General features: G+C 45.5%; 1 protein-coding gene, 1 long non-coding RNA gene, 1 other non-coding gene and 1 pseudogene across 4 annotated transcripts; 3 read left to right on the top strand and 1 right to left on the bottom strand.

Annotated features, from left to right (window-relative positions):
• The first annotated feature begins 22,565 nt into the window (after nucleotides 1-22,565).
• LOC136519504 (uncharacterized) lies at nucleotides 22,566-23,974 on the top strand. Its single transcript, XR_010774941.1, has 3 exons — nucleotides 22,566-22,663; nucleotides 22,747-23,160; nucleotides 23,231-23,974. It is a non-coding gene; the product is annotated as an uncharacterized lncRNA (long non-coding RNA).
• Nucleotides 23,975-25,897: 1,923 nt separating this feature from the next.
• Nucleotides 25,898-30,718, top strand: LOC136521733 (F-box protein At5g07610-like; annotated as a pseudogene).
• A 2,076-nt stretch (nucleotides 30,719-32,794) lies between these two features.
• LOC136524996 (small nucleolar RNA R160) lies at nucleotides 32,795-32,872 on the bottom strand. Its single transcript, XR_010776333.1, has one exon. It is a non-coding gene; the product is annotated as a small nucleolar RNA R160 (small nucleolar RNA).
• Nucleotides 32,873-34,355: 1,483 nt separating this feature from the next.
• LOC136521302 (large ribosomal subunit protein uL23-like) lies at nucleotides 34,356-36,369 on the top strand. Of its 2 annotated transcripts, none has more exons than XM_066515014.1 (4): nucleotides 34,356-34,458; nucleotides 35,004-35,038; nucleotides 35,492-35,852; nucleotides 35,946-36,369. In XM_066515014.1, the coding sequence occupies exons 2-4, from the start codon at nucleotides 35,026-35,028 to the stop codon at nucleotides 36,028-36,030; spliced, it is 459 nt and encodes a 152-aa protein (XP_066371111.1). In that variant the 5' UTR covers nucleotides 34,356-34,458; nucleotides 35,004-35,025; the 3' UTR covers nucleotides 36,031-36,369. The 2 variants fall into 2 exon arrangements, with proteins under 2 accessions (XP_066371111.1, XP_066371112.1); XM_066515015.1 differs by having other exon boundaries at nucleotides 34,432-34,453.
• The last annotated feature ends 24,579 nt before the right edge of the window (nucleotides 36,370-60,948 follow it).

Consider the following 60,948-nt stretch of genomic DNA (forward strand, 5'->3'; position numbering starts at 1 on the left):
TAACTTTACCAACCCACTTTTCTTTTCCAGTGCATGATCATTCATTCATCCATTCTCATGCACGCATTCATACATTTAGTCATACATTCATCCATACATTCATCCCATACATCCAAGCATTGCATATGCAAATTGTTGCATCACAACGCTTCGAGTCACATCACGAAGCGGTAGTCGTCTCATTCGATATGAGCGGCGACTGACCGAGGTTCAAAGGTCAGCCCATGAAGGGCTCAAGGCTACCTCGCGTCAACCAGAGCCAAGGAGAAAAACTTAGATGAGCCCAGTGGCCTTGCCCGACCCCGCTCAGAAGCGGGTAGGGACATCTAGACCTTTCTTGTTCGATCCTAACCTCGAGTCAAGCCCACAAAATCTCCATCGAGGAGAGGCCAGCGGGCCACCTAAGTTGCTCTTTGGAGTGACATGGGCATCTACCGAGAGGCGGGTTAAGGAGCAATGGAATGCCCCATGCAGGTTATGCCAGCCCCGTCAGCGAATGACGGACCCGAATTCCCCTCAAACATGCCCATTAGCGAGCTCGTCGAGCGCGACACTTGAGCCATCGAGGCAAGTGTCATTAGCTCAACCCCTCTGATTGCGGAAACCATGGATGGGGTGACGCATGAAATTTGGTCGACCCCTACCAAGCCCAATGAGGCTCGGGGGCTCGAGTCACCCGACCCTAGCTCAGGAATCCAATCGACTGGGGTTCGAAGGCCGGCCAACGAAGGGCTCGAGGCCGCCTCGCATCAAATAGAGCCAGCGGAGAAAATGGAAATGAGCCCCAGCGGCCTTCACCCGACCCGCTTAGAAGCAGACAAGGTCATCTCAACCTTCTCGTTCGATTCTAATCTCAAGCCGAGCCCATAGGATCTCCATCAAGGAGAGGCCAGCGGGCCACATGAGTCGCTCTCTGAAGCGACATGGGCTCTATCGAGAGGCGGGTTAAGGAGCAGTGGAATGCTACATGAGGGCTATGCCAACCCTATCATGAACAATAGACCTAGATTCCACTCAAACATGCCTAATAGCGAGCTCACCGAGCGCGTCGCTTGAAGCCATCGAGGCAAGCGACGTTAGCTCAGCCCTCCAATTGTGGAAACCGTGGACGGGGTAATGATAAAAAAGATGAGCCAACCCTCGACTAGACCCCCCTACGCACGGGGCTCAAGGAGAATTTGACTTGCAAGGAGACCGAACACACAGTCGTAGAACACTGGCTTAGATCCTAGGGACAGGGTACGTGCGAAAACTAAGACTACTGTCTCTATCCTCTCCTCGATCTTGAGTGACACCCAACCCCAGCAACGGTAAGGGGCCAGGTCTCACTCGGGGGCTGATAAGGGTATATATACACCCTTTCTGATAAGGGTATATATACACCCTTTCTGAAACAGTCGCCATGCCCGATCCCTTCTTTACGTTAAAAACCTAGTGGCAAGGTTCGCGGAAATGAACGACTGAGTAAGGCTGGTTGGAATGCAAGAAATCTACGCCTCAGCGGCTATGGCACTCTTGCTTACCAGTGTGATCAGAGTTTATCTCCTACACCTCAAACTCTACGGTCTTAACAAACGGAAGGGTCGGAACACATCAACCCCTTTTTCACAAATAAAAAGGGAGGAAAAACAAATTTGCTCACACCGAAACAAAAGAATAGTTTTGATCAAACGAAATAAAATGACAAGTTTGTTCAAACAATACAGAAGGGTTAGAACTTGTTCGCTTATTACAAGAATGACCGCCCGACCTATTGAACTAACTAACCCCTCTGAGGGAGAACTATGCCTTCGATCCTGTCCGCCAGGTCCTACGAAAGGGGAGCCACTACCGCTTCCATCTCCTCTAGCTCATGGACTTCATAGCCAAGCGTGAAGTCATGGCTTATCGTCTCTAGATTGATGTTGTCCCCATAATGAGAATGAGGAATCACGAAGGATTGATTAACACCAGCATGAAGGGCGTTCCTCTCGAGCTGGCGCACCCGAGCCACGATCTCGACGACACGGGCCATGAGCAAGCTGGTCCCCTCTGGCCATACTACCTATAGGTCATCGTAGACCACTCCGAGGGCAATGCTTAGGATACCGAGCTATTGCTCTTCGCTTGGAGATTCCTCCTCGCCTTAGCGAGGTCCACCGCCAGCCCAATAGAAATGCCCTTAGCCTCTAGCTTCTAGGTCATCATGTTTTCGAGCTTGGCCTAGAGGGAGCCGACCTTCTGCTGCGCATCATCATGGTCTTAGCAGGCCTGGTCACGCTCTTGGAAGGCTTGGTCACGCTCCTCACGAGCCACACCATGTTTCGAGTGAAGCCTCTCTACGGTTTGGAGCAGCTCATCACGCTCCTTGCGCAGCGGAGCGAACACCGTGGCATCTAGGCTCGCCCTCTTCTCCAGGGCCATGAGCTTCTCCTTGGCCCCTAGCTTTAGGTCCCTTTCCTTCTCAACCTTGCTCAGAAGGTCAAGGACCCGCTAGCGGGTCTCGATGTCCTTTTGGAGCAGCTCATCTCGCCTCCTCGTCGTCCTTTCATGACTTTGATGATAGGGCAGCAAATGCCTTTTCGGCCTCATCAGCATCTAGGCAGGCCTCGGCTGCTCACGACCGAAGATTGTTCGCATCTTCGATGAGGGGAGTCAGCTCGGCCACCCTTTGTTGGGCGGCAACAAGCTGAGTTGTTACCGAGACTTGCCCTAGCTATGAGCTATGAGGGACTACTAGGAGACAATGATCAGAATACAAAAAGTATATAGAGAAAGAAAAGGGCGAGAAGCAGGATCAAGCAAATACCCAGCTAGAGGGAATGACGATGTCGCGTAAGGCACCCCTAGCGTGGTCCAAGGCTTCAAGCATGGATGTGATCCCTACGTCGAGGCTCTCTCGCTCCATGCTTTCAGCGATGGCATCGAGGGTGAAGAGAGCCGACACTGGATCCCACTGGAGCAGGGCTCGCCCCACGCGGGCGAGCCGCTGCCCACCGATGTTAGGGCTAGGAACAACTCTTCGCTGGCTCTAAGTGCCGCCGGCCCCTCTTGCCATGATGTCCCCACCAAGACACCCCTTCCAGCGATGGAAGGGGTCAGCGGTATGGATGCCGACCTCTTGCCTAGCGCCACGACACCCGGGGACCCCTTGGCCATGTCCCCCTCCGTTCGGCCCACGCCAGGCACCATTACTGGGGCCGCCGATGGCATGGGTCACGCTAGTGCCTCAGGCACCGCAGCGGTTGCGTCCGACCGTGAGCCGCCTGTCATGGCCGCCGCCACCTCCACCTGCATTGGTGGGGTCACGATCGGCTACATCACGCCCGCCATGGTCACCGCCATGAGCGCGGTCGGTAGCTCCGTCAGCCCTGTCGTCATCAGCGGTAACCGCCATGAGCGGGGTCACAATTGGCTGGCTGCTCGGTGACCTCCGAAGGTGCCCCTTGAGCATCCAGGCCTGCTCGTCCCACCGAGGGCATGGGTGCCATCATGGGCGGTGCCTAACAGGCCGGCGATGCGGTCACACTGGTGCCTCTCCCGCTCAAAACAGGCACAACACCAGCCGATGGCTGTCGTCTCAATTGGAGGGCGACACTCTTCTTTGGCGCCAGCGCTAAAGGATTTCGCTGCCTATCGATGCTGCAAGGGACGAAAAGCATAAGTCACGATGAAATCCAACCAAAGCAAAAAAAATAGTGGAACTGATAACTCACCTTAGTGTCGTTGGACGATAGATGATTTGGGGGACTCACCCCCAACCTTTGCTCTACCTCATCGGAGTGAGGTCGTTTCAAGCCTGCCCCCTGCTCCTAGGCAGAGGGGCTCGCTCCCCTTGGCTCTTGGGGTGCAACAGCGGAGCCGCCCACCTTCGCTGGCACCTTAGGCGTGACAACAGAGCCACTTGCCTCTGCTGGCTCCTAGGACAGGCTAATGGTACAGTTTGCCTCTGTTGGCTCCCTAGACGTACCCTCCCCTCCATGGAATGGGAAGGGTCCCGGCGCCTACAAGGACAAACCAATACATGTGAGCGCATCCTCACTCTCTAGGTCATCCCACTTGATATCATTGACTACCTCATCATCATCTCCGTCGTCATCGCTATTAGTGTCCTCCCCTCATTCCTACGCCTATAGCTTCCACTGCTTATTCTCCCTCTTGTCCTCCTTCGCCTTCCTCAGCCGCCCACCCTCAGCGCGGTTCAACGCCCTCATGGCCAAATCCCTCGACAACGACATCGGGTGATCTGTGAGGATGAGATCCCTTGGCTGGTCCTGCCCCTCTCAAAGTTAGTATCAAGGGGTCAGGAAATCAATTGAAGGGAAGGCAAGAGAAAGGGAAACTTATGAAGATGATGTGGCCTGGCTCCAACTGCATCAAAGGATGCCCTGGCACTGGGTAAACAAAGTTGAGGGGGGCACCCGTGTTGTCCCGCGAAGGCTCCATTGCCTTCTTGATGCGCTGCGTGATCTTAGAGTTGGGGAGCGCCCCTCGGTGAGCGTCGTTCTATTGAACGATGCCTTGGGCACCATCGCATATAGCAGGAGTGCACATGTCATCAACGATGCCACCCTCCTTGCGTGGAAGGCCCCGATGACGTCCGACCCCTTTAGGCCATTCTCCTTGAGGATGTGGATGGCGGTGATGTGGTCTCGGATCTTCTTTTTGTCCTACTCTGGGACACCCCACTTCCTCCATGACTCTAGGGCCTCTTCAATCAAGCGCCCGGTGAACTCCGATAGAGGGGCAGCGGCGTCGTTCTTGAGGTAGAATCACTACGAGTGCTACCCCTTGTTGGACGTTGACAACCACATCAATGGGTACTCACCGATCCGATTGTTCTAGAGTTGGATGTCGTCGCACCCCATCAGCATATGTAGCTCTAGCCTGCTGCTTCTCTCCCTCTTCTTCTAGAGGGTGATGGCGAAGAAGTACCTCCACAGATCGAAGTGGGGGCTAATCCCCAGGAACCCCTCGCACAGGGTGAGGAACGCTGCCATGTGCTGGATCCCATTGGGATTGAGATGCTATAGCTCAATCTTGTAGTAGTGCAGTAGCCCGCAAAGAAATATGTGGGTGGGGGTCATGAACCCAAGCTCGTGGAAGTGGGTGAATGACACCACATAGCTGTTGGACGGTGACGACAAATCCTCCTCGCCGGGCAGTAGCCACTCCTCAGCCGAGGTCCGCGCGTAGAGAAGACCGCGATGGACGAGGCCCTCCATACGCTAGAATGTGATGCTGGAATGGCACCATAGATCCATTGGAAATGGGGGGGGGGATGGATGTGGGCGCAACGGTGGCGGAGATGCGGAGGCAAGAAACCTAAGCGATTAGCGGCGGAGATGCGGAGGCAAGGATGCAAGGTATGAAACCCGAGGGGCAAACCCTTTGGTTTTATAGGGGCGATGGGTGCAAGGAAACCAACCATCCCCCTAGATCTCCGTGCCCACCATGATCTGCCACAACGTCTCACCACGGGATGTGCGCACACAATCTCTCTCCGTTCCTCTCAGAAAACTTGCCAGGCTTTTTGCCTTCCTGAACAGACTATGACTCATCACAGGTAAAAGGGATATGGATCCAAAAATGCCTCTATGGCCCATCTAGGCCTAGGAGTTTGAAGGTTGGCCCATTAACAGGTTCGACAACCGCTCCGGGCACCTTTAGAATGAGAGGTGGAAAGGGATGGGCCCGCTAGCGGCCAGTACCCAGGCGCACAATTGCCGCAGACATCCCAACCCACATTCGAGTGTCGACTGGTTATGATCCATGGTTTTTTCTCAAAGAAAGGCACATAGCCCTCGGGACCGGTCGAACAGATCCGAGAACTATATGGATTGACCGCTGAGAATCTGGGATCGGTCACCAATCCGACCCAAGCCGGATCCCCACGAACATGATGCCAGGGGCCCCACTCAGACTAGCCCACTAACGACTCACTAGGTGCCATGATTTGTCCTTAGAGGAAAATCATGGCATGACTCGGCCCCTCCATTTTCATCAGAGAAAACACTTGAGGGAAGATAATCGCAAAGATGAATCGATCCTCGATTAGGCCCTTGCTATGGGAGAGGGCTCGAGGAAGGAGAACCACCATTCCTAGCTCATGCTGTGGGCGACAAAAGAAGACCAAGGCCTTTAGAGTCCTCCTATTTGGGAAAGCCTTCGAAGGAGTATTCTACTCCTCCACAGGCTCGGGGGCTACTATCAGGCACCAATACTTGGGTACTCGAAGAGGAGGAGCTAACAACCATTAACATTGATTCATTCGAGTAGTCAAGAGCATGACTACAACTCTAATCAACCCCTAGATGCATAGGCTCTGCCTCACCCAACCTCTGAGGGTGGGCTCCACCTCGCTTGACACCAAGGCCGTAGGCTCTGCCTCGCCCGACCCTTGGGGTCGTGCTATGCCTTGCTCGACCCCAAGGCCATAGACTCTGCCTCACCTGACCCTAAGGGAGGGCTCCACCTCGCCTGACCCTTGGGTTCATGCTCTGCTTTGCCCAACCCTTGGATTTACGCTCCGACTCACCTAACCCTTGGGTTCACGCTCTGCCTTGCCCGACCCTAAGGCCACAGACTCTGCCTCGCCTTACCCTAAGGGAGGGCTCCGCCTCGCCCAACCCTTGGGTTCGCGCTCTGCCTCACCCGACCCCAAGGCCATAGGCTCCGCCTCGCTCGACCGTTGGGTTCATGCTCTGCCTCACCCGACTCCAAGGCTGTGGGCTCTACCTCACCCAATGGAGACCTATACCGCCGCCAACCACTCTAGGTCCAAGCATATAGGTCTGGGTCAAAGCTCTGATACCAGGGAAGTGACCGACACGCCACGATATAACTCATGACTGTGACAGGTCATACTTGTGGACTCACATTAGGAACAGTGTTAGGTGTACCTGTACTGTTCTACCTAACCCTCGTATGAACACTAACATACCCATCAGTTCACCATGACGTCCACCAGGACGGAGTGGAGCGCCATGATCGGGAGACGACGCCTGCGCATGGCGCTAGTGACGGACAGGTCTATGATGTGGATCTATCCCTGTTGACATCTACAGGGTTGGCGGGACCCGTATGAAGGAAAAGAAGGACCCGACGATCCTGGAGGACTTCTTCTTCTTCTTCTTCTCATTCTCCTCTTTTCCCTCCGCTATAACTCATTCTTTCCCTTGGTCTATAAAAGGGAGAGCAGGGCATCACGCCCCGTGTCCCATCCCACATCGCACCATGCCCACGGCCCCACGCCCCATGTCCTATCCCACTCCATCGCCGACTAACTCCGTGTCCTGGTTGAGTTTGAACTGCCGTGACGAGATGGAAGGAAGGGAAGGGAGGGGAGGGAGAGGCACGCCGCGCAATGTTGGACCCAAAGTCTTGTGACAAGCCACTATCCACTGACCACTGGTGCCATTGCAACATGTGCAACATCCGATCTACTTTTAAAACATCCAGATGAAATATTTGCAATATGCGTCTAAAGATAAATGATACACTTGAAACATGCATCTGAAATACTTGCAAAAACACTTGAAAACACGTGAATAGCCATTGCAAAACATAAGCAACATTCGGATAAAACACTTGCAACATATGTGTGAAACATATGCAACATCCAAATAAACACACTTACAACACACGTCTGGAAAAAAAACAGATGAAACATTTTGAATAGACGCTTGCAACATACGTGTATAGCCATTGCAACATATGCAACATCTGATCTACTTTTGCAACATCTATATGAAACACTTGTAACGTACCTCAGAAACATCTGAAACACTTGAAACATATGCGTGCAACATACATTTTCACCCTTTTTTGTGACGACATAGAGCAGAGTGGGGGAACAGTTGGTTTCGACCAGCCGGTGGCCAAGGATGGTGGCATAGCCTAGCAGCAGCTAGCTGCTCCTATGTCTGGACTAGGCCCAGCTAGCGATGGCCCCCTCTCTTGTCCGTCTAGCCACATGAGGCACCCGACGCCTATGCGGCTGCTATGGGGTTGGCTTGGCTAGCCAGCGACATCGGCGAGTGGCCAAAACCCGATGGCGGTGAGGAGGCGTAGCGAGGTGTGAGGAGCATAGTGGCGTGGCAACTCGTAGCTCTACTCTCCCCAACCATGGCGGACGCAAGGCAGAGAAACAAAGAACAAGAGAGAGACCGTTCGAGGGTGTGCACTAGGGGGAGGGGTGCGTCCTGAGCGAGGAGTGAGAGGCAGCGGTGGGGCACGATGAGTGAGGGTGAGGAGCAAGTGGTGTGGGATGGGGCGCGTAGCAGGGGAAGCGCGATAGCACCGAGGCGGAGTGGGTGTGCAGTGTTCGGACGGATGGACGCCCGTGTCCTATCATTTATTGTATGTTTTTCTCTCCTAACTATGGCAACAATGCTTTTAGGAGTGATTCGCAAAATGTTTTGGATAACCTAATTCTCGTTGTACTCCTTTGCCAACCATTTTGCGAGTGTTTTTATTTATCAAGGGAGGTACCAACGTCCAATGGTATGATGATAAAGTCTCATTTTTTTTAAAAAAAATAGGAATTCTGGGATGGTGTCAACTTAGCAATTTAGCAATCACTCTAATATATTCCAAAAAAAACAACCACTTTAATATAAGTGTCGTGGGTTGGGTTGTTACGTACTTACAGGCATCCACACCACTTAGCTGAGCCCATTGTTTGTTGAAAAAATAACGGACCTCAACGCCCATTCGCTCAGGCTCCAGGTCTAGACCAAAAACTCATTTTACATGAAGCCCAAACTCCTCCAGTAACATCACACATGACATTGTCCGCACTCCATCGAGAGCTCATTCGCTAGTATCACTCTGGGCGCATGTGGCCTCTCGGCTCCACGGCCACCGAGCTGATGAGCTCAAGTGCCGGCGGCTCTAGGGTTTTGAAACGAGCCTTTTCCCTATATGCCGTTATACTGACACATAGGCCACTAAAAATTTAAACACATCTAGATGTGTTTACAACAGAATTTGGAAAAAAGAGTTATAGGGGTTCGGAAGCTCCTGAAAATCATGTCATCATCAAGGAATCAGCTATGTGGAGATCGGAACTAGTTGATTCAGATGCACTAGAGTCGGCTTTCTTCAGATAGCGCCAGCAGATGATGATAGAGGCTACGATTGGCGCTGGGACGAGACATACTGGACTCTACAAAAAGGGAAAGATTAGAGTCCAAGTTATCTTAAATTAGGAATATTTTCATCATACCAAAGATTGTATTGAGTCGTACTCGAGTAAGGTTCATGTTTACACTCTGGGTATAAATACCAAACCCCGGCTATTGTAAAAACAATAATCAATCAAATACAAGTCAATTACTTTTTTCGGCTCTGACCACCCCTTAGGAGTAGGAGTAGAGTAGATCTCGGCGAGTTCTTCAGCGAGTACGACTGTATCGATCTAGTCGACCTCCACTGCTTGTCTGTAAGTACCGTCATGGTTTGTACCTCTATTCGTATGGCTGCATCGATCCGGTCGACCCCCACTATGACTCTAGTATAGGCTAGTTATCGACTCTTGTCTAATTCATGTATGGCCTATATGATTCTGCCTCACACCCCACTGCTTGAATTAGATTAAGGTCAAGTTATTGGCTCTACCTTAGTATGGCAACCTTTGGTAGATTCATTAAGTTACCGATATTGCTTATTGCTTTTATCATTTATCTAATTACAGCAATATCACTCTGCCCGATTGAGATTGATCTAGATCGGCCTTATATCTTATTTAACCCATCGTTTGCTAATCTAAAGTTGATCTAATTTACACCTTAAACAATGAGTTATGTTTTATTGGCTGTTTTACATCGATCTTAATCGTGCATAGCGTGCAGTTAAGGCATGTTCGATCTTGAGTAGATCTATTGGTTAGTGAGAACCGTTTCATGGCCCATTATCATGGCTCGTGGGATTCTACCTCTCACCCCACTGTTAGCACCGTGGAGTGGGGATCGTTAGTTGGTAGATCTGTTCCTGAGAAGGCATGACCTTAATTGTGCGCTATGCCTGAATCGGCTATTTAGTCGATATCGAGCGCTTTCACGAACAGCTCACATTATGAGATCATTGAAGTAGAGATAAGTTGAAAGATATGTTAGCCCCATGATCTTATTATTGTATTACAGCCTGCATAATTCTACCTCATGCCCCACTGATATTAGTAATGAGTTAGGGTCATCAAGTCTATTGTTGTTTCTATGGCCTGCATGATTCTGCCTCATGCCCCACTGGTCATGGCGATGGATGAGATCTAACATGTTCACTAGATTTATCTTTATTAAATGGTTAAGCGGTGTTGAATTATCTCTTTATACAAAAAGGAGTTCGGTTACTTGTAATCATTGGCTCAGCATAAACCGATCATCATTGATATCTTATTACTATTGATTAATATTTGCTTAAATAATATTTATCCTGAATGATAACCGATTCTTCTTATATGACTCCATGAGCTTTAATCGATTTATTCTTATGAATACGCTGAAATCGACTATTTAGTCGATCTCCTCTCATATCGGCTCTCAGAGCCACACATTTGGGACTATCTGGCAATACCGGCACGTTCCGCCCTTAATTACTAATGAGCTTTCTCTCCTTGTCAATTGCAGGATCAAATTGACTGGCACATCTCGGGAGGATTACGTAGGATCGATCACCCTTGCGCTGAAGCCAGGTGGATCTGCTCCATCGAGCGGACCCTTTTGGCTTGCTGTGTGTGTCCTCAGCACAGAGGCAAAAACTCTATGTCGACAAGATGCCACTATACAAATTTTTTATTTTATTTTTCACGTCATTCTGTCTAATTTATACTGTTTACCAGCCTGGGCCTGGCAAATGAAGATGTCCAAAATACCCCTATCTCCCCATCCCTCTGCACGTCCTCGCCGTAGCTCTGCACCACAGGCCGCTTCTTCTCGTCCGCCCTGCATCCACGCTCGTCGCGTCGCTGCCCTCCCTCATGCTGAGCTCGCACGCGCCTACCACGGTGGCCTAGTCCCTTCGCATCCGCTTCCTCCCAGTAACTTCACGGTCAACCTCCCTACTCCCACGGCCACCACCACATTTCCCACGATAGTGGCAGCGGGAGGGAGGACTAGTGGCCGTGGCGACCTGGTTGTGGTGCACCGACAGGAGGTGGGTTTCGGTGGCTTCGACTTCGACCTCAGCGAAGGGCTAGATGAAGAGCACGCTCAAGAGGATACGTGGCAGTGACGCGCCATGCGTGCTGGACATGGATGACACGACCGCCGTCTTGGGCGACGTCGAGGAGACCTACGGCAAGGACCGTGCCACCGAGGAGCAGCTCATCATGCCCTAGACGCGCTTGTCACCACCTCTGTGCAGGATCAACCACCCTTGCGCTGAAGCTAGGCAGATCTGCTCCATCGAGCGGACCCTTCTGGCTTGCTGCGTGTGTCCTCGGCATGGAGGCGAAAATTCTGTGTCGACACACGTTTCTGGCACGCCCAGTGGGACACCACAATCATCATGGCGGCTCACAACAACGACAACATCCTTATGGTACACTATGAAGACCTACCTGATGAGGATAAGGATACCATTAGCAAGGCTACAGAAGAATTTCAGAAGAAGTGTTTGTTGTCCTACACCAAAACACGTGACAGCACAATTATTTAGAAATTTCCACTACCAAGAGTTCTACTACATGGGCAGACAGATACAGTTGAAGCTGAAGACAGGCGTTTCTTTATAGAAGCCATAGACAAATCTGTTCATGATGCCATATCAAGCCACAATGAAGCTTTCGTTGACGCATTTCACAACGCCATGAAAGAGGCGATTCATGGGATTCCAGTTGGTCAGGTTGGATCGACTTGTTACAATATTCCAGATCCGTTGACTCAAGGGACTAATCAAGTCGGTACCAGCCATCAAGAAGCAGTACTAGCTGGTAATGGTGATGTCCAGACACTTCAAGGTTCATCTGAACAAACTGCAGGCACTGCTACAAATCAAGTATAGTACAATCCTGGATCATCAATACAGCATGTACAACAGCCGATGGGGCAAAGTCAGAACTAGATGATCAATTTTGGTACATCAGGCCACATACCGTCGCCGGCTCAAAAAATAGCACCATCAATTCAGAAGATCCATAGAGATATAGATCCTTATGTCTATAATCAGAGACTTCAAGCAGCAAGCCAGCAAAGGACCCAACAGATTGAGATTCCACAAGGCTATCACTATGGCACGGATTATAACACCCTCCACATGATGCCAAATCTAGGATATCAAGACACTTGAGATTTCAATCCACATATGGGTCAGCAAGTACCGAGAAATCTAAATCCGCAAGCTGATGAGTTGCTGCTGAAGACGATCGAGATGATGAAGAATCAGTTCGGTTTGAAGCCGAAGAGGCTGACCTTTTCATACAAACGTCCATATCTAGAATGATATGATTTGGTCACTCTTCCTATAAATTATAGGCTCCTAGAGTTCGCCAAGTTCACCGGTCAAGACAGTACAAGCACAATAGAATATGTTAGTCGGTATCTTACACAATTGGGTGAAGCATCAGTTGATGATGCCCATCGGGTTTGTTTTTTTCTCCTTATCCCTGTCGGGGCCTACCTTTACTTGGTTCTCATCACTACCAGTCAACTCCATTGCCAATTGGGCTGGCCTAGAGAAGAAGTTTCATACATATTTTTACACTGGGACTGGAGAAAAGAAGATCACCGATCTGACAACCATGAGACAGAGGACTAATGAATCGGGCACTGAGTTTCTTCAGAGATTCCGAGAGACTAGGAATTTGTGCTTCTCATTGAGTTTGGCTGATGATCAGCTAGCTGCTTTAGCTGTCCAAGGAATGCTGCCAATATGGAAGAAAAATCTGCTAGGATAAGAATTTAACAACTTAGGTCAATTGGCTCAATGAGTAGTAGTGCTCAACAACCAATTCCAGAGTATGCGTAGAGACACCCGATTCCAAAAGAGTACCACCGTAGCCGAAGCTTATGATCCATACTCAGCAGATGATGGCTATGAAGATGAAGAAGAGGAGGTTGCTGCAGCTAATTGGAATTGGGGCTAGAAGACAGTAATGATGCCAAATCATTGGGGAAGAAGAGTCGAGGAGAGCTATGACTTTGATGTCATGAAATCGGACAAGCTCTTTGACTTTTTACTTGAGAAGGGCCAGATCAAATTGCTGGATAATCATGTTATGTTGCCCCCCTAAATAGTTGAAGAATAAGAAGTTCTGTAAGTTCCATAATGCTACTTCTCATTCCACTAATGAGTACAGAATTTTTTGGTAGCATATACAGAGGGCTATTCAGCAAGGGAGGCTCAAGTTCGATATGCCTCGGAAGATGAAAGTTGATGATAATCCTTTTCTAGGAGATCAAAATATGGTTGATGTTGGGATATTCAAAGGAAAAACTAAGGTCCTAACATCGGCCAAATCAAGAAAAGATAAAAACAGTTGATCCCAAGATGCAGATATTGGCTGATGAATACAGAGAGGTTAAAAAATGTCGTGATCAGTAGAAGAGCTGATACAAGCAGGGGGAAACATCAAAGGATGGAGCGATGAGACCACGGGTCACATCTTAGATCCTGTTGAATAAGTGGCGGCAATAGAAGGAAAAAGATTATCAGCAATGGTTAGAGGATCAAGAATACCGGCATCAACTGGAAGAAGAGAGGTATGAAAGGAAGCAAGCCGAATCGCACTGGAATTGTCCTTTCTTCAGACACTGCTAGAATGAAGGTTTAAAATTGCCTACCAGACATGACTGTCTAGAATGCAGTAATCAATATTGGGAGTTTAGGCAATCTCAAATCAACCGCCGGTCTATCCATGCCCAGAATGCATATCATCATAATAACATGGATCGACGCTTAAAAAATAAAGGTACTCATGATCGGCTAGGAAAGAGAGTTGTTGACCAAGACTGGGTTGATCATGAAGAAGGAAACAATTAGAGGGAACATGTTTGGCAGGAAGGCCAATGGTGCCCTGGAGGTTTAACAATGAGCCAGAAGAGAAGAATGCAACGCCTAAGGAGTAAGGAGTTGGAACAGACTCAGGCATCCAGTAAAACTCAAGTATGGCATGCCAAGAAAATAGCCAATAGAAAGCAACCATCGGCTAATATTCGAATGGTTTTTCTATTGTCGTCAGAGTTTAGAGTCAATGGTGAAAGCCCACAGCCAATCCAAGCAGTCAGCTTTGAAAGTTTGTTTTAATGGATAATCCAATAGATGGTACAGATGGTAAACTAGGACACGGCTTCACGTCGGCTGATGAATTGGAAGAAGTGGATATTGGCTCTGGAGACAGACCTAGGCTGACATATATAAGTGCTAAATTAGATCCATAGTATAAGCAGGAATTAATTAATTTATTGAAAGAGTTTAAAGAATGCTTTGCTTGGGAATACTATGAAATGCCTGGTTTAGACTGGTCAATTGTTGAGCATCGGTTGCCAATCAAACCTAGATATCGGCCATTCAAGCAAGCTCCAAGGAGATTCAATCTGAACGTGGTTAATGATATTAAAAAAGAGATTGAAAGGCTACTGGAGGCGAAGTTCATCCGACCATGCCGATATGCAGAGTGGACATCGAATGTTGTCCCTGTATATAAGAAGAATGGAAAATTAAGAGTTTGCATTGATTTTAAGGATCTGAACAAAGCCACACCCATGGATGGTTATCCAATGCCGATAGCCGATATGTTAGTAGATGCAGCAGCCGGGCACAAGGTTATTAGCTTCATGGACGGCAATGCAGGGTACAACCAAATTTTTTTGGCTGAAGAGGACATAGCGAAGACGGCTTTTAGGTGCCCCGACACAATCAGCTTGTTCGAATGGGTTGTGATGACCTTCGGTCTGAAGAATGCTGGTGCCACTTATCAAAGGGCAATGAATTATATTTTTCATAAGTTGATCAATAGGATTGTTGAAATCTACATTGATGATGTGATGATAAAATCAAAAGGATACAAAGAGCATCTAGCTGATTTGCAGGAAACTCTAGAATGCACGAGAACACATGGTCTGAAGATGAATCCTAATGAGTGTGCCTTTGGGGTATCAGCTGGGCAATTCTTGGGTTTTATGGTCCATGAGAGAGGGATTGAGGTCGGTCAAAAGAGCATGAAGGCAATTGACGATGCGGTGCCCCCAACTACTAAGACAGAGTTGCAATCTTTGCTTGGCAAGATTAATTTCATCAAAAGGTTTATTTCAAATTTATCGGAAAGGGTTCTTCCGTTTTCTCCCTTATTGAAATTAAAGAACGATCAAGAATTCAGATGGGGTGACATACAATAGAAGGCGTTTGAAGAGATAAAAGAGTATATGAAGCATCCACCCATGCTAGTTCCTCCATAGCAGGGTAAGCCTTATAAGTTGTACATATCGGCCAATGACAAAACAATTGGATCGGCCCTGATGCAAGAGTTTGAAGGAAAGGAGCGAGTGGTTTTCTATCTAAGCAGGAAACTTCTAGACCCAGAAACAAGATATTCTCTCACCGAAAAGTTATGCTTGTGCTTATATTTCTCTTGCACCAAGTTGAGGCATTACTTATTGTCGGCTGAATGTACGGTTGTTTCCAAGGCTGACGTAATTAAGCACATGTTATCACTGCCAATACTAAATGGGAGAGTGGGAAAATGGATTCTCGCATTATCAGAGTTTGACTTGAGGTATGAATCGGCTAAAGTAGTCAAAGGGCAGGTAATAGCCAATTTTGTCACCCAACATCGTAAACCAAGCATGAATTATGTAGAGCCGGTACCTTGGACGTTATTCTTCGATGGATCATCTTGCAAGCAAGGTGGTGGCATTGGTATTGTTATTATTTTGCCTTGGGGGGCAAACTTTGAGTTTGCCTTTCCAACCGAGCCAATGGTTACCAACAATCAGGCAGAATATGAGGCTATTCTAAGAGGGATTCAACTTCTTCATGAGGTAAAGGCCGAAGCAATAGAAATATTTGGAGACTCACTATTAATTATTAATTAGTTGATCGGCCTATACGAGTGCAAGGAAGACACTTTGAGGAGATATTATGATAAGTGTCAGAGTTGCTCAAAGAGTTTCCTCATGTCTCATTTCAGCACATTCTAAGGGCACAAAATCAAGAAGCTAACCGTTTGGCTCAAAGTGCATTAGGTTATCGAGTAATTCAAGAAATCTTGAGCAATGAAACCTTGGATAATGACTGGAGAGTTGAGATAGTAGACTACCTTAGAGATCCGTCATGAAAAGTTACCAGAAAGCTAAGGTATAAATCGACTAAATATGTTTTGCTGGATGATCAGCTGTATTACAAAATGATCGACGTAGCCTTACTCAAATGCCTGAATCAAGAAGAGGCTAAGGTGTTGATGGGTGAAGTGCATGAAAGGACAGGTGGAGCTCATCAATCGACTTATAAGATGAAATGGATTATCCGCAAAACTAGATATTTCTGGCCAACAATATTAGAATATTGTTTTGAATATTACAAGGGATGCCAAGACTGTCAACGTTTTGGTAATATCCAGAAGTCGCCTGCATCGGCCATGAACCCAATAATCAAGCCATGGCCGTTTCGGGGCTGGAGAATTGATTTAATTAGCCAGATCTTTCCACCCTCGAGCAAGGGACATAAGTTCATATTAGTAGCAACAGATTACTTCACCAAGTGGGTTGAAGCAGTCCCCTTGAAAGCAGTAACTTCAAAAAAGATGGTTGATTTTGTCAAGGAGCATATTATGTATCGTTTTAGGATTCCTCAAACCATCACTACCGATCAAGGGACCATGTTCACATCAAAAGAATTCGGAGATTTTGCTGCTAGTATGGGGATCAAGCTGCTAAATTTGTCTCCTTACTATGCTCAGGCTAATGGTCAGGCAGAGGCGTCCAATCAGATTATGATTAAGCTGATCAAGAAGAAAATTGAGGAACAGCCTAGGAAGTGGCATTCAACGCTTAATGAGGCACTATGGGCATACAAGATGGCCTGTCATGGATCAATTAAAACATCACCTTATGAGCTTGTGTATGGCCATAACACAGTCCTTCCTTGGGAAATGCAGACCGGATCGAGGCGTGTTATGTTACAAAATGATTTGACAGCCAAAGTCTACAAAGATCTTATGATGGACAACTTAGAAGACTTAAGTTGCCTTCGGCTGCACGCTCTTGACAATATTGAAGCCAATAAATTGAGGGTCGCAAAATATTACAATAAAAGGGTCAAGAATAAGCAATTTTTGAAGGAGATTTGGTGTGGAAAGTGAAATTGCCGATCGGGTCAAAGGACAATAAGTTCGACAAATGGTCACCCAATTGGGAAGGGCCTTATCGGATCAAACGTTGTGTGCCCGGTAATGCTTATATTTTGGAGACACTAGGAGAAGAAGAAGTGTTCGGCCGAGCAATCAATAGGAAATATCTAAAGAAATATTATCCCAGCGTTTGGATTAACACTTAAGTAGCTGAGTTGTTCGGTCAACAACTCTAATAGCCGATATCAGAAATGTATCGCCTCTAGTACAAAAAATGAACCCAAAGGAAAAGAAGCCGGTACAATGCGTATCACCTATAGGGGGAAAGCAAACATGGATGAAGTGATACGTATAATATGAAATAAGAGATGAATGAATTGTTTGCTAAAAATCACCTATTACAAGCTACGGGCCGAAAAACAATTTGCTCACTACATCATCGGCCAAAGTATTGAAAGCTACAGAGTTGGCGGCACTAAAGAATTCCTCAATCAAACACTCATGATCCTCGAGAGGCACTGCATCTAGAAAACCATGAGGAAGGAGCCAAAGATTGTGACCTCAGCGGGCTTGTGCAGTAGCCAACGCTGTGGCAGCACCATGACGAACGCCATGGAGAGCAACCTCCCTGACGTGGTTTGGAATGTCATGCAAGCGGATTACCAGAATGGCGCCCCTGGCATTGACAAATCTCGCCATGTGGTCTGCGGCTGATCGAAGGCTTTCCAACTGGGCAGTTAGATCTGAAAAATTCAAAGGAAGGATTGATTAGAAGGTCTTGGAAGCAAAGTTAAGGAAAAATGAAAGAAATTGCGGTAACCATCTTACCTATGATTCTGACTTCAGCCCTGGCCAACCATTCCCTCAGATCGGCCTCGGAGGATGATCGGATTTGAATCATGGACAGAGCCGACTCCACGAGGGAAAGATAGTTGGTTAAACTTTGATCAGTCCGATCAATGGAAGCGATTATATCATCATTATCGATCTGCCTCCTCGGACAACTAGGAAGCTGGCGACGAGTCAGTGTTGAAGATGATATTGAAGGTTGAACCAAGTTGACCCTATGCTCCAGGGCGATGGAGACATCCCGAGTAGCGCCTTCTCGGCGATGAAGACGCTGGCGCGATGATGCGGCCCCGTTAAGAACTTCCTCAGCAAGCCTCTTGCTATTCTCCATGATCTCAAACCTATAGAAAAGCAGGGACTATGCTAAAGATGTAGGAGGTTTGAGATGAGACGGGTAATTTTCTGAGCCCCAGCCGTGGCCCGCATATATAGCCCGAGAAGGCGAGGAGGTAGATTTCGCCAAGGATATGAAAACTAAAAATAGATACGGAAACGGATTGGCACTCCGGAAGACTTATTGCTTCCCCAGATTACAAAACATCATGGGATGGATGTGAAGAATTTACATTTAATCAGAAATCAACCCACCTAGACTTCTTTGGATTGAAGGGAGTCCGGGCCCCCACAAGGTCGAAGGTCATCATGAACCAGGTTACATCGGTCGGATAATGGAATTCTACCAGGAGAAGGGGAAAGGTCGCCCGCTTGGCAAATAAAAAACTGCGGGAAAGAAGCCTGTGGCTCTCCCAGCGGGTGTTTGATGAAGCAAACAAGGGAAAAGTGTCCACACATTTTAGCCCTTGCAAACACTAGAACAGCTTTGCGAGCATGGAGAGAAGACTCAGGTGGTATCACAAGACTTCTTCTAGCCACAATAGCTGATCCTCTTGCTCGACAAGGCGCTAGAATGAGCGACACAATCGCCCTATACACAAGAATTCTTCTAGCCACTCAAAACCTTCATAGCAAAAGATGGACCATGGAGGGTCTGGCAAAGTCAGAGCTCGAGAGGGCAGGTAGAAGAGAAGCATAGCTGAATCGCCAAGCTGCTCTCACCGAGGGTGGATAGGTATTTTATAGCTGGCCTGGGAGGATGAATCCAAGTGCCCGTGAAGCGATGATGCTCTCGTAAAAGTTGTGAAGCATGGGCTCATGAGCTGACATAAGCAGCGACAAACAGTATACCCCAGATCAAGATTCTCTACCCATGACTGCAGACCCATCGAAGATGAAGACGTGATAATTTTGGAATAAAATTACTTTTATTCCAAAATTAGGGGGCATGTGTTTACACCAGAATTTGGAAGAAGAGTTACAGGGGTTCAGAAGCTCCCGAAAATCATGTCATCATCAAGGAATCAGCTGCGTGGAGATCAAAACTAGTTGATTCAGATGCACTAGAGTCGGCTTTCTTCAGATAGCGCCAGCAGATGATGACAGAGGCTACGATCGGCGCTAGGACGAGACATACAGGACTCTACAAAAAGGGAAAGATTAGAGTCCAAGTTATCTTAAATTAGGAATATTTTCATTATACCAAAGATTATATTGAGTCGTACTCGAGTAAGGTTCATGTTTAGACTCTAGGTATAAATACTAAACCCCGGCTATTGTAAAAACAACAATCAATCAAATACAAGTCAATTACTTTTTTTGGCTTTAGCCACCCCTTAGGAGTAGGAGTAGAGTAGATCTCGGCGAGTTCTTCAGTGAGTATGGCTGCATCGATCTGGTCGACCTCCACTGCTTGTCTGTAAGTACCGTCTTGGTTTGTATCTCTGTTTGTATGGCTGCATCGATTCGGTCGACCCCCACTACGACTCTGGTATAGGCTAGTTATCGACTCTTGTCTAATTCAAGTATGGCATGTGTGATTCTGCCTCACACTCCACTGCTTGAATTAGATCAAGGTCAAGTTATCGGCTCTACCTTAGTATGGCAGCCTTTGGTAGATTTATTAAGTTATCGATATTGCTTATTGCTTTCATCGTTTATCTAATTACAGCAATATCACTCTGCCTGATTGAGATTGATCTAGATCGACCTTATATCTTATTTAACCCATCGTTTGCTAATCTAAAGTTGATCTAATCTACACCTTAAATGATGAGTTATGTTTTATCGGCTGTTTTACATCGATCTTAATCGTGCATAGCGTGCAGTTAAGGCATGTTCGATCTTGAGTAGATCTATTGGTTAGCGAGAACCGTTTCATAGCCTATTATCACGGCCTGTGGGATTCTACCTCTCACCCCACTGTTAGCACCGTGGAGTGGGGATCGTTAGTTGGTAGATCTGTTCCTGAGAAGGCATGACCTTAACTGTGCGTTATGCCTGAATTGGCTATTTAGCCGATATCGAGCGCTTTCACGAACAGCTCACATTACGAGATCATTGAAGTAGAGATAAGTTGAAAGATATGTTAGCCCCATGATCTTATTATTGTATTACGGCCTACATGATTCTGCCTCATGCCCCACTGATATTAGTAATGAGTTAGGGTCGTCGAGTCTATTGTTGTTTCTACGGCCTGCATGATTCTGCCTCATGCCCCACTGGTCATGGCAATGGATGAGATCTAACATGTTTACTAGATTTATCTTTATTAAATGCTTAAGCGGTGTTGAATTGTCTCTTTATACAAAAAGGAGTTCGGTTACTTGTAATCATTGGCTCAACATAAACCAATCATCATTGATATCTTATTGCCATTGATTAATATTTGCTTAAATAATATTTATCCTGAATGATAACCGATTCTTCTTATACGACCCCGTGAGCTTTAATCGATTTATTCTTATGAATACGCTAGAATCGACTATTTAGTCAATCTCCTCTCATATCGGCTCTTAGAGCCGCATATTCGGGACTGCCTGGCAACACCGGCACGTTCCACCCTTAATTACTGATGAGCTTTCTCTCCTTGTCAATTACAGCTCATCACGCCCTAGACGCGCTCACTGTCGCCTCTGCGCAGGCCCTCGTGCTGCGGACATGCCCCGATGTTGACCCGCTCCTGCTCCCTACTCTCTCTGACGGCGCCGTATCCTCTGACGGCGCCCGCACCCACGCCCGTGCTGCTTGTGGGCGCAGTCTCCTCGCAGGGCCGGGCAAAGCAGGGCGCGTCCACCGCGTGGTCGGGCTGGGCGCGCGTGGGCCTAGGGCGCTAGAGCGGCGACGGTGGTGGCCACGGAGGAGGCCGACCACTAGGTGTGGGGCGGACACAACCGTGGCCAGAGCCGGAGCAGGAGCCTCGCCATGGTGCGTGAGCACGGGGGAACGCGGTCGTTTAGTCCATAGACGAAGGAGGAGGACGCCCACACGACGGCCAGCTACGGGCCGGCGTCCTTGCAGGCCTCGATGAGGGAGACGAGGGCGACGATGTTGGTGTGCATGTACAACGTCGGGTTCTCCGTGGCGTAGCGCACGCCGGCCTGCGCCGCGAGGTGGAGCACGTGGGTGAAGGGCATGACGTTGAAGAGCTTGGCCAGGAGGCGGCCGTCGTTGATGTCGCCCTCCACAATGAACACGCCGTGGGAGCCTAGTTGTTGATGCCCACGACGCCGTCGCCGCGCTTGCAGAGCGCCAGCAAGCAATGCGTGCCCACGAAGCCGGCGGCGCCCGTGACGAGCACGGACAGCCCGGCGCCCTCCGCGGACCCGGGGGGCCACCGCGGCGACGCCGATGCTCGGATCTGGCACTCCTAGTGCAGCCCGCCCTAGGACGCCGTGAAGTAGAGGGAGAAGGTGTCGACGAAGGAGTGGACGCTCAGGTACGTGGCTGTCATGGACACCAGGAAGAGCGCCCACAGGAACATGGCCCCCCTCCCGCACGTATGCTAGGGAGCGTCGGCGGCGGGGGTGCTCCCGTGTGCAGGTGGTGGAGCGGCCATGGTGGGGTGGGCGCGCGGCCGGGGAAGGGGCGCACGCGACCTTGGCCGAACCAGGATCGAGCGGGGGAAGAAGATGGCCGGTGTCCTCGGTGGATGCCCGCTCCGGGGGCGTACGCCGCAGTTTGGAGCTCCTCCTAGGCCGGGGGCGCACGCAGCCATGGTGAGAATGCGGGTAGCGACCGGGGGAGGGGCTCGCGGGGCCTGCCGGAGCTCGCGTGGTGGCTGGTGAGGGCGTGGCAGCCGCCGGCACGGGCACAGGCGCGGCCCCGACCGGCGTCGTGGGCGCGACGGTGCGGCCAACATGGGCTTTAGGGAAGAGAACAAACAGAAGAAGGTTTGGGTGGCTGACAAACAGACCTGTTACAAGACAAAATGGTTATTTCATCTATTCGACAGCGTTAGAGACAGAACTGGACGAAGTGGTGTGGAAGAAAAAAAGTTTATCACAATGACATCTATATATATATGAAGAAAAAAAGTTTATCACAATGACATCTATATATATGTTCGGATTTGTTAGTGGTACGAGGACAGTCTTTTATAATGACGTACAGATAAAAGGCTCTTTAGAAATCCCCCTAATCCTCCATTCGATTCGAATTCGATCTTCAGCCTCGGCATCGCCCTGCGCCGGCGCCGTCGACCACGGCGATCTCCTGGTAAGCTCCCTTTGCCTCCATTGCTGCATTTTCCCCTAGCATCCCCTCACACCTCCATCTCGCTCGGTCCCTGCTTTTCACAGAGATTGCTCTCGGGGGAGGCATGGAGGGCTGCTCCAAGACGAGCGGCGGCGCGGTGTCCGGTCTCCCTGACGACCCCTGGTGGAGATCCTCTCCCGTGTCCCTGCCAAGTCCGTCTGCCGCTTCAAGCGCGTGTCCAAGGCCTGGCGCGACCTCATCGCCGACCCTGACAACCGTAAGAAACTGCCCCAAGCCATGCAAGGACTGTTCGTCGAGACGTCCGAGGTCTCCGAGGTTGACGATGATGAATCGGATGTATTGGAGCGTATCAGTTTCAGTTTCATAGACCTGACGGAAATGACTGGGATCAAGACCTTCATCTTAGATTCCTGCAACGGGCTTATCCTTTTCGGGCATCGTCAGGAGCCATCTGATCCCCTTTACTATACCGTGTGCAACCCAACCACAAAGCAATGGTCAGTCGTCTACACCTATTTGGCTTTCGCTCCGGCCTTGTCCTCTCACTTTCACTTGGTCCAATTCCAGATGCCCGATCTGTACGAGGAGATAGTGGCGTTGCATGTTTACTCATCTGAAACTGGGACCTGGAGTCAAAACCAAATTGATGAACAAAAAGAGCAAGGGCAGTTGGAAGGCTGGCATCATCAGTTTACACTAGACAGGGAGACTCTCAACCATCTTTGTGCCTTTGTTAATGGCTTCCTACATGTGATTGTTAGTCACTCAGATCTACAGCACATACTTGTTGTAGATGTACAAGGGAAGGCAAGAAGGATGATCCTTGTGCCGGGTATGGCTGATGGGAGGCCCGGGCACGCCTTTGTTTGTTATTTAGGTCAGTCCCAAGGGCACCTACATTGTGTGACTAAAAAGAACGAAAAACTATCCACCGGAGTTCTTCAGGATTATGATACACATGAATAGGTGTTGAAGAACACTGTGAACTCTTTGGATGTCTTTGGAGAAACAGGACGCTTCTTAGAGTTTCAAGTGGTTGACATTCATCAAGACTGTAATGTGGTTTTCTTTCTTCATGACTACTGTAAGCTGACAGCATACGACATGGACTGTAAGGAAGCGAGTGTCATTGCGACTTTCAAAGATGACAAAGACCAATGTGATTTTGCTCGTTACGTTCCCTATTTCTCGGAATCACCGGTTCTCACAAATAAGCAGCCTGTTCAGCAGGCTGTAACTATCTGTATCTGGCTTGGCTTATCAGCCAGCCAACAGTGTTTTCCTCTCACACCAAACCAGCCAGCAGTACTTCAGCCACCAGCTTATAAGCCAATCTAGCCGAAACGACAGGCTGAAGCACTGAAAATGTGTGCTCTAAGTATGAGCTAACAGCTTGGTTAAATTCCAATAGACTCAGGTGAAATGTTATGCTTGTGCTTGGATGTATGCCTTCTTAATTAGTACTGCAAGCCTGTTGAGACATTGGATGTATGCCTTCTCATGCTATTGATCTTATTAGTACTGAAAGCCTATTGAGACATTTATGTAGTGTACCTTTATGGATGCTAGTTATATTAATGAATGTTGTTGCACAAGTTGAACAATTTCTATTGGGATGGACACCAGTGCTCAAAACAGTTACTATAAATTTTGATCCTTCGGTCTCTGTCGATGAGGAGCTTTGAAAGGAGCTACATGACCTCTCTAGGCCAGAGACTTGCATGGAGTTTTACCTATATCGTAATGCGGTGAAGGACAAGGTACCAGTAGGCTAGGGGAGCTTAAAGGGACGTGTCTTGCTGAGAAAGAGCCATGGCTGTAGCTTAGTGGGTATCCAACAGCTTTACCTCTGTTCAAGTGTGGGCTATGTGGCTCGTGATAAAACAAAGCTTCCCTATGACATGCACTAATTGCTACTTCCCTGGTGTGCCTTGTTTAGTCTGTGATTGCATTTGCTAATTTAACCTTAGTAAATTATTCAGGGATTAACTTCTGTTTAAGAGCTTCAAAGGAACTTATCGTGATTCGTGAATTCTGGAGCCATACGGCCACTTGTCTAGGATGTTTGTATGGATACTGTGTTGCACTGAAGAGTTGTTACGGGACTCTCTCTGAATGAAACAAGATTTTTACCCTGACTATTCGTTAGAAGATGATTTCCAGCTGGTTTCTATATTCCAGAAACTGAACAGAGAAGCGTACTAGATTGGCTGCATATAAATAAGCAATGAGATGTGAGAATAAGCGACACAAAAGAACAGATCTGTTTCAGAATTTCAACAGTGCAGGTACAACTGAGGGACTCTTAAGTTGGGTTCCATGAGCACGAAAAACTTTTTTTTAGCAATACTGCGTATGCCATTTTTCATACAGAAATGCTATACAACACACATGTGTTTTAGCACAAAAAAACCCATGGATTTTTTCTCTCTCCCTCTCTCTTTTCTCACCGGTGACCACCGGCGTCGGCGACGGCAACCGGCGAGCTCGCCCCGGCATCCGCGCCCGCGCCCGGCGTGCCTCCCCGCGCCCGCGCCGGCCATGGCAGTGGCGGTGGTGGTGGTGGCGGCGGCGGCGGCGAATCCGGCTCCAGGTAGGCCTCTCCTCCTCCTCCTCTGCGATATGTGATTTGTCATTCCATAGAAAAAAAATATTTCTTGTGATCTGTGGATCTATGATCTTGTGATTGTCTGGAGGTAGAAGGCTGGAGCTTGGAGGTAGAAAGAGGGTGGAGGTTGTTGGATCTTAATTATATGGTGCAAAAAAATTCATGTGTTGAAATTACATAAAACACATGGTTGTGTAGTAGACAGACTCTGTTGTGGTTATTCATGACTCAGTTTGACTGTGGATGATCTTATTCTTATCGATATCGATGTTACAGTGTGATTGCAGCAGACCATTATATTAGGTTTGCTTCCTTCCCCTAATTTTCTGCTCGACAGGTCTTGAAATCACTGAAAAAGAACCCAGCAAATGTGCTTCTAAATTTTTTAGCCACTCAGGAAACTTATTGATTTACAAATTGTTTTTTAAACTATTGCAGTGCTTTAAGAAGCTAAGATTTTTGTCAGTTGTGAGTTGAGTTAAGTTGGGCCAGGCGAGTTGGTTTTACACCAAAATGATCTGGCCTTTTTCCATTACAGCCCGGCCTGGAAATGAGATCTTTTTTTTTTCCCGACGAGAAATACTCTCTGAGCTCTTGTGTACTGGTGGCGAACTGGCTGGCCTCCGTTCAAAACCAAAAACCCCCAACACTCAGATTTCGTCGGCGACCAACACAGAAATCTCGAACGCCGGGAGAGACCCAACACAACCCTCCTTCCCCCAGATCTCGCCGGCGGCGTTGAATTGACGATGTGTGACATTTGGGAGGAATTCCGGTCGGCGCTCTGCATATCCGGGGGAAACCGCCGCACGCCCCCAACCCTCCCTCCCCCAGATCTCGCCGGCGGTGGTGACGAAGGTGGTGGCCGCGGCGAGGGGGAGGACCGCCTCAGCGCGCTACCCGACGACGTCCTCCTCTTCATCCTCAGCCACCTCCCGTCCGCCGCCGCCGCCGCGCGGACCAGCGTCCACTCCCGCCGCTGGCGCCGCCTCTGGGCGCAGCTCCCGGTGCTGTTGTTCCCGCCGCCTGCCGAACCGGCCCTCGCGCTGCCCTCGCCCGCTACCGCCGCGCGGTCCAGGGTTCGCTCCCACCGCTGGCGCCGCCTCTTGACGCATTTGCCAGCGCTGCGTTCCCCGCTCCCCGCCGAACCAGCCCGCGCGCTGCCCTCGCCTGCCTCCGCGCGCGCGGCGCTCGCCCAACACTCGGCCCCCTCGCTGTGGATGCTGAGCGTCGTCGCCAACGACGCCGACCCTGCGGACACGGCCGCGGTACTCCGCCTCGCCGCGCCCCGCCTCACCAACGCGCTCTTTTTCCGCAACGAGGTACCTGAGGATCGGAAGAAGGTCCTGGCAAGGGAAGCCATTGAGCTGCCCTGCTTCGACGGGGCCGTACAGCTTTTCGTCCACTTAGGTTACCTTCACCTCGCACTTCCACCGTCGGGCGTGTTCACGAAGCTTACTGGGCTAGTTCTGAGCCACGGTTCCAAGGCGCCTTGGACATCGGCGATACTGATCGTCGTCCCGCTGCCCTTCGCTGCAACTACTCCATCTTTTCGACGCTCAAGGGGTGTCGAATCTTGGTATCTGTTCAGAGTTTCTCGTCAGTATGTTTTTGCATAACCTGAAAGGGTTACAGCATCTCACGGTTGTGTCGCCAATGCTGAGAGATCTGCATATCTTTAATTGCTTCTTCAAGAGGCAACCAGTGGCTGGCATCACTGCTCCAGTGGCTGACATCACTGCTCCGGTTCTGGAAAGGTTCGGGTGCCTTGATGAATATGATCCGAGGTGGGTCCAGCTGGGTGAGCTGGCGCAGCTACGGGTCCTGGCGACCTCCTTTGCAGGTGCATGGTATGGGTTGACTGAACATCAGTACAATTGGGGCATTGTGAAGTTATTGAAGCGCTTTAAGAAGATCCCTGATTGTGAGTATATGCCCGTTATCATGGATTTCAAACTTTACTTAAATATTGCTGAGTACAACCTTCCGGTAACTGCATGTTTGTAACAGAAACTACTTTGTAGTAGTACCGATTGCTAGATCTTAATGTAAATGTCATCAAGCAACTGACTAATCAATAAAATGACTAGTGAAAGGACCTTCAGTTGTAGGTACAATTGTACAAGCATCACATGTATTGTTATGCTCACTTTTCTAACACTTGCCATATATGGGCATGAATTCAAGCATCTGATGTATACATGCATTTAACTATTTCATCTGGCAAACAAATGAATTGGGGTTTTTGGATCCCACCTCAAGCCAAATGGACTGAATCTGCAGGGCACTTACATTCTTTAGCTAATTTATAGAACAGAGAAAATAAAAAAAATGTATAATTCCACTGCCCTGTCAATAAATAAAGTCTTTATCAGGAATTCAGGATCAGTAGTTGAGAAGATTGCCAAATTACTCTTATATCCTGTCTTTATCACGATCAGTAGTTGAGAAGATTGTATTGATGTTGGTACCGTGCATCATGGTGTGACAACATGCCAATAATTGAAAATCATGCTAGATGACAACTCTGCCATATTTTGCCTTGAATGTTTTGTTTTGTTTTGGTAATTGAAATAAGTTTCCTTACCAAATGGTGAATGAGTTGAAAGGAAATGAGTTCAGTAGGATATTTAGTTATCAGCATGGGTAGATACAACAACAAAGCTTTTTAGTTCGAAGCAGTTGAGATACGCTAGATATTAAACCCAATAAAATATCCAACCACTAAATAATAATAAGGTATAAATAATAGTTATAATGGTAAAATTTCCATGTATTCTTATTCATGGATAATATTTTGGGGGATATTCTGTCAAGTATCTCTTTACAAACTCTTCTTATGTTAGATTTTGGTAGAGGCTGAAGCCTGCCTCTCTTTACATTATTTTGGCCCGACTCAAAACTGCTTTTACATGAAGCCAACCAGCCGTTTCTCAAAAAAAAGAAAAAAGGAAAAAGGAAGCCAGCCAGCCAGCCTCATTTGTCCGCACTCCACCGAGAGCTTATTTGCTCGCTCCGGCCTCAACCGGCCTCTCCGCTCCACAGACACTGAGCGGACGCGCTCACGTGCGGGCGGTTCTAGGGTTTAGAAATCCCCCAAATCAATCGAATTCGATCTTCAGCCTCGGCACCGCCCTGTGCCGGCGCCGTCGATCACGGCCATCTCCGGTGTCTGGTAAGCCCCTTTGCCTCACCATTGTTGCATTTTTTTTCTGTCATCCCCTCACACCTCCATCTCGGTCGGTCCCCGCTTTTCACAGATTGCTCACGGAGGGAGGCATGGAGGGCACCGATGGCTCATTTGGTCGCTCCGGCCGCAGCCAGCATCTCCACTCCACGGACAACGAGCTGACGACTAGGGTTTAGAAATCCCCATTCGATCATCATCCTCGGCACCGCCTTGCGCCGGCGCCCTCGATCACGGCCATCTCCGGTGTCTGGTAAGCCCCCTTTTCCTCCCCATTGTTGCATTTTCTCACTCACATCCCCTCACACCTACATCTGGCTCGGTCCCTGCTTTTAACACAGATAGCTCTCGGAGGGAAGCATGGAGGGCTGCTCCAAGAAGAGCGACGGCACTGTGCCCGGCCTCCCTGACGACCCCCTGATAGAGATCCTCTCCCGCGTCCCGGCCAAGTCCATCTGCCGGTTCAAGTGCGTGTCCAAGGCCTGGCGTGACCTCATCGCCGACCCTGACAACCGTAAGAAGCTGCCCCAAGCCATGCAAGGATTGTTCGTCGAGACGGCCGACTCCGAGGTTGATGACACTAAATTGGCCAGTATCAGTTTCAGTTTCATCGACCTGACAGTGAGATCCGTGCCTATGGACATCGACCCTTCCTTCTCCTTCCTGATGGAACGGACTGGGATCAAGACCTTCTTCTTGGATTCCTGCAACAGGCTTATCCTTTTCAGGCACCGTCAGGAGCCGTCTTACCTATCGGCGGGTACCTATATGGTGTGCAACCCGACCACAAAGCAATGGTTAGCCGTGCCCGCTTGCGGCTCTCGTGAAGCGCTAAGTCACACCTATTTGGCTTTTGATCCGGCGGTATCCTCTCACTTTCACTTGGTCCAGTTCCAGATGCCCGATGTGGACATGGAGATAATGTCGTTGCATGTTTACTCGTCTGAAAATGGGACCTGGAGCCAAAACCAAATCGATGAACAAAAAGAGCAAGGACAGTTGGAAGGCTGGCATCATCAGTTCACACTAGAGGTTCTCGACTATCGTTGCGCCTTTGTTAATGGCTTCCTACATTTGATAGTTTGGGGCCCAGATAGACAGCACATACTTGTTGTAGATATACAAGTGAAGGCAAGAAGGATGATCACTGTGTACCAGGTATGGCTGATGGGAGCCAAACGCACAACATTACATGTTATTTAGGTCAATCCCAAGGGCACCTACATTGCGTGACTATAGAGTCTGCTGATGAAAATAACGACAAACTATCCATCTGGGTTCTTCAGAATTATGATACACAGGAATGGGTGTTGAAGAACACTGTGGACTTGGACTCTTTTGATGTATTTGGAGAAACAGAAGACTTGAACGAGTTTCAAGTGGTTGACATTCATCAAGACTGTAATGTGGTTTTCTTTCTTCAGGAGTCTTGTAAGCTGACAGCATACGACATGGACCGTAAGGAAGTGAGTGTCATTGCCACTTTCAAAGATCGCAAAGACCCGTGTGATTTTGCTCGTTACGTTCCCTATTTCTCAGAATCATCAGATCTCACAAATAAGTACTGAAAGTGTGTGCTCTAAGTATGAGCTAGCAGCTTGGTTAAATTCCAGTAGACTCAGGTGAAATGTTCTGGTTGTGCTTGGATGTATGCCTTCTTAATTAGTAGTGCAAGCCTGTTGAGACATTGGATGTATGCCTTCTCATGCTTTTGTCTAATTAGTACTGCAAACCTGTTTGGATATTTATGTAGTGTAGTAGTGTACCTTTATGGATGCTAGTTATATTAATGAATGCTTATGCGCAACTTGGAACAATTTTGATTTTTGGTGATAAGTTTTATGATTAGCATGTTTTTTTCGTGGCTGTGTTAATGAGCAATTATTTACTGTGAATTTAGTTTCTTTGGCCGTGTGTTTATTTATGTCAATCAAATAAAAGTTATCTTCCATATTTTGCTAATGTGTTGCATGTATGGAATCATTTCAAATTGAAGGCTTGTGGTTACATCAAAAGTTTAGAACCCAAAAGTCTTATTTAGGCTAGAGAAAAAACAGATGTGCTGGACAGGCAATCTCTTTGGAGGAAACTTGTATAGTTTTAAATGTAATATGTGCAATTAACTGTCATGTAGACATGCCACATCTTATATTCCAAATAGGACATCAGTTGTAATGTTGGTAATGGTAGAGGCATTCCCAAGGCACATTGATCCAACCGGATCTGCTTGGAAGAATTGTATACTCAGGATCTGCCTGGAAGAAGGTTAGTTCTCTCCAAGAGAAGTATAATGTTGGACCTACCCGATGCTGAGAGACAGCTATATGCCTATTTCTAAATGTCATGAAACCCTGAGAAAAAACTGTATTTCTAAATGTCAATTGTTTTCTTTCCATGAATCAATAGTTGAGCTTGTGCTTTCATGACAACTTATGACATGTTCTTTCTTCAAGTGGGATTCAGATTTAAATCTGTATTGAAGTTCTGAAAAATGTCCTGTGTCGGTAGCTAGCTGTCAGCTCCTTGCTGAAACCTGTAAATTGACTCCAATTGGCTGCTTGTTCTTCCTTGGAAAGTAGCTGAGCATATTCGTTGAGATCAGCAAGGTCATTACCTCGCTGGAGCATGTCAAGAGCTTTCTACTCTGAAATAATCTTCGAAACTGACTCCAATTTAGATTTAAAATAAACAAGAAAATATGGTGTAACAGTGTAAAGATAATAGACAATAGAGGACTCGAGGATCGAAGGGCTCCAAGTGCCAAGCCCTAGGTGATGCCGTAGTTTGGCTCCCCTGATCACAGCTTAGAAATGTATTCCATTCCTTAACACTTGTTCAAATGTAATTATTTGAAATTTTTGTCACAGCTGGGAAGGAAAATAGAATTTAGCATAGAACTAGAAAGCAACGCCCGGCGTTGCGCACCTGCGTAGAGTGCCTACCATTTCAAGCTAGTTGGGTCATGTATTAGCATTTCTCTGATCTCGTTGGTTGCTTCTTTTTTATGAACCATTGATGAATATTTTGTGAACTTGACCACTGTAATAGAACTGATATTAGGTAATTCGTCATGGAAAAACATTAGTGGATGTAGTAGCCGATTGTACTTTGATAGATCATCGTCACATTTATTGGATATGAAACGGCCTTGTAAATATCTTTGTAATATCAGCCTGTTCATTTAGCCGTAGCTTATCGTAAACGATCATAAATTTTCAGCCGAAATAATATTTTTCTCTAACACAAACCAGTCAGCAGTATTTCTTCACGAACCAGCAACGATACGAACCAGCCAAACGAACAGGCTGCTAATCCTGAGCCAAAACTCAGGTGTACTCGATGTCCTTGTCGCCCATTAACCCGCTAGCCATCGGATCGAGTGAACTCACAATACGAACTGTCAGATATGGATCGGTTCAGGTCTCGAGGCCCTGTTCGGCTTATCCCATATTCGGTTTATTTTTTCAGCCAGAACAATATTTTTCTCTCACAACAATTCAGCCAGAACAATGTTTTTCAGCCAGTTTCAACTAAGTTTTAGACCAGCAAACGAGGCCTAAGTCGCAAGCACAGGCTCTTACACAGGGAGCTATTTTTTAACAACTAACATGGGAATAGCCAACCAAGGTATCTGCAGTAGAAGAGTACAAGCATGTTATAAAAGACAGGAAATGGCCGCTGATAAATTTGAAATTGAAAGGAACCGTTCGATTCAAAGAGTATGTTGCTGGGAAAACCCTCGATGTTAACTTCAACTCTTCTCTTCCAATAGCGAAGTATACAATTGTGAGGCATAGACAACAAATATGGTTGGAGCAAATTAAATCCAAGCCACTAATAAGAAGACAAAACGGGGAACATGCATTTGGAAGTTCGAGGAACGGTGATTTAAATGTCTTTTTGCTAGATGCTACGGGGACAGGAACATGTTTCGTTTTAAAATAATAGACTGACAAATGATTGAATAGGGATAGGTGCGGACTCTGTATATAAATAAAAAATGCACTACTACATATACTAAACCACCTTAATATAAATACATAGGCTGACAGTTCTTGGTGTTTTGTGGATATGAATGTTGTTCTCAAATGTTGCAGCCCAGACATCTCTCTTTGTTACGAAGCTAGAATGTATATGAAATAGCTTCTATAGTGTTCCAACAATGCTGATTTGTATGTTCGGCTGGTATTAAAGCCGTATGATAAGTGGCTGAAGCTGTTTTGTTGTGAGAGAAAAATACTATAGATTCTAGCTGATAAGCCAGCTGATAAGTTCAAGCGAAGTCATATTGTTAGGTATTTTGTCATGTATTTGGCTCAAGTATCAATATAAAAATAATATTCAGAGAACGCTGAAGACCATGAATGGACATATCAACATCAGATACTACTTCAGATCATATGACCTCGATATTTTAGCTCTTTATAGCATAATCAGGTATTATTTGGATATAAGAAAAATGTAGGTAAAGGAAGCATTCAGAGAATTTCAAGGATCATGTGTATTTACATATGCTGTTTTGGTTACCATACTCTTAAATCAAATTCCTTACATCTAGAAATTGCCATAAAAATCAAAAACATGAATTCGTCACATATCTATTTCAAGCTATTGATGGAAAGCATGTTGTGAAGTAAAGTGTTAGGCAAACTGAAAAATAAAAACAAATGAATTAACAAAGCAATTAATTAGGCCATTGTTGATATTCCCATCTCATTCACCTCTGAATTTCGTAGCAGCTATACAAAAAATTTGGAGGAATTTTATTAATGAAAATGGTAATTAGGCCTTAGCAGTCTATTCATATCAAGAGATTTTAGCACTGAGTTGTCATAACTCCCTCGAGGAAATAATTACAGCAGGGATAATCCTACTATTACCTCTTCATCACCCCAGAGAAGTGGTAGGAAGTAAGGATGGCAACGGGGATGTACCCGTCGGGTATCGTCGGAACGTTCTCTTTCCCGCTACGGAGAATTCATCCCGTCCCCGTCCCCGTTAACTGTCTTGGGTATAGATTCTTGCCTATCCCCGTACCTGTCGGGCATCGGTCGGGAAACAAGGACACTTTGGGTCGCAGCTTTGCAATCGGAGACGTTTCTTCTTCACCCGAGCATAAGTGTCGGAGTCTCGGAGATGCCGAGGAGAAGGAGCAAGGTTGCGAGGAGGACGAGCAAAGGTGGCAGAGAGACCAAACTGAGGAAGTGAGGGGCACGAGCGCTCGTGAGGCAGGCATGCTTGTGCTACTGGCGGAGATGGTGAGAAAAAATTAAACTAGGGTTCCTAGAACACACAAACTATATATATAATTGTTCAGATTTGGGTCAAAATAACTATGTTGAGCTTCTTTGAGCCTAATACTCACATGACAACTCAAATAGTCGGGTTCCCCGACGGGTAACGGGGACGGGTAAACGGAGAACGTTCTCGTACCCGCTATACCCGTCGGGGATGGATTCTTACCTATTTAGATACCCGCGGATAAAGATATGATCCTATCCCCGTTCCCTAATATATCAAATACCCGTCGGGTATCGGGTATCGAGCCCCGTTGCCATCTTGAGTAGGAAGGCGTCTGCCTCCATCACTTGTATCTAGCTCAGCTGCCCTGTTTTCTGAGCATCCCGAATACCCCAGCTGTACAGGAAGGCAAATCATTCTCCAACATCCGCTTGGAACTTGGTGGTGTTAATAAATAAAAAACGCACCTGACGGTGACGGCCCACGAGTCCACAGCCCAACAAAAATCTAACTGGACCGAATGATTGGCTCCAATAGGCGGCCCTTTCTGTCCTTAAACTGGCCGTGGGCACATAACCGAACCGATGGGACCTTTCGCCCGTCTCAAATCTAAGTGGGCCGGTCCATAAACGGCCCATCCAGCCGACGGCGATCATGACCCAGCGCGCATTCTAAACCTCTGCCCCGGGGCTACTAGGGTTTCCTCCCAGCCGTCATCGCTTCGCGTCCGTCTCAGACCGCCGCCAGGAGAGGGGTAAGGTAAGCCACGCACCGCCGCCGCCCTCCTCCCGCCCCATTTCGTCCGGCCGTCGTGTTGGGTAGCGCTGGCTCGGTCGTTTCGTGGAAGCGATCGGATCTGCTCTGTGCGCGCTTGTTTTCGGTCGGTTTGCCGGCGGGAGTTGTCTCGCGAGGTGTAGCTCGGGCGTCAGGCTCTCTTCAGACTCGTAGATTTCGTGTATATGTTCTTATCGATAAATTTTGCTGTTAATATTGAGAAGGTTTTGCGACGAGTCTCTTTGACCTTAGTACGCGATAGTATGGGGTCATGAGATGTAGGGATGCTGTCTATTAGCCATGGTTGATTTGGGCATGAGGTAGATTTAGTAATGGTGTTTCTAGGATTCTGTTTTTGGTGCTAACTTTGGGTCAACACTAGACTGGGAATTGTTGTCAATAAGTAGCTTTCATGTTGGACGACAAGATCCTTCTGTAATTCATTCCACTATTCCAGTTCTCATGATTGTGTCTTCTACTTTGCATCTTCAGCCGCCTGACTTAATGATCTTTCTCTGTTTGCAATTCAGGAGGGAGTTTTGGGAAGCTCAAATGGCTCCTAAAGGTACACGCCTAATATTGCATATTTCTATGTGTGCCACACTTGATCAATAAATGCCCTGTGTCAACCTTTAAATCGCTGTAAATTGAGTGCTCAGTGTTATGCAGTTCCTGTTTCCTTTGCATGTGTGTTGCCATTGTTGAATTGTGTCAGGTCTAGTTGGCATTTGTACATTTAGCACTCTGATTTAACCACTACCTGTTACTCGTGCCTTGACCAGAACATTGGAATCATCTCAAAAGGGAGAGTATAGAATTAGCAAACTCTAATTACTGCATTGTCTCTTGAATACAGGTGGGATCTCTAATGCAATCTTATCAATACATTGGTAGTCTGTCTATTGTTGTGCATAATCAGTAATCACCATGCTAAACTTCATGAACTATTTCTATCTAATAGGCTTACTGTAAGTATGCATGAACCTGACTATTTTATCTAATTGCATTGTTTGATTAGCCGCTCCTGCCAAGAAGGCTGATGCCAAGGCCCAGGCCTTGAAGGTTGCCAAGGCTGTGAAGTCTGGGGCAGGCAAGAAGAAGACCAAGAAGATCCGCACGTCCGTGACATTTCACCGCCCCAAGACCCTGAAGAAGGCCAGGGACCCGAAGTACCCAAGAATCAGCACCACTGGAAGAAACAAGCTTGATCAGTACCAAATCCTCAAGTACCCCCTCACCACAGAATCGGCAATGAAGAAGATTGAAGATAACAACACTCTGGTCTTCATCGTTGACCTCAAGGCAGACAAGAAGAAGATCAAGGTCGCTGTCAAGAAGATGTATGACATTCAGGCAAAGAAGGTCAACACCCTGATCAGGTTAGCACTTTGCTCCAGTGTTAGTTTTTTCTGCATAATTCGTTATTTTGTGCAACTGTGAGTGAATGAGTGATTCTTACTTTGTCTGTGCAGGCCTGATGGGAAGAAGAAGGCTTATGTGAAGCTGACGCCTGACTATGATGCTCTTGATGTGGCCAACAAAATCGGCATCATCTAAGTTACAGGCAACTGGATTCGGCATCTGTGTCCTACTAGTTCTATGTGAGACGAGAGTTTTTGTAGCTATTCCTTTCTATGGCCCTCGAAGGGCGGGCCTGATGCAAGCGGTAGAGTCTTACGGCCTGTGACCGGAAGGTCTCGGGTTCGAGTCGCGGTCTCCTCGCATTGCACAGGCGAGGGTAAGACTTGCCACTAGCACCCTTCCCCAGACCCCGCACAGAGCGGGAGCTCTCTGCACTGGGTACGCCCTTCCTTTCTATGGCCCTAAGTGGCTCCATTACCATGTGTTTATGCACACTTATGAATTTTATATCATCCAAGTGACCGGTTGAGCTAATTTTTGCTTTGTACTTGCTTATATTTCTGAGCATAGCGTCAGATTTTTCTGTGTTACTAGTAATTTTTGTTATATTGGGTTGTTTTTTCAACTAAGCCTTGTTCTGAACCTCAGACTACATGTGCCTGTATTATTCCATTCTGTACTGGCATTATTCCACTTCTGTGTTATAGCTGAATCTGTTGCGGGAACTCGATCGCCCTGCATGGTTTTTTTTGGGGGGGGGGGGGGGGGGGGGGGGGGGGGGGGGGGGGGGGGGGGTTGCTAATGCCAATTTACCAACACTGTTTAGTTGCTATCAGTAATTAACCTGTATATAGATTGTAGCTGTATTTTGTGAAAGCTTGCAAAGTGAACCTTTTACAAGGAGAATGCAGAGGCGTACTTCAAGATATCCAAAGTAACCGACTACAAGATATCCAATAATTTGTGCCTAAAAAATATATAAAAAAACAGGCCCTAAGAGCAAAGGTGTTTGACTTCAAAGATATCCAATAATTTGCATCTAAAAAAACGGGCCCTAGGAGTAGAAGTGTAGAAGCATGCATCTCGCGCTGCGGACCCTCGGCCGTGCCTTGTGCCGTGCGCCGCACGCGCCCCGCCCGTGGGGCGCGCTCGCCCCTCTCGCCGCAACGATCCATCTGTCTGTTGACCTGGGCGACCTAGAGCTCCTTGCCGGCGTTAAGCTCCGCATCAATGAGCATCCATTGGGGTAGCAAATAGATGAGCACATGTTGCAACCGTGTATTTTATGCGTTTCAGATATATGTTGCATATGTTTTATCTGGATGTTGCAAAAATAGATCTGGTGTTGCATATGTTGCAATGACTATACATGTATGTTGCAAGTGTATATTGAAAATGTTTCAGCTGTTTCAAACGTATGTTGCAAGTGTTTTATCTGGATGTTGTATATGTTGCACTGACTATACATGTATATGTTGCAAGGTGTGTTTCAAATGTTTCAGCTGTTTCAAACGTATGTTGCAACTGTTTTATCTGAATCTTGCATCGGGGGGGGTGGGGGGGGGGGGGGGGGGTTTGCTAATGCCAATTTACCAACACTGTTTAGTTGCTATCAGTAATTAACCTGTATATAGATTGTAGCTGTATTTTGTGAAAGCTTGCAAAGTGAACCTTTTACAAGGAGAATGCAGAGGCGTACTTCAAGATATCCAAAGCAACCGACTTCAAGATATCCAATAATTTGTGCCTAAAAAATATATAAAAAAAAGGCCCTAAGAGCAAAGGTGTTTGACTTCAAAGATATCCAATAATTTGCATCTAAAAAAACGGGCCCTAGGAGTAGAAGTGTAGAAGCATGCATCTCGCGCTGCGGACCCTCGCCCATGCCTTGTGCCGTGCGCCGCACGCGCCCCGCCCATGGGGCGCGCTCGCCCCTCTCGTCGCAACGATCCATCTGTCTGTTGACCTAGGCGACCTAGAGCTCCTTGCCGGCGTTAAGCTCCGCATCAATGAGCATCCATTGGGGTAGCAAATAGATGAGCACATGTTGCAACCGTGTATTTTATGCGTTTCAGATATATGTTGCATATGTTTTATCTGGATGTTGCAAAAATAGATCTGGTGTTGCATATGTTGCAATGACTATACATGTATGTTGCAAGTGTATATTGAAAATGTTTCAGCTGTTTCAAACGTATGTTGCAAGTGTTTTATCTGGATGTTGTATATGTTGCACTGACTATACATGTATATGTTGCAAGGTGTGTTTCAAATATTTCAGCTGTTTCAAACGTATGTTGCAACTGTTTTATCTGAATCTTGCATCTGTTGCAATGACATACACATATGCTGCAAGCATATGTTGTAAATGTTTTATCTGTTTCGGATGTACGTTGCAACAAATTCTTTATGTTGCCAGTGTTCCATGCGTAGACGTGGCAAGGGGGCGCAGGCGAAGGTGGTCCCTTCGGGCGCAGCGGTCCCCGCGTACGCGCGGGAAGCGCGGCAGTAGGCACAGAGCATAAAGTTGTATCCATTAGCATGACAGCAAGCGCGGAGCACGAAGCTGCATCCATGGGCGGGCAGCAGGCGTAGAGCATGAGGCGAAGCGGAGCACTGAGGCTGCATCCATGGGCCTGCAGCAGGCGCGAAGCACGAGGTGAAGTGGAGCATGAAGCTGCATCCATAGACACCCTGAGGGTACAATTATTGAAAATGGACGGGCAACAGGCGTTGGCATCCGGACGGGCGCCGTGTCTTGATGTCCAGGCGCTATTCTCATCGTTTGTCATATTTGGCTGTTATTGGTAGGTAATAGTATATCTCTATGCCACATGGTTGTGTTATCATTCTGTTAGAGCATCACACTACATTGAGAATTCCCATTCCCTAAAATACTAGTATAGGAGATTGAGAAAACAAAACTAAAGGGATAAGGGAGATGCTCTGCAGCAGATTGACAAAAGTCATCCCCTTTCCATCTATTGTCACATGGGGCCCATAGGTCAGTGGCTCTCTCTCCTCTTTCTTCCTTTGTGGCATCCTCTCCCTCTGTCGCGCGGCAAGGAGCGGGCAGCCAGCGTGGTAGTGCGACAGCGAGCCTGGCGTGGCCAGCCTATGTGCGGCGGCCCGCACAGGCAACACGACGGCGACACAACCATCCCGACGGCCTCCACGATCCCAAGGAACCACACGTCAGTGACATGATGAGGGTGAAAGGGGATTGAGAAAAAATGGTAATGGACCCCTCCATTTGAGGGATTGAGAAAAAAATTATAGAAAAAGTGGATTAAGAAAGGGGATATGCTACGCCGAAGCATATTTTTTTTGGCTTCAATCCTCCCACCCTGTTTTTTTGCTCAGTACAGAGAAAGGGGACTGCTTTTACTCAATTAGGTGGAGTTGCTCCATGTTACCTACTGATCCAAGGATTAACACATGATGCATGAAAAGGGACCCTACCATTTTAGAACTTTGATTGTCTAGTTTGAGCTTCAAATAGCACTAGTGGTAACTTAATCTTCAAGTTATTCAGGACTAGTTAGGTCTCATTTGGCACATCTTCTCTATCGGCTTCACGAGCCTTTTGAAGTTGTTTTGTGCCAAATGGTTATTTTTAATATAGCTTCACATGTGAAGCTCCTTAAAACGTGCTCTCACAAGGGATTGGTGTGTGATGAAGTTGAAAATAGCTCATTCTCTCAGCTTCAACTTGCTCTATGGGCCTGACGGACCAAGGTCCTAGGGGTTCCCCATAGGGTTAACTACTTGGCTGGGCCCTGGGCTGGCCCACGATCTGCTGAAGGACACAAGGCAAGGTGGCATGGTCTTCAAACTATTCAAGATCAACTTAGTCAGCTTACCAAGAAAGCTAGATTCTGTAATAGGACTAGGACTCTTCTATTGTAACAGACTAGGACTAGATATGTGCCCCTACCCTCTATCCTATATAAAGAGAGGTATGGTGCACCCCCTCGTATACACAATCATACAAATAATCCAATGCAAAAGGCCTCACGCTGCACTGGACTAAGGTATTATGTGCATCGCAGTCTAAACCAGTATAAATCGTCATCTCTTTACATTATCCGCTGAGTTCAGTGTACGTCGAAGCCCACCAACCATCGTCCTGGTAACCCCATGACGAGTTATCGGTCATCAAACATCGACAGCTGGCACGCCAGGTAGGGGCTTTTGGTGACTTCATGATTGATAGCTTGACGGACCTCGACAACATGATTTTCCCAGTGGGATCCACCTTCATCTTTGGCTCTTGGATCTTGAAAGTGCATCTAGCCCTTTAGTGGGTTTTGGATGATTGAATGACAACGTGATTAAAGGACTAACCCATTTGCTAAGTGTGGACAGGTAATAGGTTATCTCACAGGTACTTAATGAAAGCCAAAATGATATATTGTTGTGTAAACAATCTAGTTCAAGCACAAGACAACAATGCAAATGGAATTCATGCAAAGGCTTAATTATTGTGGGATTTCCATGTTCTATGTGAAAGCAAGCTTGTAAGAATTAATTAATGAGACATAAGGGATTGTATATGGATTGGTCTCATATTTGACGCTTGCTAAATTAAAATAAAAAAGATAACAATACATGAATAGATGATTCAACACAAGATGTGACTTGATGGCTTGAGATGGTGAAGATAGCAAGGAAAGGCTTCGAGGTACTAAGCAAGGGTGAAGGGCAAGCGACGGCTTGGCGGCTGAAGAACCTAGCTAGGGTGAAGAAGGAAGTACTTGCATTTAGTTGAGGTACTAATCAAGCTATGATGGCCACGTTTATGTGGAGGATCAAATCACTATTGGAGTGTTTGATGGAAGTGACTTGATACATTTGGGATTATTCAAATTTGATGAATGGAATCAAGTCACATGCTCAAGATGGCTATGCTCAAGTGAAAAGATCAATATCAACATATTAGCACCCTTACTTGATGAAGATTGAAAGAGACGACATCAATTCAAAATAGGTCAACTCAAGTGGTATAAATTCTTTTTTTATTTTATCTTGAGTTTAATAGGTATGTTGTACTATTGAGAGGGATGCATCATGTTGATAGATAATGTTTCATAAGTGCTCAAGCCAACCCATGTGAGTTTTGAGTATTTGAGCGACATAAGAGCTAACTTTATTTTTGCTGTTCTGGCAATACCAGACGTGTCCGGTATTGATACCAGACGTGTCCGGTATTTACCCAGCAATGGTAAAATTGTTGATTCTCGGGTTGGTTCGTCGGGAGTTCCAACGTAAGTCAGGAGTTTCGACGGTCGGGAGTCCCGGCAATGGTCGGGAGTTCCGACGTCTCGCACTTTAACTATCTTAGAGGGTTCACTGTTCTGGTCATACCGGATGTGTCCGGTATGCATGACCAGAGGCCAATGGCTAGTTTTCAAAAGCCTTGAGGGTCGGGAGTTCTGACGTGAGTCGGGAGTTCTGGCATTCATCGGGAGTTCCGACACATCATTAACTTTAACTCAGTTACATGTTTTTCAAAATTGCTGAGGGTCGAGAGTACCGATGTGAGTCGGGAGTTCCGACGGTCGGGAGTTCTGGCATTCATCGGGAGTTCCAACGCCTTATAACTGCACTGTAACTTAGTTACTGTTGGCACAGTGTAAGTGATACCGGACGTGTCCAGTATGCATACCGGACGTGTCCGGTATACGTCCGGTATGGCAACGGCTATAAAACGGCTAGTTTTTCAAGGGGGCTATAAATACCCCTAAGCCTCCACCTTTGGAGGCTGCTGATTTTGCTGACTTACACACACGTTTTTGAGCCTTGCCAACTCTCCTAAACCCTCTCTTAGTGAGTGTGTGATACAAATTGCAAAATCCATTTGTGGGTTAAGAGAGAATTTGAAAAAGAGAGCAAGCCACCACTTGAGCACTTGTGCATATTGTCAATCTCGTGATTCGCATTTGTTACTCTTGGACTCTTCGGTCCTAGATGGTTAGGCGTCGTCGGAGAGCACCCGAGAGATTGTGGTGTGCCACGGAAAGTTTATAACGGTCGATTCTACCGCCTCGGAATTATCTAGTGGAAGGAGGAAAAGGAGTTGGAAAAGACTCCAGCTAGAGTGACCTTCATGGTACCCTCTAGGGCTGACCTTCGCTAGGTCGCCCGCAGCCCCCTCAATGGAGAGTAGGACTCGAATGAGTCCGAACTTCGGTAAAACAAATATCGTGTCTCAATTTGCATTTCATTCAATATTTGTGTTGCTCTAGCTCTTGTGCAGGTTCTCTGTGTATATTGATATCTCTAGTAGGTACCTGCAGTTTGGTTTGAAGATAGAAATCAAAAGGAGCAAGTTCAGGGCTATTCTACAAAAACCATTCATACCGGACACGTCTGGTATTCATACCGGACACATCCGGTATTAGAGCTCTATGCTGAAATATTTATTTTCAGTTCTAACTTTGTGTTGCAGGGTTATAGCTTCTAGATACATTATTTATACCTTGTACACTGTGTGGCTAACTTGTGAGGGGTGGCACTACTTTTTATTTGGAGTTTCCAATTTGGAAACTCCCTTTACTAATTATTTCCGCATTTAAAGGTGTTAATTTTTAGAAACGCCTATTCACCCCCCTCTAGGCGGCATCCTAGGTCCTTTCAATTGGTATCGGAGCGAGGTTCTCACCTAAAGCTTCACCACCGTGAGAAAAGGATGTCGACGCCTATTGAGTTGGAGTCGGTGCTTCTCCAAAATGATGGTTCAAACTTTCTAACTTGGTCAATACATGTACTCAATGCTTTTAAAGATATTAGTCCTCTTGTTGAGCATATTGTGGGTGCAAGCATACCTCTTTCTATAGTTGATTGGAGCAACTACAAAAATTTGTCAAAAGAGGAAGAGATATGCGTGCAACTCAATGCTCAAGCTATTAATATTATTTTGAGTACATTTAGTGTAGAGGTTCAAGATGAGGCAATCTTCAATGGACAATCACCTCCGAAGAGTGCTCATCTCATTTGGACTAGACTTTTTGATTTATATGGAAAATCCAAATGTGATGATGCACTTGAGATCGAGTCAATAGAAAGTATGTCCATTGTGTCTTCATGCAGCGAAGAAGCCTCACAAGACCTCAAGAGTGCCGAGCCGGAGCAAGAAGTGCAAGCAGCACATGACTTGTTGTCTGCCTGCACATACCGGACGTGTCTGATATTACTACCGGACGTGTCCTGTATGGCCGAGGCAGTAGACCAACAAGTAGCTGTTTGCAACGATGCTCAAGCCCGATGGCAACCAAGTGATGAGTCAACCTTAGTATCTCATGATACTCATCACTTGTGTCTCATGGCCAAGAAAAGCAAGAAAAAGAGTAACAAGAAAGATCAAGAAAAGGAGAAAGCACAAGTAGATGATCAAGATGAGAGTGATGTTGAAGTTGAAGACAACTACAACCTTGATCATCTCAACCGCAAGGACAAGTTCATCATCATGAAGATAATTGAAAAGAATGATGAGCTTGAAGAAGAGATTGAGAAGCAAGAGCGATCACTTCAAAAGCAAGAATTGTTTCTCATCTCCAAGATGGAAGAACTAAAGGCTCTAAGTGAAAGGTATGAAAAACTATCAATTGAGCATGCTTTAGTTACTAACTCCTCTTCTAGTGTTTCACAACTAGAGAAGGAAAACTTGGAGCTCAAGGCAAGGCTAGATGAACTATCAAGCAAGTATAATGTGCTACAAGCAAACTATGTTCATCTAAAGTGCTCTCATGATGAAGTAGTAGAATCAAACATTATGCTTGAGGTGGCTCATGAGGTTGTGATTACATCAGTAAAATTTTCTCAACCTCTCACACATCCACTCACTAGTACACCATCTCAATTAAATGTTTCTTATACTAATGAGTGTCCTCCTCAAGCAAGCCAATCTTTGATTGAGCTAAATCTTATAGAAAACATAAAGCTCAAAGAAGAAGTGCAAAGATTAAAGAAAGATGTGATTCGGTTGAAGGGTAAGGAGAAAGCACAACCTTCTCAAGATAACCGTGATAACATGGTGAAGAAGCTTGAGAAGGGTTCAAACCTTGCTTCCTCCAAAGCCCAACAAAAGAATCACATCTCAAACAAGGCCAACCCAACCAAGAGCAAGAAACATGGAAAAAGGATGTGCTATGGTTGTGGATTGTATGGATATGAGTGGGCTATGTGTCCACACAAGAGTTGGGCCGACAAGGTTGAAGCCACCAATCAAAAGGCTTCTACCAAGGAGGCCAAGCAAATGAAGAGTGATGGACAAAGCACTTGTTTCATGAGCAAGAAATTGGGGCATCCTACCAAGAAATGCCCAATGTACAAAGAGGCAAGAAAGGAAGCCCAAGTTGCAACAAGAAGATGCTATGGATGCAATGAGATGGGTCATAAGGTTGATAGATGTCCATGCAAGCAAAACAAGCATAGAGCAAACAAAGGTCGCATATGCTATGCTTGTAGAAGAAAGGGGCATCTAAGCTATGAATGCCCAAATTGTAACTCACCTAAGCCGAACACATTTGTTTATAATGATATGCTTAGGAAGACCACAAATGGAGTTAGCATTAGCAAGGTGATGTGTTCACCACAAACTAGTGCTAAAGCCATTTGGGTGCCTAAGCACTTGTTGACTAACTCAAAAGGACCCAACAAGAGTTGGGTACCAAAGTGTGCTTAGGTTAATGATGTAGGTACTTGGTGATGCGATGAAGTCTTTGGGGTGGTTGAGCAAGCAATTTGACAATATTCACTCAATCTATCAATCAATTCTTATTATAATCCCTTATGTGGTTGACCCGAAGATAATTCAATGAATATATCATATATTTCATCCTCATCATTGGTAACAAGTACCTAAACCTCATAGGATAGCCACTTTATTTGTTTTGTGCTCAATAGGGTCACAAATAGGTATATTTGTGAAACATTAAATGTGGCTAATTAATTTCACTTGAGATATATCATGTTTGCCATATGATGCTTTTGATCGCTCTCTAGTAGAGTAATTTATTTGTTGAGATGCTAGTATACTATAAATAATAAAGCTAAACAAAGAATCACAACCAGTAAATTAATTATGTCTGTCTTGCACCTACCGGACGTGTCCGGTATGGCCAGGGATAGAAAGTAAGTGCTTCTGTTCTTTGTATTCCGGACATGTCCGATATTGCATCAACCAGAACACAATTTGAATTACAACTGAGTCTTTGATCCATATATTTTCATATATCCTTAACTTACTCAGAAGCTTTTGATTTATCAAAACTAAGTGGATTGTGAGCATCTCTTGAACTCAAGTGTAAATATGGCAATTTTATTAGGTTTATGGTCAAAATGGAAAATTGGCTCTCAATTTCTTAATAGAATAAAAGTGCTTGTTGAAAGTCATTCAAATTACTTGAAGCACTTATTTAGGGGGAGCTAAATTTCTATTTTGCACCAATGTGGACTAACAAATTTATCTAGCATTCTTTATAGTTCTTTGGATTAAAATATATCTAGGATGATTATTTGGCAATTGAGGTCAACATAAAGATCATCATGCTGTTTATCTTCTTAGTGGTATTCTTGTGGGCTCAAGGCAAAGGTATGTGTTTACATACATACATTATAAGTGCATCTAAGGCCCTTTATATGTTAGAATGTGCATTTGTGTGACATAGGAGAGATATTTTTCAAAACCCATAACTAGCATGTGTAGGTGATGTGAATTTGAAAAACTATTTGAATCTTGGTCTTTGTGACCTAGCCTTGTCATGTGATGATTATAGCTCTCCTTGAGTGTTTGATTGGCTAATCACACATGGCACGACTTTCTTAAGTCCACAATCTACTATGTCTATCTCTATCTCTCTCAAGTAAGCGAAATCATGTTTATGCCAAATATTTGGATAAGAGAAAATCATTTTATGGCGTTGGATAAGAAAAGTGATGATACTCAGTTTGGATCAAGATTATATACCTTTTTGGACTAAGAAATAACAGAAAAGGGGATTTGAAGTGAGAAAACACTTTTTAGAATTATTTGGGCCAGCCCGCGTATACCGGACGTGTCTAGTATGATACCGGACATGTTCGGTATGAGCGGGGCTATAAAACTGAGTGTACCCCTTTGGCCCAGACAGGCTTGTCTCCTTCCAACCAACCCAGCCACCGACTTCTTCCTCACCTAGGGTGACCGAGGACTTTCACCAACAAAAGAGAGAGAAGGAGATCGCATTGGAGAAGGCTTGCATCAAGATTGAAGGCCCAGTGATTTGGATTTCTCACCTTCTCATCTCTTCTCTCAAGGTACCCTAATCATGGACCTCGTCCGATCTACATGGTCAATGCATGATTTTGAAATTCCTTCGGTCAATATGCTGCATTGGTGATATAGAAGCAATGCCCAAAGTTTGGAATTAATTCGTGATGGTTTGAATCAAGGAACCCTAGTTAGGGTTGCTAGGCGCCCATATTGGACGTGTTCGGTATGCTATCGGACGTGTCCGGTATAGCCTAGTAGAGCAAGCTGTCTGCTTCCTTTAACTCAATCCTATCCTAGAATTGTTTGTTAGGCTTAGCTTCTTTTGTATCTATGTTTTGCAAACTTATTGACAGTTGTGTGTCAAAATGGATGTAAAACCATGGATCAAAGAATCTATGTCTAATTGCAATTCGAGAATAAGCTATGGGCATGTATCTAAAATTCTATGGAAATCTTTGGATACCGGACAATAGCCATGAGTGGACGACAGGAGCCGAGATCCAAGCACAGGCATGATCCCACACTTGAAAAGTACAAGAAGGCGAGACAGGAAATACATCCTGGATTCAAGCCGACCAGCAGGAGGACTACTAGGGCTGCCTCTAGTGCAGTAGCTCAGTATGTAGAGGGGTTAGGGAGCTCTTCTTCTGACACTGACACTGACACTGATGAGTTTAGAGTGGAGTCCAGAGAAGAAAGAAAGAGGAAGAGCACTCATAGAGGATCAGATGGTGACAGCTCAGATGAGGAGCAGGAGATTGAGGAGGAGGAGCCCGTTCCTCCAGTTCAGCACCAGCCTGGTCAAGGGATGCATTATGGTCTCCTTGAGACACATTTGCCTAATGTGCCCTCTTATGTTCCCAGAGTTGACTACAGGGGAAAGGGTATGACCAGGAAAGCTAGAGATGAGCGAAGGGTTGATCCGAGAGGCTTACCTAAGGTTTAGTATGATCACCGCTTCCAGACAGCTTTTCACCTTGACTTTTACTCTAGTGTGATTCTCACTAGGAACCCAGTTATTGCTAGGTCTCAGTGGATTGACTGGCAGTACATTAGAGAGTTGTAGAAGGCCTTAGTTGATTGTGCCATTGCTATTTGCCAGCGCACTGGGTTTATGAGATCATGGAGTTCTAGCATGACTGGAACATAGAGGTAGTAGCTTAGTTCTATGCTACTCTGTTCATTGAGGAGGATGAGAGGCGGATGCATTGGATGCTTGAGGGCCAGTGGTACAGTGTTGACTATGATGTATTTGCCGCCCAGCTTGGCTTCTCAGAGGATGATCTCCAGAGGGACAGGATCCACACCGAGCAGGTGTTACCTCCTGAGCAGCTCACCTACATGTATACACTAGGAGGTGAGAGAGGAGCAGTGGGGAAGGTTCTAGGTCTTCACCCTACCTACAGATACCTAGACAGGATGTTCAGGAAGACTATTGACTACAAGGGTGGAGACAAGGGCAATATTGTAGATTACTCCAGGAACCTACTCCACAGGATGGCACCTGATGCTCGGCCTTTCAGCGTATTTGACTTCATTTGGTCAGAGATCAGGAGTATGGGAGAGAGGCCACTTAAGGGATGTGGATTTGCTCCCTATATCATGTATATGATTGAGCAGGTGACAGGGCACACATTCGAGTATGACAAGATTCATAAGGCCCTAAAGATTGCTGCAGATCTGCCTAAGACAGGGTTACCTCTAGCAGGACTAGGAGGAGCAGCAGTAGCACCAGAGGTAGATGCACCTGAGAGTGGTGCACCAGCAGGAGCTTCACCTCCACCACATGCTCCTTCATGTTCTTCTTCATGCCATGGCAGTCCTCCCTCACCTATTGAAAGCTCTAGTTTATCGAGTGTTCATGAGATAGGTCGCACACTCCAAGTTGCGAAGCAAACAAAGATCATAGCATGATGAAGATGATGCCATGGTGATGATCAAGTGCTTGGACTTGGAAAGAAGAAAGAGAAAAACAAAAAGGTCAAGGCAAAGGTATAAACCATAGGAGCTATTTTGTTTTGGTGATCAAGACACTTAGCGAGTGTGATCACATTTAGGATAGATAGCCGTACTATTAAGAGGGGTGAAACTCGTATCAGAATACGGTTATCAAAGTACCACTAGATGCTCTAACTCATTACATATGCATTTAGGATCTAGTGGAGTGCTACACCCTTGATAAATGTTTGTGAAAATATGCTAACACATGTGCACAAGGTGATACACTTGGTGGTTGGCACATTTGAGCAAGGGTGAAGAAGATAGAGTCGAAAAGGAGTTAGTCGCGCTGGTTACAGGCTGACCGAACGCGTCCGGTATGGTGACCGGACATGTTTGGTATTTGGCGGCGAACTCAGCGACCGGACGCGTCCAGTCGCCATACCGAACACATTCGGTATGACTCAGAAAAAACAGTGTTCGGCAGTTGTGTTGATCGGACGCTGGCAGCGTCCGGTCTGGTACGACCGGACGTGTCCGGTCATGATTGGATGCTTACTATACTCGACCGGACGGTGAGGCTCAGCGTCTGGTCAGTTTCTAACTGACGCGTCCGGTCAGCCTTGGAGGCTTACTAGACTCGACCGGACGCAGCGGCTGGGTGTTCAGTCATTTGTGACTCTGCGTCCGGTGTGAGCGTCTAGTCATCGGCTAAATGCGCGACAACGACTATGATGATTTGAACCGGACACATGGCAGTCTAGGGCTACCAGACACATCTGGTATGCCGACTCGACGCGTCCGATATTCATGACCAGAGCGTCCAGCGCTGCGTCCGGTCAGTTGGACTACAGCATTCGGTCAGCCTACGTTATGCCCAGTGAAGGGGTATAACGACTCTATTTGATGGGGGCTTCTATTTAAAGCCCCATGGCCAGCTCAAGCCACAACTCTTGCACATTTTTATTAACATAGCAACCTTATGAGCTTAGCCAAAGCCCTCCCACTCATCTCCATCATTGATCCATCATCATTGTGAGATTGAGAGAGAATCCAAGTGCATTGCTTGAGTGATTGCATCTAGAGGCACTTGATATTCGTGTTGCGCTACGGATTTCGCTTGTTTCTCTTGGTGGTTGCCACCACCTAGACAGTGGAAGCAGCGGTGGAGGATTGGCACGAGTTGGTGATTGTTCATGGCCATCTCCGGTGTTTGTGAGGGGAGTTGTACCTTCCCCGGTGGAGTGTCAAAAGGTAACTCTAGTAAATTGCTCGTGTCATTAAGTTACCTCACTTGAGGGTCGGTTCTTGCGGTGTCCTATCGTGTGGACGAGGTTTGTGAAACACCTCTTAGCCGCGCGAACCACCAAGTGTTGGTTGACACAACGGGGACGTAGCGTGTTGGCAAGCACGTGAACCTCGGGAGAAAATCGATTGTCTCTTGTCTTTGGCATTCTCCCGGTGATTGGCTATATATATTTATCTTGTGATTGGTTCATCCCCTATACGGCGGTATAATCACCCTACTCACTTATTTACATTCTTGCAAACTAGTTGATACAAGCTCTTTAGTGTAATTAGAATTGAGAGCTTGCTTTATTATTTACATTCATCTAGTTGAGCTCTTTAAAGTAGCAAGATTGAGAGCTCTTAGTGAGTAGTTACATAGCAAGTTTGTGTGCCTAAGTAATCATTGCAACTAGAATTGTTGGATAGGTGGCTTGCAACCCTTGTAGAGCTAGAGCAAGTTTGCATTACGCTATTTATCATACTAATCAAATTGCTCTAGTTGATTTGTAGATTTTTAAATAGGCTATTCACCCCCCTCTAGCCATATTAGGACCTTTCAAGTGGTATCGGAGCCGTGGTCACCGTTTAATTGAAGGCTTAACAACCTTAGTGTTAAATTATGGCTCAAGTTGTGTTCAACCATGTGGGGGGCAAACCACCTTTCTTTGATGGCACAAGCTATGGTTATTGGAAGAGAAAGATAAGGGTGTATCTTGGTTCAATCAATGATCAAGTATGGGATGTAACCGAGAATGATTATGCTATCATTGATCCCGACAATCCCACCAACCAAAATAAGTCCAACAAGCAATGCAATATAATGGCTCTCAACATCTTATACAATGCCATTGATCCAAAGGTGTTTGAGCAAATCAAGGATTGTGAAAGAGCAAATGAAGTATGGAGGAGATTGGAGGAAACATATGAGGGCACATCGGCGGTGAAGAGTGCCAAGTTGTATATTCTCAAGGACAAGTTGACAAGCTTCAAGATGAAGGAAGATGAGAGCATTCCAGAGATGTTTCATCAATTACAAGTGATTGTCAATGACTTGAAGGCTTTGGGAGAGAAGATCAAGGATGATGATGTCTCTCATCGATTCTTGATGTGCCTACCTCCTAGGTTTGAGATATCGAGATTGCTTATCATAAGAGGAGGATTAAAGGATATTACCCCCAACCAAGTACTAGGTGATGTCATGACACAAGAGACATACCATATGGAAAGGGAGGGGGATGACAAGGATGACAAGAAGAAAGAAGAAGACAAGAAGAAGAAAAGCATAGCATTCAAGGCTAGCTCATCATCATTAAAGAACAAGGGCAAGTCCAAGAAAGAATCAAGTGATGATGATGATCTTAGTGATATTGATGATGAAGCTATGGCTCTCTTTGTGCGCAAGATGGGAAAATTCATGAAGAAGAAGGGCTATGGTGCAAGAAAGAGAAGAGATCACACCAGGAAGAAAGAGTATGTGAGAAGATGCTACAATTGCAAGAGCCCCGATCATGTAGTAGCAAATTGTCCATATAATAGTGACAATGATGAGGATGAGAAGAAGAAGCACAAGGAGGATAAGAAAGAAAAGAAGGAGAAGAAGGAGAAGAGAATGACCTTCCAAAAGAAGAAGAAGGGTGGAGGCTATGTTGTCACTTGGGATAGTGATGGTTCTTCGGATAGTGATAGCTCTAGTGACGATGACAAGAAATCTATCAAGAGAGCACTAGCAAGCATCGCCATCAACAACAAGCCCTCCATCTTCGACACTCCATCAACATGCCTCATGGCAAAACCCACCAAGGTAAAATATAATGTGAGTAATGATGATGAATGTGAAAGTGATGCTTGTAGGAGTGATGATGATGATGAGGAGTACTCCAAGGAGGAGCTCATGGACATGTGTGAGCAAGTGCATACGTGCTTTGAGATGAAAAGAAAGGAGTGCAAGGAATTGAACAAGAAAGTCAAATTTCTTTAGTAATCCCTTGATGAGCTCAATGCCACTCATGAGAGGCTAATGGAAGCCCATGAGAAGCTTGGCAAAGCTCACTCTAAGCTTGAAAAGGCTCACTCCTCTCTTATTGAGAAAGTCAAAGTGAAGGAAGCCAAGAAGGAGCAAGTGATCATAACATGTGATGTGGGACTAACATGTGATCTTATTGATGAATCTTTTCATGAGTCCATTTTAGTTGCTTCCACTAACACTTCTTGTAGCACTACTACTTCCACTTCACCTTTGAGTGATGGTCTCACTTGTGATGCCTCACTTATGGTGGAAAATGAGAACCTCAAGAAGGAGGTGAATGAGCTCACTCGTGCCTTGAGCAATGCCTATGGTGGAGAAGCCCACTTGCTAAAGTGCTTGGGTAGCCAAAGATTTTCTCTCAACAAAGAGGGATTAGGCTATACCCCCAAGAAAGACAAGGCGGCCTTTGTCACTCCCAAAGCTAGCTTTGTGAAGGGCAATGGTCAGTTTTACAATAGATGCAAGCAAGTTGGGCATATAGAGCAAAATTGCAAGACTAATAAGAACAAGCTACCTAATGTATCCTCAATCAAATTTGATTCTTATTACATGCTTTATAAGGGTGCCAATAGTGTGAAGGCTAAGTTCATTGGTACACCAATTGTGGGCCCAAAGAAGAAGGCCATTTGGGTACCAAAGACTTTGGTGACTAACCTATAAGGACCCAAGCAAGTTTGGGTACCTAAAAAGAATTGATCTTCTTTTGTAGATAAATTATAAAGCTAGAGGAAGGCATTGGGTGCTTGATAGTGGGTGCACACAACACATGACCGATGATCCAAGAATGTTCAATTCAATCAATGAAAATAAGAGCAATAGGATTGATAGTATCACATTTGGTGACAATGGCAAAGACAAGGTCAAAGGGCTTGGTAAGATTGCAATATCCAATGATTTGAGCATTTCCAATGTGCTACTAGTAGAGAGCTTGAACTTCAACCTATTGTCGGTAGCTCAATTGTGTGATCTTGGTTTCAAGTGCATATTTGGTGTGGATGATGTAGAGATCATAAGTGTAGATGGCTCTAACTTGATATTCAAGGGATTTAGATATGATAATCTATACTTAGTTGATTTCAATGCTAGAGAAGCTCAATTGTCAACATGTTTGATCACTAAGTCTAGCATGGGTTGGTTATGGCATAGAAGGCTTGGTCATGTTGGAATGAAACAATTAAACAAATTGATTAAGCCTGACTTAGTTAGAGGCTTGAAAGATGTCACATTTGAGAAGGATAAGCTATGTAGTGCATGTCAAGCTAGAAAGCAAGTTGGTAACACACATCCTAAGAAGAGCATGATGAGCACATCCAAGGCATTTGAGTTGATGCATATGGACTTGTTTGGATCAACCACATACACTAGCATTGGTGGAAACAAATATGGATTTGTGATTGTAGATGATTTCACTAGATACACATGGGTGTTCTTTCTTGTTGATAAGAGTGATGTGTTTGCAACATTCAAATCATTTATCAAAGGTATTCATAATGAGTTTGAAACAATAATTAAGAAAGTTAGAAGTGATAATGGAAGTGAGTTCAAGAACACTAGAATTGATGAGTTATGTGATGAATTTGGAATTAGACATCAATTCTCGGCCAAGTATACTCCTCAATCAAATGGGCTAGTTGAAAGGAAGAATAGAAGCTTAATTGATATGGCAAGATCAATGTTGAGTGAGTATAATATGAGTCATTCATTTTGGGCCAAAGCAATCAATACGGCTTGCTATTATAGCAACCGACTCTATTGTCACCCCATGATGTAGAAGACACCTTATGAGCTTTTAAATGGAAGAAAGCCAAACATAGCATACTTTCGAGTATTTGGTTGTAAATGCTACATATTGAAGAAAGGCACTAGATTGAGCAAGTTTGAAAAGAAATGTGATGAATGTTTCTTGCTTGGTTACTCCACTACTAGCAAGGCTTATAGAGTTTGGAATTTGGCTAGTGGTACTCTTGAGGAGGTTCATGATGTGGAGTTTGATGAAACAAATGGTTCCCAAGAGGAAGATGAGAACCTAGATGATGTAAAAGGCACTCAATTGATCAAGGCAATGAGAAATATGGACATTGGTGAGATAAGGCCTAGAGAGGTGATTGATGTTGAAGATGACAAGAATCAAGTACTCTCCAACTCAAATGTGCAAGCTAGTTGTTCTCATGATCAAATCCAAGCAAGCACTAGCGATGGCAATATGCAAGATCAACATATGGCTAGTTCATCATCTCAACCAAGTGATAAATCAAATGCAAGCAATCAAGTGCAAGTGCTCCAACCAACCAATGTTGCAAGAGATTATCCATTGGATACTATCATTGGTGATATTTCAAGGGGAGTGCAAACTAGATCAAGATTGGCATCATTTTGTGAGCACTTCTCATTTGTGTCATCCATTGAGCCTAAGAAGATAGATGAAGCTTTGAATGATGTTGATTGGGTCAATACTATGCATGAAGAGCTAAACAACTTTACAAGAAACCAAGTATGGGAGTTAGTTGAGAGGCCTAAGGGTCATAATGTGATTGGAACCAAGTGGGTCTTTCGGAACAAGCAAGATCAAGATAGAATAGTGATAAGGAACAAAGCAAGATTAGTGGCTCAAGGTTACACTCAAGTTGAAGGTCTTGACTTTGGAGAAACATATGCCCCGGTTGCAAGATTGGAAGCAATTAGGATCTTGTTAGCCTATGCTTGTGCCCATAATATCAAGTTGTACCAAATGGATGTGAAGAGTGCATTTCTCAATGGGTACATCAATGAGCTTGTGTATGTTGAGCAACCTCGGTTTTGAAGATGAAAAGAAACCCAACCATGTTTACAAGTTGAGAAAGGCTTTGTATGGATTAAAGCAAGCACCTAGAGCATGGTATGAGAGATTAAGGAATTTCCTACTCTCTAAGGGATTCAAGATGGGAAAGGTTGACACCACTATCTTCACCAAGAAGCTTGGAAATGACTTGTTTGTAATGCAAATCTATGTTGATGATATCATCTTTGGATCAACAAATCAAGAATTTTGTGAGGAGTTTGGCAAGATGATGGCAAGTGAGTTTGAGAAGTCAATGATTGGAGAGCTTAGTTACTTCCTTGGTCTTCAAATCAAGCAAATGAAGAATGACACATTTGTGAGTCAAGGCAAGTATATCAAGGACATGCTCAAGAAGTTTGAAATGGATGAGAGTAAAGCTATTAGTACACCAATGGGGACAAGTTGAAGCTTAGATAGTGATGCTAGTGGCAACATGGTGGATCAAAAGATGTATCGGTCTATGATTGGAAGTCTACTCTATGTGACCGCATCAAGACCAGATGTGATGTTTAGTGTATGCATGTGTGCTAGATTTCAAGCCTCACTAAGAGAAAGTCAGTTGAAGGCAATAAAGAGAATATTGAGGTACTTGAAGCATACACAACATGTTGGATTATGGTATCCCAAAGGAGCAAGATTTGAGTTGATTGGATATTTGGACTCCGATTATGCGGGATGCAAAGTTGAGAGAAAGAGCACATCGGGCACATGTCAACTATTAGGAAGATCACTTGTGTCTTGGTCATCAAAGAAGCAAAATAGTGTAGTACTTTCAACTGCCAAAGCGGAGTACATTTCGGCCGGTAGTTGTTGTGCTCAATTACTTTGGATGAAGGCTACCATGAGTGACTTTGGAATCAAGTTCAAGCAAGTGCCATTGCTATGTGACAATGAAAGTGCCGTAAAGCTCACCAACAACCCAGTTCAACACTCAAGAACAAAGAATATAGATGTCCGTCATCACTTCATAAGAGATCACCAACAAAAAGGGGACATTTGCATAGTGAGTGTGGGCACCGAAGATCAACTTGCCGACATATTCACCAAGCCACTTGATGAGAAGAGGTTTTGCAAGCTAAGGAATGAATTAAACATACTTGACTTCTCCAATATGTGTTGATGCACCCCCATTATATGACATGCCTCTTCTTCGAGCAATCCGAGGTAAAAGTTGATTGGCATGGCATACATCCTTGCTAAGGACATGATTAATGCATCTAGACATGTTTCACATTTGAATAGGCTCTTTCATGAAAATCAAATGAATTTGATGCTTGTATGGTACCACTATTGTTTGTATGATTGAAATGATCTAGTGGTAGCATATGATATGTTTGTGGGCTTGCAAACCTAGTGTTTGATTTAGAAAATGAGCTATAAGTGTTTAACTCAACATGGTACAAGGTAACCCTTACTTGGAGGTGTGAAGAAGCTTGTCCTTGGATCAAACCGAGTTAAATATCTTTTGCAAGTAATCTAGATTGAACCAAATTAGGAAAATGATCCTCATTTCACATGATTTCACCCCAACCTATCTATAATTTGAGCTCACCTTTTGTGCTAATTGTTGACAAAGGGGGAGAGAAACAAAGATATGAGTACTATGAGTACTCATAGGGGAGTATTTGACATAGGGGGAGAGATATGATAAAGAAAATGGACCAATTAAAATTTTGAGCACACAAGTAGGGGGAGCAAGCTTATAAACTTGTATGTTGTATTTTGATATGCATTTCATATGTTTGCTTGCATAGCACAAGTTTTAAATTTCAATATCCATGCTTGTATGGTGTATGCTAGCTATAAGTTTGAGTGATAAAATGAAAAACTAGCATGCATAGGTTAAGTAACTAGACTCATGCTCACATTATGAAAACTAGACCCTTACTTTCAATGTTGATCTCATGGGGTATTCTAGTTTGTGTGTGTATATCTAGTTACTAATGGTGCTAAGGATGGTATATTGGTGCACTCCGATTGGTATCACGCTTCAAAGGTCCATCTCTTATACCTTAGCATCATTTGGTAGAAATTGACTCCTATATTTCCTATCTAAGTATATGTGCAAGCTACAATCCAAACTCTTGGCACATATGTAGGGGGAGCAATTGCTACCATATGGAATTCATGAAACTTGTCCATATTCCTTTACACATGGTAAATATGCTTGGACAAGCAACATGGATTCAATTGAACTTTAATTCATATCTTTGTGTAAGGGTTGTCATCAATTACCAAAAAGGGGGAGATTGAAAGCTCTAGTTTTGTTTTGGTTAATTGATGAAACCCTAAGTGCTAACCTAGTTTATCGAGTGTTCATGAGATAGGTAGCACACTCCAAGTTGCAAAGCAAACAAAGATCATAGCATGATGAAGATGATGCCATGGTGATGATCAAGTGCTTGGACTTGGAAAGAAGAAAGAGAAAAACAAAAATGTCAAGGCAAAGGTATAAACCATAGGAGCTATTTTGTTTTGGTGATCAAGACACTTAGCGAGTGTGATCACATTTAGGATAGATAGCCATACTATTAAGAGGGGTAAAACTCGTATCGGAATGCGGTTATCAAAGTGCCACTAGATGCTCTAACTCATTGCATATGCATTTAGGATCTAGTGGAGTGCTAACACCCTTGATAAATGTTTGTGAAAATATGCTAACACATGTGCACAAGGTGATACACTTGGTGGTTGGCACATTTGAGCAAGGGTGAAGAAGATAGAGTCAAAAAGGAGTTAGTCGTGCTGGTTACAGGCTGACCGGGCGCATCTGGTATGGTGACCGGACACGTCCGGTATTTGGCAGTGAACTCAGCGACCGGACGCGTCCGGTCGCCATACCGGACATGTCCGGTATGACTCAGAAAAAATAGTGTTCGGCAGTTGTGTTGATCAAACGCTGGCAGTGTCCGGTCCGGTATGACTAGACGCGTCCGGTCATGAGTGGATGCTTACTATACTCGACCGGACGGTGAGGCTCAGCGTCCGATCAGTTTCTAACTGATGCGTCCGGTTGGCCCTGGAGGCTTACTGGACTATGATGATTTGAACCAAACACATGGCAGTCTAGGGCTACCGGACATGTCTGGTATGCCGACCGGACACGTCCGGTATTCACGACCGGAGCGTCCGGTCAGTTGGACTGCAGCGTCCGGTCAGCCCATGTTATGCCCAGTGAAGGGGTATAATGGCTCTATTTGATGGGGGCTTCTATTTAAAGCCCCATGGCTGGCTCAAGCCACAACTCTTGCACATTTTCGTTAACATAGCAACCTTGTGAGCTTAGCCAAAGCCCTCCCACTCATCTCCATCACTGATCCATCATCATTGTGAGATTGGGAGAGAATCCAAGTGCATTGCTTGAGTGATTGCATCTAGAGGCACTTGGTATTCGTGTTGCGCTATGGATTTCGCTTGTTACTCTTGGTGGTTGCCACCACCTAGATGGTTGAAGCAGCAGTGGAGGATTGGCACGAGTTGGTGATTGTTTGTGGCAATCTCCAGTGTTTGTGAGGGGAGTTGTACCTTCCCCGGCAGAGTGCCAAAAGGTAACTCTAGTAAATTGCTCGTGTCATTAAGTTACCTCACTTGAGGGTCGGTTCTTGCGGTGTCCTATTATGTGGACGAGGTTTGTGAAACACCTCTTAGCCGCCGAACCACCAAGTGTTGGTCGACACAACAGGGACGTAGCGTGTTGGCAAGCACGTGAACCTCGGGAGAAAATTGATTGTCTCTTGTCTTTGGCATTCTCCCGGTGATTGGCTATATATATTCATCTTGTGATTGGTTCATCCCCTACACGGTGGTATAATCACCATACTCACATATTTACATTCTTACAAACTAGTTGATACAGGCTCTTTAGTGTAATTAGAATTGAGAGTTTGCTTTATTATTTACATTCATCTAGTTGAGCTCTTTAGAGTTGCAAGATTGAGAGCTCTTAGTGAGTAGTTACATAGCAAGTTTGTGTGCCTAAGTAATTATTGCAACTAGAATTGTTGGATAGGTGGCTTGCAACCCTTGTAGAGCTAGAGCAAGTTTGGATTATGCTATTTGTCATACTAATCAAATTGCTCTAGTTGATTTGTAGATTTTTAAATAGGCTATTCACCCCCCTCTAGCCATATTAGGACCTTTCACCTATCCGTAGGCTTTTCAGCTCCATATTTGGGATGTGCCGAGACATCTAGACCAGGCAGCAGAAGGAGAGGGAGGCTAGGAGGAAGGATACTCAAACCTTGAAGCAAATTGCTTCTAGGCTTGAGCTTGATCCTCCTAGGTCTCCACTATCAGATGAGGCAGCTCGTGAGCCTGAGACTGAGGAGCAGCAGCAGGCTAGATACGATAGAGAGTATGCTAAGTTCCTTCAGAGATAGTAGCAGCAGGCACCTAACCACCCTGACACTCTACCACTTCAGGCTTGTGTGCCTACTCACTCTCAGCCACGTCCTAGCACTACAGACGACTATGCTTTAGACTAGTGGAGTGACCTCACTGGTGGTGGTGGCTACTATGGCTCTGGTGGCAATGACCCATCTGGCGCAGGTGGTTCTCGTCTAGCCGGTGTTACACGCTCAGATGACGAGGATGCTGGTAGAGATGATGATGATGATGATGATGAGTGATCTCAGCTTTCAGTGATAGCTTGTAGCCCCTTTGTACTTAGTATGTCATTGTTGGACCTTTGTGGTGATAGATGACAAAGGGGGAGAGAGACTGATTAAAGCTTCAGGATAGTTTCATTTACTTATCTTTGTACCTAAAGATATGTACTGTATGCTGTAGTTTCTTGTTTTTGAGCTTCATTGATGTATCTTGGATTTGAGATAGATTGTATCATGTGAGAGATGAGACTTACTTATACTTTTATCTATGTATCTCTTGAGACATGATCTTTATTTATATATTAGTGGCTTGTGGACTTGAGAAAATGTGTAATGAGTGCTATGTGTGAATTACATGTGTTATATTTATTTTTATAAGGACTATGCATGCTAGAATGAAAATAGTTGACGTGATGCCTTTATATTTATTCTTATGTGATATATCTTGTCATATGCATCACGATATCACTTTGTCACACACACATGCACCCCATGGATGCAATGATTTAGGGGGAGTCTCCTATATGTTTTAGTATGTGCAATTGACATTTGAGGTCATTTTGTGAATTCTAATCATAAGCACATATTAAGGGGAGCCTCTCATAAATCATTGAACCCAAAAGTTTAAATGTTTATATCATTTTGTAAACTTTAATCAAGTTGTCATCAATCACCAAAAAGGGGGAGATTGAAAGTGCATCTAGCCCTTTAGTGGTTTTGGATGATTGAATGACAACGTGATTAAAGGACTAATCCATTTGCTAAGTGTGGACAGGTAATAGGTTATCTCACAGGTACTTAATGAAAGCCAGTTCAAGCACAAGACAACAATGTAAATGGAATTCATGCAAAGGCTTAATTATTATGGGATTTCCATGTTCTATGTGAAAGCAAGCTTGTAAGAATTAATTAATGAGACATAAGGAATTGCATATGGATTGGTCTCATATTTGAAGCTTGCTAAATTAAAATGAAAAAAAGATAACAATACATGAATGGATGATTGAACACAAGATGTGACTTGATGGCTTGAGATGGTGAAGATAGCAAGGAAAGGCTTTGAGGTACTAAGCAAGGGTGAAGGGCAAGCGATGGCTTGGCGGCTGAAGAACCTAGCTAGGGTGAAGAAGGAAGTACTTGCATTTAGTTGAGGTACTAATCAAGCTATGATGGCCACGTTTATGTGGAGGATCAAATCACTATTAGAGTGTTTGATGGAAGTGACTTGATACATTTGGGATTATTCAAATTTGATGAATGGAATCAAGTCACATGCTCAAGATGGCTATGCTCAAGTGAAAAGATCAATATCAACATGTTAGCATCCTTACTTGATGAAGATTGAAAGAGACGACATCAATTCAAAATAGATCAACTCAAGTGGTATAACTTCTTTTTTTCTTTTATCTTGAGTTTAATAGGTATGCCGTACTATTAAGAGGGATGCATCATGTTGATGGATAATGTTTCATAAGTGATCAAACCAACCCATGTGAGTTTTGAGTATTTGAGCGACATAAGAGCTAACTTTATTTTTGCTGTTCTGGCAATACCGGACGGACGTGTCCGATATTTACCCAGCAGTGGTAAAATTATTGATTCTCGGGTTGGTTCGTTGGGAGTTCCGACGGTCGGGAGTCCCGGTAATGGTCGGGAGTTCCGACGTCTCGCACTTTAATTGTCTTGGAGGGTTCACTGTTCTGGTCATACCGGACGTGTCCGGTATGCATGACCAGAGGCCAACGGCTAGTTTTCAAAAGCCTTGAGGGTCGGGAGTTCCGGTATTCATCGGGAGTTCCGACACCTCACTAACTTTAACTCAGTTACATGTTTTTCAAAATTGCTGAGGGTCGAGAGTATCGACGTGATTTGGGAGTTCCGATGGTCGGGAGTTCCGGCATTCATCGGGAGTTCCGATGCCTCACAACTGCGCTGTAACTTAGTTACCGTTGGCGCAGTGTAAGTGATACCGTACGTGTCCGGTATGGCAACGGCTATAAAACGGCTAGTTTTTCAAGGGGGCTATAAATACCCCAAGCCTCCACCTTTGGAGGCTGCTGATTCTGCTGACTTACACACATATTTTTGAGCATTGCCAACTCTCCTAAACCCTCTTCTTAGTGAGTGTGTGATACAAATTGCAAAATTCATTTGTGGGTTAAGATAGAATTTGAAAAGG

The sequence above is a fragment of the Miscanthus floridulus genome, chromosome 18 (genome assembly GCF_019320115.1).
Source record: "Miscanthus floridulus cultivar M001 chromosome 18, ASM1932011v1, whole genome shotgun sequence".
In the NCBI taxonomy this organism is placed as follows: domain Eukaryota; kingdom Viridiplantae; phylum Streptophyta; class Magnoliopsida; order Poales; family Poaceae; genus Miscanthus; species Miscanthus floridulus.

Coding starts and splice junctions, on each gene's coding strand:
- LOC136521302 (XM_066515014.1), top strand. Junction 35,853..35,945: donor AAGGTCAACACCCTGATCAG/GTTAGCACTTTG, acceptor TTGTCTGTGCAG/GCCTGATGGGAAGAAGAAGG.